This window comes from Vigna angularis, chromosome 8 (assembly GCF_016808095.1).
Source record: "Vigna angularis cultivar LongXiaoDou No.4 chromosome 8, ASM1680809v1, whole genome shotgun sequence".
Lineage (NCBI taxonomy): Eukaryota > Viridiplantae > Streptophyta > Magnoliopsida > Fabales > Fabaceae > Vigna > Vigna angularis.
In genome coordinates, this window is record NC_068977.1 from 23332263 (window position 1) to 23404351 (window position 72089).

A 72089-nucleotide genomic window follows, 5' to 3' on the forward strand; every position below is an offset into this window, starting at 1 on the left:
TTAACGGAAGGGACTTGATTGAAGCAAATTTTACATACGTTTGGACGAAATTGACACTTTTAAACCAAGTTTGTACGTAATTGAAATTTTTTTAAAAGTATGGACTACTTTGACACGTTGCAGCCAAACTAGGGACAATGCAAGCAATTAAACCTTATATTTTCAACTACCACATTTGGATTGATGCGACTTATATGAAATTCATTTTAATCTATATTTTGATATATGAATAATGCATGTTCTCTTGCCACATAACTTTATTTCACATTTGCTTTCAGTCATCTTTAGAGGTGTCAATTTAACCCATGACCCTAGGGCCAACCCCAATCCATTATTGAAAAAGCCCTATTTTAAGAAGCCCCTCAAGTAGGAGGCCAGAAAAAAGCCCCAACCCCCAAAATCCCCTCTCAAGTGGGTTAGGATCAGGGTTAAAGTGGGTTTAGCCCCACTGCAAAACTTTAACTAAATTTTAGAAACAAGGTTTAATACCTATTTTGGTCCCTAGTTTTGTAAGGTTTGTTCAAAGTTGTCCTCCTTTTTTTCAGAAGTTCACTAACATCCTATCTTTTGCAAAAGTGGTTCACGTTAGTCCTTTTTTGCTTACGGCGTTAAAAAGGTTAACGATAGAGTTGCCCAGCTGGCAAAAAGTTGATGACTTGTTCACTTATTATTGACGTGGCACTGAAACAAAATTTGAGGTGTTAATTACGTTTAGGATTAAAATCATGTGGAAAATGTAAAACAGAGCGTTAAAATTAGGACGTGAAATTTAGGGATTAAAGACGTGAAAGTACCTTTAGAATAAAACCAATTGGTGAATTGGAGCGATTTGGGGTTCAACAATCTGCTTTCAATTTGTGTTGAGATTGAGTTCATGGTTTGTTCAACATCGTGGTTAGTTCAACAACGTGGTTTGTTCGAAGACATGGGGCAAAGGATGGTCGAGTCATGCTGCAATTTGGGTTTTTGCATATTAGGAGTTTCCTGATTTGGGATTCTAGGGTTTTTTGTGCAGATTTGGGTTTTTGCATATTAGGAGTTTCCTAATTTGGGATTCTAGGGTTTTTTGTGCAGATTGTGTGATTGATATTGAAGAAAGAGGAAATTGAATAATGTCGTTTCTTTCTTCTTCTTCTTTTTTTACTATGTTCTTCACATGGTATGCACACCTCTTCACATGGTTTGCACACCTGCCACTACAGAGAGCATTGAATAGGAGAGGAACCAACATAACTTACAAACATTACAAACCCTAATAACTACACAAGCCTGCTCCGTAACGCCTTTGATGGGAGCGGCGGGAATCAAAACAACGCCTTCGACTTGACCATGGATTCAAGGTTGAGCGCGGAGGCGAACTTCACCGTTTACGGGTTCACCGTATCGAGCTGCACCAGTACCAGACATTGAATATTTTCACGTCATTTATTTTTATTCTCAAAATGTACACCTCAAATTACGTGTCAGTGCCACGTCAATAATAAGTGAATAAGTCATCAACTTTTTGCCAGCTGGGACTCTGTCGTTAACCTTTTTAACGCCGTAAGCAAAAAGGACTAAAGTGAACCGCTTTTACAAAAGATAGGATGTTAGTGAACTTCTGAAAAAAAGGAGGATAACTTTGAACAAATCCTACAAAACTAGGGACCAAAATAGGTATTAAACCTAGAAACAATATAATTTATATATACATAATTTATTATAATTTTGTTCTCTCTCTTATATATTATATTATATATATTAAATATTTATGAATCAAATTGTTGAAATGACCGCATTAGAAAGATAAAAAATGAGGTTTTATGTAAATTAAACTTACTGATATAAAAAATTAATATTGGAAAATTTACATTTTAATCTTATAAACAGTCACTCAAGTATAGAAATATGTTAATTAATTATAAACAATTCATTTAATATCTATCAGTTTTTCATTAATAATTTTCAGTTTATTCTTATATTTTTACTTATTTTTAAACTACTGATACAACATGTTTTATTGGTGGTTTGTTCTTTAACTAATGTGAATACTTTTATATATATATATATATATATATATATATATATATATATATATATATATATATATATATATATATATATATATATAAAATAGAAAAGTAAAAATAATTGTTTTCCATAAATTAAAATTAACTTAAACGTTATTATCTTATTAAATATATATTTTAATTAAAATAATTATCTTATTAATTTCATTTTGTTGGTAATATTTTGTAAATTAAATGTTATTATTTATTTAATTATTTCTAAAACTTACTATGATAAACTAAAATAATTATTTATAACAAAAAATTATTTATAAAATTAATAAAAATTATTTATATTCATTGGAATATGAGTTTCATGGATGATAGATATAATTATTTTCTATAAATACATTTTTTGTAGTAAATGATAAGTTGTAATTCAAATAAAGATCTCTAATATGAATTTGATGATTTTTAGTCTTAATTTGGCTTGTACAAATGCTTTTTTTTATTTGCTTTGCTAATGATATAAGATAATTCTTATGACAATTTATTTTTTTTGCAAAGTATAAAATAAATTGAAAGAATTTAATTAGTAGTCACTTAAATTATTGGAGTTTTCTATTCTTTTGCCTTTCAACATGAGTTTTCTTTGAATTTTAGTTTTTTTTACGTTATCTTTTTATTGTTTGTATTTTGGACCAAATTAATTATTTGTTTAATTTTTGGCAGAAGAAATATGGATTATTATAGGTGTGAAACAGTGTATGGAAAAATGGAATTGTTGTCAAAGATTAGAACTTAAAAAAAAAATATTATATCATAATTTAAATTCAATATATAGTTTATATATTCAAACAAGATTATTTATAGTATTTTAAGTACGAAAAATAAATATTTATTTTATGTAAAAAGGGATAATTAGGTAATTTTGGTCTATCAAATGTAATTGGATCATTTTTAGAAATTATAACACTTAGACTTGCAACAAATTAGAATTAATTACACTTTTTCTTGTATTTAAAATTTAAAAAATTTCTAAAAAAAAGGTCCATGGGTTGGTCCTAACCCTCAGGGTTTTTATAAATATTTTGGCCCTATGGGCTTTTTGTATGAGGAGCTTTTTGGCTCTGTGGGCTTTTCTGGCCCTAACCCACGTGGGTCAAGGCCAAACCATATTAGAGGGGCCAAATTGACGAGTCTAGTCTAGGTTCGGAGAACTTTTTTTTCTTTTTTTTCTATTTTCTGAAAAAAAAAAATTATCCCGTGAAAATTTAAACCATATTTTCATGGATGAACTGATGATGCAAAATCCTAACTAATAGTTCTAGTTTAAGTTTGGAATACTACAGAGATTCGATGCACGGGATTTTTATTTTTAACTTTTTCAACTAGTTTAAGTTTGGAATCCTCCACCACCACACTTTGCTCCCTCCACCACCTTATTCCTGTTTTACCCCTCTCTTTATTTTTTCATTCGTATTTTACCCTTAATAAAATTTTAGGATTAACATCTTTTCACCTCTAACTACTCTAATCCTTTTTAACCTCTACCCACTCTAATCCTCCACGCAATGGGAACTCTTCTTCCTCCTCTTTTTGTTTCATGTTCTTCTTCCTTTTCACACTTCTTCTCATTCTAATTGCGGTATGAGAGTATGGTGAACTTTCATTAATTAGTGTGCGAGATTGTAAGTGGTGGTGGAAGTAATTGATCAACATGCAAGATCGGTGTGGTGGGGTGCGGTGGTGTGGGAAGATTCGTCGTGAAGGAGGTGCGTAATAAATCCTAAAAAGTAATCGTATAATCTTTAAACGGATGTGACCATCCGTCAACGGATGTTAAGGGAAAACGGATGTCGATATCTGTTTTGCCTTAAACGGATGTTGACATCCGTTGACGGATGGTCACATCCGTTTAAAGATTATACGTTTATTTTCCAATTATTTTTATTAGTTTATTTTTATATTAATTTTAAAGAATTTTAATAATATAATTTATATGTTTTGATGTATTATTTTTGAGAAGAAGGATGTGGTGGAGTTGGGGGTGGGAATCTAAAAGAAAGAGAAGGAGAGTTGGTGGTGGGGTTGAGTGAAAAGTGAGTGGGTAGAAAAATAGGGTTTGAATTAAAAGAAAATAAATATGATTAAAAATAAAATAAAGGTTATTTTTGTAATTAAAAAAGGTTATTTTTGTAATTAAAATTTTTTTAGAGAAGGTTGGGAAGGTGGAGGGAGTAACACACTTATTATAATAAAGAAACTAACATTTACAAAAACATAAAAAAACAAAAGTAAAACTAAATTCAAATTTTATTTGGGTAATATAATGTAAAAAGTAGAAAGTATATTATAAATGTAAAACTCCAATTTTCATCTCATCTAAGTCATTAACATTTTAACAAATGACTAAAATCATAACCAAAACTTGAGTAAAATTTTAAAATTTTTATTTAATATAAAATGTTAAATGCAAGATTTAAAATCAATCCATCAAATAAACTAATTATCAATAGAATTCAGAACATGTTATCAAAATAAACTAATTATCAATACAATCTAACATCAAGGTTAGGTTGTAACTTTCACATGTAAGCATTATATTTCCCATTATTCTTTTAGTGATAATTGAGAAAATATCTCACTTTTTATTACTTTCTTTGATCTCACTTTTTATTACTTTCTTTGAGAACCTTGATAAAATATACAATTTCACATTACTCGTTTTGAGAATCTCAACAAAAGATACAATTTTCATTACTCTTCTTGAAAGTCTCAGCAAAATATACAATTTCTCATTACTTTTTTTCATAATCTCGACAAATATATACAACTTCTCATTACTTTTCTAAAAAACAAAATTGCTTACAATACAATTACTCAAAATTACCCTTCATTACTTTTCATCGAATTACCCTTCATTTATATTTTTAAATAACCATATATTAACATATCATAATTATACTAAAAACGTTACAAAACTTATAACCACAAATATTTCCAAACAAATAAAATAAAATGTACATACGGATTCTATTAATTATTACAATATCCTTATATTTTTGTACATATATAATATCAAATCAAAATAGCAATATAAAAAAGAAACCTTAAAACCTTTATAAATATATTATAGTATTCAAAACAGGAATTGTAAAACCGTCTTAAAACCACAATTTCACTTTCGTATATTATAATAAATCTTTCATATGTATAATATAATAGATCTTTAGCCCACAAAAGTAAAAACATCACCGGTATTAATAAAAAAATATTGTTTATACCCAAAAACGAACCATGTGTCTAGTATTGTATAAAAACCCACCGTATAAATAAAATTGTTCATTTATGGTACCTATTATAACACCTACATGTAAAACAACCTTCGTTATTTTCTATAAAAATATTATACTTTGAGATGATATAATTTTTTTTATTCATTTAACATTATTTTTTTATTTTTTATTTTCTTAAAAAATATATAAAAAATTATTTTTTTATAATCATTTTACTCTTATATTAAATGTAAAAATATGTTACTTAATCATTATTCTAATCATCCAAAAATCGAAACAATAAAATATCACATCAAAGCCACACTACAGTTATACCACAAATGCTTGACTAAAATATCAAACCCACGCTTTAACTATTGGCCATAACTTAATAATTAAATACCTAATATGCTAAACACTCGAACTTTTAATAGTTTTGCATTTTCTTTCACCCTATCAATTCTAAAACGACATCGTCTCAAAGCCTTACACTGCACTATCTTTACTTCTCTTCAATACCACTTCAAGAAAACATGTGAATAAAGTTCTTAAACCCACCGAAGAGAAGAAAACGAGCGCTAATACGTCCGCTGTGTCTCTATTTTCAGCGGACGGCCCCACCCATCGAAGAAGAACTCTTTAATTTTAATTTTTCAGAGAGAGGTTCTCCCCTAGAAAAAGAACCGCTGTGTGGTGCTCAGTAGATTTTCTTCTCCTCACACAGTTACTTCAAGCTTTGGGCGTCCAGGTTGGTTTTTTCTTTTTTAGATTTTCTTAAAAGCATTGTATAATATAACAGAGTATATGATGCATTGAGTGTGATAAAATGTTAAATGTCATTATAGAATCTGTGTTTGATATGCTTGTTTCGTTTTTTATCTGTGTGGATTTGGGTGAGGGAAAAAATTAGGGCCTTAACCGCACTTGAAATTGCGGCAGGCCCCGCGCCGCACATAGAAGTGTGGCGACCGCATATGGAAGTACCTGTGGTTGGTGTTCAGCGCTTTTGCAAAAGCAGGTTTTGGAAGCAGCTACACTTGAAAATGCGAACGAGGGTAGCCGCATTTCGACCTGCAGTCGCACTTGGAGCTGTGCTGATTGCATTTTAGGATTATTTAATATTTTCTTTTATTATATTAAATTTGTATTTAATTTTTTTGAAATTTATAAATTGTATTTCCTTATATTATTTATTATTTTGTATTTTTTATATTTATTTATAGTATTAAATTTTTTATTTTATATTTTTTATATTTATTTATAGTATTAAATATTTTTTTAAAAATATATGTATGAAATATTATGTTAGTATATTTAATTTATTTTGGTTAATATTTTATATAGTTTTTTGTTAATATTTTATATCTATATATTCTATAAATTTGATTTTTATGTTATATTTTATGGTTAAATAATATTTAATATGTTTTTGGAATATCTTTTTACTTTTTTATTTGTTTGTTATTTTATTTTAAAATTATTATTTTTTATGCTTAAAATTATGTTATATATTATTTATTATGTAAATTTTGTTGTTTAATTTTATTTTAGCTGATTTTTAATTTTTTTTAATTTGTAATTTTTTAAAATTATTTATTTAATTAAATAATAATTATTATGTCTAAATTTTTTATTTTTGAGTTATTATTTGGTTTCTTAATTTATTTTTTATTTTTAATGTTTTTGTTATAATTTGTAATTATTTAAGTAATATTTATTAAGTAACTTTTGTTGTTATTAATTTTTTCTTCATTATTTTATTATTAATTTTTTATTTTATGATTATTTATTATTTGTTTCAATATTTATTATTGTGTAATTATTATTTTTTTATATCATTTGTTATAATATAATTGGTTAGAGAAATGGTTAGAACCAGAGGTGGATCATCTTCTCGCGGCGATGCTTCATTTTCTCGTGGTGAGCCTTCATCTTCATCTCACGATAAAAGGAGACAACCAAAACGCGTGGATGTTATTCATGAGGAGAGTATGAGGAGCATAACGAAATTATACAATAGAGATATGGTGAGGACGACTATGTTGAGAACCGTAGGAGGATGTTCAACAACAGGATGACTATAGTGAGGAAGAAGAAGAAGATGAAGATGATGGATTTCTAGGAGGTCCACGTGACACCTCCTTGCTTACACATTATACCCAACATGTTGCATTTGCCATGTGGCAAGGCCAGGTTAGTCATCAACCTAAATGTTAATTGTTCATTAATTGTTTATTTATTTTTGTTATATAAATTTGTGTTTTTATGTAGGATCGAGGGAAGATCAAAGTGATTTCCCATGGTAAAAAATTAAAACATTTTGGAATGTACCATGAGGCTATTGAGCGTTATATCTCCATATCGGGTTTGGCTTCCTTAGTCAACCTATCGTACGAGTATGTCGATCATGGATTGATCGTTTCCCTTGCGAAGAGGTGGCACCTAGAGACGAATACTTTCCACCTCCGTTTAGGAGAGATGAGTGTCACATTAGATGACGTTCACAATCTGCTTCACCTACCTATCATGGGGCAATTTTGTGAGGTGGAGGAGTTAGAGTATGATGAGGCTCGATCTCATCTTATGGACTTGCTTGGTGACGATCGCGCCAAAGTTTCAACCGAGATGAAACAGTCACGCGGTCCAATAGTTAGGCTAAGCTGGCTCCGCGAGGTCTACCAAGAGTGCATTGAGTAAGAGCTTTGGGAGTGCGCTGCTCGAGCCTACTTGTTGCATCTGCTTGGATGCATAATTTTTACGAATAAGAGTGGGACATTGATTCGAGTCTCGTACCTCCTTCTGTTGCGAGACTTGAATGCTTGTGTGACATATGCCTGGGGAGCATCTGCACTGGCAAATACTTATGAGCAGCTAGGAGATGCTAGCTTCACTGGTGTCAAGCAGATAGCTGAATATTCCACTCTTCTACAACTACATTTTAGTTTTACAAAATTGTTTTAATATATTTTACGAATGTATAAAATAATTTAAGTAATGTTTTTTTAGAGTTGGATATATGAGCACCTTCCTGACATGGGAAGGAGGCGAGTATCGGATAGGTACACAGATCTCGATCCATGTGCTTCACGATATATACCTCCAAGGCAAGGTTGGGGTTTGATGGAGGGGCGGACATATCTGGATTGGCTCAATTACGATGATGTCATTTGGCATCCATACATTTCGCACAGACGTACTTGTCCATTCATGATCATATGTATGTTTTCAGGATGGATCCGACTATGCGACATGATTCACCGACATTTTCCTGAACGTGTGTTGCGTCAGTTCGGTTTTCAGCAGATCATACCACGTTCGCCTGAGAGCCTTCTGATGCCAAACATTCCTACGATTGATCTAAATTGGCTGAGGTATGTTGAGCATGCCATTACTGGTGTCGCTGAAGCTCATGAGCCCTCTACGTGTGTTGATGAATACCTAATGTGGTTTAGACGGGTATCCCACTCGTACATCACTCCAGCTGATGACAATGACCGTCCCAATCTTGCCCTGCGCATGAGGCGACACCTTCCAGATGACATCCCGATGCCCCCAGTTCGTCGTAGACGGTCGCCTGAATCTGGATTGTTGGTATGTAATGAAACTAATTTGATTGTTTATTATATCAATTTTTGTTTACATAGTTAATTTATTTATTTTGTTATATTCATTTTAGGGTGGTATGAGGCGTGTGATCAGGATGTTGTAGAGCATGTTAACCTATCGAGACGTCACAAAGGGCACTGTAGTTTATCAGCGTACTATTGAGGCACTTTAGGTTGCTCGTAGATCCGTTGAGGAGTATGAGGCTAGTACTAGTAGAGGTGCTCGTCATGTGTGTGGACGAGCATATTTTCTTGAAAGGACATTGTTATATATGTTTTTTAATGCTTATTTATGTAACGTTTAATTATACTTTGAGTATTAATAATGCATAATTATGTATGATTTTCATAATGTGACTAATTATAATTTATTGAACGCGTTAATATGATTCATCTTCGTTCAATAAAATGATATAACGAGACAATTCAAATAACGGACAATTAATACAACAATCAATTCAAAACAATGAATTAGTACAAAAGATATTTACAATTGAAAAAATAAATTACTACAAAACAAATTACTACAAAACAAACTTAATTTTAGTCTTCTCCAAGATCTACATAAGTTCTATTAACTCTCATTAACTCCATAAATGATTGCATCCTATGTGTATAAAATCAGGATCATGATTGTGCCTTTGGGTAATAATGGTTTGAGGAAATGATGTCCACCATGGGTAACAGACAACCATCTTGTAATTGGACCTGGAAACTTAATATTAGTAAATGAATCATAATGGTTAATGGTTATGGTATAATAGAAATGGAAGTTTACCTGTACGAAATGACATTCATTAACAAATCAAATGCATAAGATCTTATGTTGTCTGATATCAGTAGGTGGTGAAGTGCACAGTGGGAATATGGTAAAACTCTAAACATAGGACAAACATACTAAGATGACATTGTATCTATTTGCAATGACATAGCCAATGTCCGGTACGGTCATCCACTTCTTAGCATTAACCTGTATTGCTTGAAGGTAAGTATTTATAAAAAGAAATACAAAATAACAAATAAGTAATGTTTATGAGGTAAATAACAAATACCTGTGATCGATCGTGGACAGCCAATGAATGTCGTAGTTCTTTTAATTGATCGTAGCTTCCTACTAATTTTGTGTATTCATCACGCATCTAAGTTAGTTCTTGATAAAGGTCATGTCGTATAATAGGCCATGCCTTTTCACCATTGGCAACAACATCCACAACATCGACAATGTATGGATGACAGATCGGATGAAATTGATTTAACATCGGTACTGACCTTCGTGCAACTTCTTTCGGCTTCGATTTCACTTGTGATTTTCGTTATGAAGGCTTTGTCCTGGAATGAAAACTGTCAACGTGCTCAAAATATGATGGGTCACGTTTCATAGACCTCTCATGACGTGCAACTTTAGTCTTTTGTGCGCCTTTTGTTATCACTTGATGTGAAGGAGCAACCATAAATGTCATCTCTGGGCAAACAATTTCTAGCATCTTCTGCTTGATGTTGACTTGTTCACCAATGTCAATGTTCTTGAATCGTTCTTATACCAGTTGAACTTCAAGATCTAAGCTAAACTCTGGAAGCAATTCAATAGACACATTACTTGAAATGCTTAAATGGGTCCACATAACATGTATTTCACTGAGAGGAAATATTCTAGTACCATTACCTCAAAATGCATCCACAACGAGCACTGTCCAAACCTATTTGATTCACTCGCTCAACTTCATCGGCAATAAGTCCTAGAGCGTATCGTGAAACACGTCCAACAAGTCTTCTATATCTTAATCCTTTATAAGCATCACTCATTACGTTAAGACTTTTTTCAAAGGACGCTCTTATCTTATTATGTTGTAAGACAATGACGTTATGCATAGCATCCCAACACAAGCATAAATCTCTCATACTAGACCCCAATAATCTCTTTAGGTTCTAGTACGCAGACTCAACCTGGCCACAAAACACATTAATACTATCACAACAAATATGAAATACATAAGTAAACAAATTTACAATAACAATTACCTGTTTGTTGTAGTGTTCCCTAGATGCATCACTTTGTTTGTCTACGCCTTGACGAAGTATGCCTTGTACAAAATGATCCAAGTACGGTTCACATAATAAAAAAATAGAGGCCATGATGGATAGGCATACTTAAAACGATGAACATAAGCATCAAACATCGACGAGTCGTCACAGTCCATCACATTTTGCCACACTTCCATCAACACATCCCATGCCTCAACATTATCCATTAACATCTTGCATTTTGCTTTCACATTCTTCATAATGTGGAATGTACAAAGCATCTGATATGTCTCAAGAAAGACATTGCTAGTGGCATTTATCAAAACAAGGTCTCTGTCAGTGACAACAACGCGTGGACCGCCCTCTCATGTCAATAACAGTTCTTTGAACCTTTCCAATGCCCAAGTAAAATTATTTTGGCATTTACTTGAAAGAAATGCAACGACCCAATGGGTGTGACTCCTATCATCTCAAGCAACGGAATATGATATTTGTTCGTCTTGTATGTCGTATCCATTAAGAAGACAATATCAAATGAATTTACCAAGTGCACTGAATCGAGATGTGTCTAAATCAAGTCACTTACTACATTCGAATCGTCAACTGCTGCATTTCAGTCCGAATTAGGATGTGTCTTAAACATCTACTTCTCTGGATGTATTTGTCTCTATCTAACAACATCATCAACTGCTGCATTTCAGTTCTCGACCCTCTCAAAGATCGTTTGTAAGTATATCTCGCATTATATATTTGCTTTATCGTCGTCACGTTATCTTCATTATGTTCTTTAAGAGTTAAATATTTGAGGGCTTAACTTGACTCTTAGTAATGTCAACAAGAATTGGTTGTTCAACAACATTTAACCTCCCTGCGAAAGGATGACCAACCAAAGTATATGCTAATTCATGGTTGTGATAGCCGCACATAACCTTTAACACCCAACCTTGTCCTTTAGGTTTACCCCTCAACCTAAACGGACACTCACATTTTCTTGTGCCAGATACACTAGGTTGAACATCTGGCTTATACTTCCTATATTTCCCACTCCTTTCACAGCCTAACACAATGAATGTCTTTCTTCCAGCTTCACCAGTTGTTGTGTCATATCTTATAATCACGACAACAAATCCAAGGTCGAATGCAATCTTTCGAACCTATTCAATTAAATCGGTGCGTGATGGGAAGATTTGATCAGTGAAAAATTTATCTGTGTAATCACCCTCACCGACTTCATTTAGAAAAGAAGAATATTCTGACATAAAATCAAAATTTATTTGAGAATCAAGAAATGAATATTTATCCATCTTATATAATTAAATAGGACCTATAATAAACATAACAATATTAAAATTTAACAAATAACAATTACAAAATTAAGGAAAACTTTTAAAATTTAAATGAAAATCACCAAATATAAACATCTTATAAATTCAATCAAAATTTAAAAAATTAACACATAAAAAAATGTATACAATAAATAAAAAATAACAAAAAATATTCTAAACTAAATACTAAATAAAAAAACTTAAACTTATTCTAAAATAAATATAACTTCACATCATTCAAATCATTAATACGTATAAAACATTGAAAAATTAATAACAAATAAAAAAATTTCATAACAAAATATTAACTATTAGGTTTAATGTCTCGGTAGGTCCCTATTTTCGACGTGAATCTCAAATAGGTCCCTTTTCTTTTCGGCGTCTCAATTGGGTCCCCATTTTTGTAAAATTGTAACAATTAGGGGTCTGCCGTCAAATTGAACAAACGGCCGTTTAATTGTTTATTACGTGGCATGGACAGTGTACAGGTGGAATTAAAAAAGAGTTTCAATTAAAAAGTATGAGGTTAAATCAGCTTTAGTGAGAGGGCATAGTGGGAAAACTGTGACTTTCTATCAAACACCTTCTCTTCAACCTCGCCACGTCAGCCCTATCATCTTCCACCCACTGAAACCCTAACCCTAGCCGCCATTGTCGTTCCGCTTCCGCCGCTCCCGCCAATGCCGCAAGTCGTTGCCACGGCCAGAACATCATCTCCTTCCTTTCTCGCCGGCGCATCAACGAACCACCACGGTGCCTCAACCAAGACCGCCGCCACCTTCCATTCTCGGAACCCAATCGCACCTTCATCTCGGATCATCACCTCGCGATCTTCAACAACAGAAAGAAGAACAACAGTGTCTTCATCCTCTTCAACCATCCTCCACCCTTGCAACCTTCATTTGTCTGAGTTCCCAATCTTAAACCAACATCCTCCGCCATGACACGCACTACCTCCCCCTGATTTCCACTCCCTCATCCACGCACTCCACGTCTCCTTCCGAACCCCATTCCCCCAATTCAAACACAACACCATCTTCAACCTGCAATCAACCAAACTCAGAAACAGAAATCAAAACAAAGGCGATGGTGCGTGGCGATGGTGCGTGCGCGCAGGGGAGGCAAACCTCCCTAGGTCACCTTCTTCGAAGAAGCGGAGAAGCAAGAGGGAGGGCAAAGGCGTTGCGGCCAACGGTGGTTTCGGTGGCTCGGGTTGTCGCCGGCGAGGCCAAGGCGTGGTCTTGGCGGAGGTGGCGGTGGCCGGTTCCAGCCGAGGTGGCGGCGGCGTGCCTCCCAGCCCTAGGTTTTCTTGGTCAGAGAGAAAGAGACTTGGGTCTCGATGGAGGGAGGCAGCATTGAGTGAAGAGTGAGAGAACTGAATTTCCTACTTTGCCCTTACCCAAAACTGAATATACATCTCTGCATACCAATTATTTAATACAAAAATCATTTTAAATGCCACGTAACCAATACCGTAACGGCCGTTTGTCCAAATTAACGGCAGGCCTGTAATTGATTTAATTTTACAAAAACAAGGACTCAATTGATACGCCGAAAATGAAGAGGACCTATTTAAAATTCATGACCAAAATAGGGACCTACGGAGACATTAAACCTAACTATTACGTAAAAAACACTTAAATTATTAACTAATACATCAAAAATAAATACAATACAATATAACATAAAATTTTATAAATAAAATACTAAATAATAAAAATTAAATGAAATAATAATTCACTAACACGTATAACAAAATCAAATTATACGTGTTAACATATAGTTTAATATTAATATAGTTTAAAATAACTTTAATATGTTAAAATTCTAACAAGTAAATGAATTTTTGTTTCTAATACTAGTTCAAGAAAAATAGTTGAACACTCTCTTGCTTAATTGCTTCAAATTTACGAGTAACAAATATAATCAAGATGAGTAATCCTGTAAAAATGTATTTGTAATATCTAATCTAACATGACTATAGCATGTCATCTAAAGATTAAAGCCATATGAATAGGTATGACAACACTCAAAATTAATAGACATTAAGTAAAGGAGTCTTGGATATAAAGCAGATAAAAATATGGTAACAGAATAGTTATGCTTGGGTTTCTTTTGAAACTTATTACTCTCAACTTATTGTGAATCTAACATTCGCATGATGTAAATCAAATTAGATGCCAAACATACTCAAACATACTATAAGCCATAATATGACAATAAACGAACAACAAAAATAGACATGATTAAGAATGTAATGTGCAAATAAATATCAAATAATCATAAGCAAGCATAAGCCATAATATCACAATAAATGAACAACAAAAAGGAGATATGATTCAGAATGCAATGCAAATAAACATCAAATGATCATAAGCAGCCTGGGTTAAAAACAAAAAAAGTATGTACAGTGAAACTGCATTTGGAAGTGCGATACCCTACTGTTCAAAGTGCAGTTGGGGTAAACCGAAATTTGAATTTCGACGCTTTGCAACCGGCGTTCGAACTTTGCCACCCTTAATCGCATCTCTAACGGCGGTTAAGGTGTTTACTTCAGATAATATACTAACATCGTGAACTCTCGCTTCTTTCTTCCTCCTTCACTGTCCACAACACCACCAACACTACTTTCTTCCTCCTGTATTGTCCACACCACCAGCATGGGCATAACCACTAGTGTATAACCTTACAACTTTGAACTTAGAAAACAATTTAATAATACAAGTGAAGAAGTGAAGAATGAAAGTCAAAAAATAAGAAGAGAAAATGGGGTGCATGTAGGGTAATAGATGAGATTTAGGATTTATACAATCAATGAACGTTTAGACTTATTGGTGGTTAGGAAAGTTGTTGATGGTTACAAAATCATTAACTCATCATTAATTTTTATTTGAATTTAATAAATAAAGGATAAATATGTAAAATGGGAATTACAGGAACAAATAAGTGATATGAAGGGAGCATTGCTCTTTTTCTCACAAAAGAAGTATAGATGACTAAATTGACTTTTAAGAAAGACTAAAAGCAGTATTTGAAAACTGGGTAATAAATTAAGAACAAAGATTAAACAATAACATAAAAATTACAAAGCTTGACTAGCTCTAGGTTGGTAAATCAAAAGAATTCAGTCATATCATTACATTTAGTTATACCAATACATTGGTTCAAGATCTCAAAGAAATACAACATATTACCCAAAGTGAAAGACTAATAGTATCCATCGAAGAAAAAAGAAAAGAATAAACAATAAGAACTTCCATTTTAACTACAATGCACTGATTATCAATTCTACTTTTTTTAATTTTCATCAACAAAATAATAATTAATTTAAATTATTTCACCATATACTTGTATATTTTTTAAATTTATTATCTTAAAAAATTACAACAATAACAAATATTACTAAATATCCTCATTTTATCATTTCTTAATTTTTTTTTCCATCTCCTACTTTTTAATAATTCAAAAATAAAATAAAGAAACATAAAAAAAAATAAAATTGGTGCCAGGATGCTACAACGAATGTCAGACTTCAGCTTCAGCTGTCTAATCAAAAATCAAAATTGTGCTATCTGTACTTAAATATAGTGAACAGTATCTATATATTAAAATAATAAAAAAATGAATTTGTGGTTGTTAACGTGTATAAATATAATTAAGGTTTAATTGTTTACTTTGTTTTTAATTTGGATGTAATGTGTCAAGTTCGTTCACCTTTTTAAAAAAGTTTCAATTACGTTCAAACTTGATTTAAAAATGTCAATTTCGTTCAAAAATGATATTTCAATTAAGTCCCTTCCATTAAATAAGACAGAAATAGTGTTAACTTTTTTTTTTCTTTTTTGTTTTTCTGTGCAATGCAGCTTCTTTATCAGTGTTTTATAGCATAAAATGATTACTTTTCAAATAAAACACTTTGCACTCACTTTTTTCATTACGTTCCATTCCACTTTTTATCAACCTAACTATCATGTTTACATACCCTTATTTAAATAAAAAATAAGGTTTTAATAATATAAAAGAACAAAAATTATATATATATATATATATATATATATATATATATATATATATATATATATATATATATATATATATATATTATTGTGTAAATATATCTAATCAGAGTATATGTTTTTTTGTTAAAAGACCTGAGTTCAATAGAATATTAAATTAATAAAATTTAAATAAGTTTGCAGCTTTTTCTATTGTGATTTCTAAACACCTTTTAAAATAACATCTTTTAACATTTAATTTTTACCTTGAGCTCTTACACAAAGTATTTAAAAAGTATCAATTATTTTTTTTTTATATAAAACAATCCCTCCTTTTTATTTCTCCTGCTTAAATTTAAGTATATGTTTTTTGTAGTAATTTTTGAACTAGGAAAAGAAAAGAAAATTAGTTATTTCATATGAAATATTCTCTTTTATCTTACCCCTTTAACTCTTTATCATTAAAACACAACTATTTATTTTATTCCGTTATTTTTTATTTTATTGTTTACTGTCGTTGTATAATTATTTATCTAAAGATTTAATTTACGTATTTTTTTTAGTCACTTATAGTTGTCTTCTACGCTTTCAATTAGCTTTTGAATTATTTCCATCAAGTGAAAAAGGAAAGAGTATAGTATTTTACATTTATAATTTTAAAGAACTAAACAATTTATTGTGTTTTATATAACAGAATATTTCTCCATGCTAATTTTATAATTTTAACCATTTTTAGACATTGAAAAAAATATATTTCGTAATGAATTTGCTCATATCAATTTACAGTGAAATTATTCATTATTACTTATGAACAAGTTACCATGAAATAATATGTAAAAATTCATAATTAATGTTGTTGAATTTATTTTTCAGTCAACATTTTACAAAAATTAAAACAAACTATTGATAAATAATAATATTTGTGTTGATAGTAAAAAAAAATCACTATAAATATTAAAAAAAAATGAAAACTACCAATTGAGAATTCATAAAAAAATTAACTTTTTTTTAATAAGCTCTCGTTTTTTCTCTCTTCGTCTATGTTTTATTTTTATTTATTAAAATTATTTAAATACTAGTGAGTTTTACAAATTCTATTTCTATTTAACTTTATTATAATATTTTATTAATTTAATATTTTTTTGAAACTGGACGTCAAACAAAAAAATATATAATTTGGTTAGATATATTTACACAATAATATATATATATATATATATATATATATATATATATATATATATATATATATATATTGTTTTTGTTCTTTTATATTATTAAAACATTGTTCTTTTATTTAAAAAAGGTATATATATAAATGTGATAGTTAGGTTGATAAAAAGTGGATGAAACAAAGTGAAAAATGGTTGCAAATGATTTATTTGAAAAGTAATCATTTTATGCTGACAAAGAGGCTGCATTGTACAAAAAGACAGAAGAGAGAGCAAAAAAGTTAACACCGTTTCTGCCTATTTAACGAAAGGAACTTGATTGAGACAAATTTTATCACGTTTGGACGAAATTGATACTTTTAAACCAAGTTTGGACGTGATTGAACCTTTCTTTAAAAGGTGGATGAACTTGACACACTCCAATCAAGTGAAAATGAATGGAGATTGAAGACAAGTGAAAATGGGCTCTGTTTTGTGTTTTCTTTTCTGATTTTTTGAATGAATGAAGATGGAACAATGGGAAGAAAAGGAATAATAAGGCTATGTGGGAATTGTTACAGAGGTGGTATGGAATGGAGATGGAAGAAAATTGGATAGGATGGTGCTTCTGTGTGAAATTGTTAGAGTTGATGAAGGAGAGTGAAGGGAAACCCTATGTGAGGGATGATGATGGGAGTTGATTGAAGATGATGGAGAGTGGAAGGAGAGTGTTTTGATGGTGGTTTGGGGAAGAAAATGATGGTGAAGGATGCATGGGATCACGTCAGTTCAAACTCTAGCACGTCAAACCAACTGGACACCTTGTACACTCTTGTTAACTATTTAAACAAAGTTAATAAAAAAAAGATTAAATTGACAAAAAAAAAATTAAGATTAAGTTGACAAAAAAAAATTAAGATTAAATTGAACAAACTCAACTAAAATATTGATTAAATTAGTATTTAAGACTAAATTCTAAAACCTATATGGAAAGAAGGCTAACAAATGCAGGTGAGAAAATACAATTCATGAGAAAATTCTGACTTTAAGCAAGTCAAACAAACCACCATCCCTTGAGCTAAAATTAGTGTCAGATGATATACAAAATTTCCATGACTGGCCATTGGTTTCTAATAACAAAATTAAAACCAACAAATTAGCACAAATATATAAGAGAAACTTATCTCTCTATTTAACCACCGAAATGAAGAGTGCATGGTTTCCCTATACTAAGTGGCAGATCACCCTATACTAAGAGGGTCAAGGAAAACCAAAATTACCTTCAAACTGGGTTACATTCCAAGGATTTCTTCCAGTGCAAAAAGGAGACCACTTGAAAAGGCCACGGTTGTCACGAATGACTAATTTTATCAACATAACTTTTGTTATTTACCAAAACGGCTTCGTACCAATGGGTTTGTTTCTTGAAATGACTCCTTCGGCATCAGCAATCATTTGAGATAATGTAAAACAGACGGGGGGTTATCATATCCAAAAGATCATCAGGTTGTCTTCTTGGTCTTCTTTTTCGTTTTGGCAATAGCATCACAGAACTCTCTTTTTCTTTTGTTGTTGTTCTGGTTTTCATTGCCACCCATGCTTCCTGAGTTCTTGCCCTGCACTTCTAACGCCTCCTTGACAAAATATTTTAACCTCCACAAGGTAGACTCACTCTGCTTAAGGAACACAATATACAAATTAGCGTACTCACGAATGCAAATTGTGACACACTGTAATTCAATCTAAAAAGAAATAAAAACAATCTTATTTATCTGGTTACTTATTTTATTTAGAATTTAAGAAAAAATTGAATGTCATGACACTTTGAAATTTACATATAATGACCTGAGCATCCATGTCCAGATCCACCTCTTCAGCAGTGGCCTGGAAGCTTGGATTGCTTTGAGCAACAATTTCCAGTGCTTTGCTTAGATCATCAGGTGACAACCGGATAAGACCATCTCCAAGCTTTCTCTTTTCTTCAGTAGACATTTTTCTGCAAATAATTTTCTCAAATTTATCTCTATAGAATGACTAAGTTAAGGGAGATATGAAGGGAAGAATTATTCAACAGCTAAGCTAAGTTACTTTATTGGCGTTTAGCCATGCTATCAAATTTCTATATGTATGAAAGGCACTTGTGACAATGAACTACCCTGTCAGTTGTTAAATGATAAAAATAGCAATAGTTCGGTTTAAAAGGAATGAGGCAAAATTTATCAAACATAAAGTTGCTAACAGTCAATCTGTTCAAAAAATGAACCGTAAATTTTAATCATCCAAAACACAGTTATTAGCATATCGTAAGACTCATGGATAATCCCTTTCTTTTGGCAAAAAAAGTTTAACACAATTAAAATAGTCCCGGGCATTGTTAGACCTAATTTTCTTAATGCTGACTTCAAATTGATTTTTAATCGATGATACAAACCGAAAAAATATAGAACTAACTTCAGATTTCTGTTTCAATAAGAGAACCCAAGTCATCTATGAAGGTAAAAAACCATTTTGCATCCGAGATAATACAAACATTAGCAGAACCTCATACATCAGTATAAATAAGAGAAAAAATAAAATGAGTCATGTTATTACTAATAGGAAAAGGTCCAAGCTTGTGTTTAGCAAACTCACACACCTTACAATGTAGACTCCCTACATCTAAGTTCTTAAACAAGGAAGGAAATATTGCTTTCCCAACTTGGAACGAAGGATGTCCCATCCAACAATGGTGAAGTTGGATTTTTCTCTTTGTTGGTCATGGTGGATTCAGATATAAGAAATTGACTTCTGATAGACATATTAGAATCTTCTATGTAGTATAGGTCATTCCATTCTCTAGCATTGTTATAAAAAACATTACATGAGAGATCTTTTGTAAGTTTTTGTATAGAAATTAGGTTGGTGGAGAACTTAGGGACATGTAGAACATTTTTTAATGTTATGGATGTGTTTATTTGGAACTCTCTCCTTGTCCTGCTAGTGTTATAAGGGTTTCGTCTGCTGTGGAAAGTTTTTTGTTGCTAGTGGAAAAATATTTGGATAGGGGTGTCATATGGTTTGTGGCTCCAAAATCTAATATCTAGGAGTGGATAAATAATGTATCTGAAACATTTAAGTCCGAAAGAAAACTGAAACTTACCAGCATATGTTAAGGAGCACATACATGTTGGCTTCTCCAATTTACTCAAAAAAGACCTTACCCTTTCTATCTCTTCATGATTTAACTGTTGTGTACTTGCCCTTCTGCCCCCATTCTCGAGTTGGGGGTTTCTGCCCCCATCCTCGATTTGGAGGTTTTCCATGTAATTTCCATCACTTCTTCCATGTGTGGCGTGGCTTGTTGCACTAGGTAACCCAAACTTCCTCTTGTTTTTCCTCCATATTGAAAAATCCATTTTTCTTTTGATTAACAACCATGGTTGTTCCTTCTTCAACTACCATTATTGTGCTTAAAACAGTTGGGGTTTCCAGCATCAAATTGAGCCTGCTTTCTTCACTCGAATGATAGCTATCACTTCAATAAGTGTACCATATGGATCGGGCGGCTGTATGAAGTGTGTGCACCATATGGACCGGACGGCCGTATGAAATGACCAACCAGAAGTAACGCCGACACAAACACTGCGTGTATCACAAGAACATGGGCCACACCCCTGAATGCCCCCCGGGAGAAAATTTTTCGGGAAGCGTTGAGCGCAGAATTGATTTCAGATCCGAAGAGATGACCCACTCCGCATGGGGTAGACGGAAATAAACACTGCGTGTATCACAAGAACATGGGCCACACCACAGAAGAATGTGTGACCCTGAAGGATAAGATAGAAGAGCTCATTCGCGTAGGGCAATTGAAAAAATACATACGGGCCGATCGCCCCCAGGCAACCGTCGACCGGTCCAGCCCACAGCGAGTTAGCCCCCGAAGAACGGAGAGACGCAAGGGATCCAGAAATGAACGGTCCACCCCACAGCATTCAGAAAGACGGCGGAGTAGGAGTCGAAGCAGCAGTCATGATCGTCCTCTTCGGGGACACATCAACACCATATCGGGTGGTTTCGCCGGGGGAGGAACGTCTTCATCCGCCCGAAAGCGTCATGTGCGCGACCTGTAGTCCGTTCACTCAGTGGACAAGCCACACCGAACTATGCCCCCCCATCAAGTTCTCGGATGAAGACTTCCACGCCCCTGACCCAGACCAGGACGATCCGATGGTGATAACGACGGAGATCGCCCGGTACGGTGTTAGCAAAGTCCTGGTAGATCAGGAGAGCTCGGTGAACATCCTCTACTAGAAAACTTTCCAGCAGATGGATATATCGGAAGATCTGATCGTTCCCTACAACGGACAGATAGTAGGTTTCGTGGGCGAAAGGGTAGACACCCGAGGATATGTGGATTTGCGCACGAGATTGGGAACCAGTCGGTCTAGCGAAGAAAAGAGGGTCAGGTACTTGTTGGTGGAAGCCAACACCTCATACAACATCTTGCTGGGCCGACCATGCCTCAACGCCTTCGGAGCAATTGTTTCCACCCCCACCTCACAATGAAATATCCCTCGAAAAAGGGGACCATCTGCACTGTCCGAGCGGATCAGAAGACGGCCAGGGAATGCTACGGTGCGGGCCTTAAGCTTCACACATGAACAGTAAAGAGAAGAACGGTCGGTTCTGAGGTAGCTATGGCCGATCTTGATCCGAGGACAAACACGGAGGATCCGTTGGAGTCCCTGGGGGAAACACAACCAGTTCTGATAGGGAAGGGCCATGGCTCAGGGCCTGGAGCCCGAGTTAGAAAAGGAGATTAGGTCAGTCCTGTGGAAAAATCGCGACTTGTTCGCATGGACAACGGCCGATATGCCGGGGATCCATCCCTCGGTCATGTCCCACAAATTGGCACTGTTTAAGGAGGCGTGCCCGGTGGCCCAGAAGAAGCGACGGATGGGCGAGGAGAAGAGGAAAGCCATAGAAGAGGAGGTTGGGAAACTACGGGAAGTCGGTTTTGTTAGAGAAGTTACATACACCACTTGGCTGGCCAATGTGGTAATGGTAAGGAAGGCCAACGGAAAATGGCGAATGTGCACTGATTACACGGACCTGAACAAGGCCTGCCCCAAGGATTCTCATCCCTTACCAAGTATAGACGCTTTGGTGGACGGAGCTTCTGGTCACAGGATGTTAAGCTTCTTAGACGCCTATTCAGGGTACAATCAGATACCAATGTACAGGCCGGATCGGGAGAAGACGGCCTTCATCACCGAGAAAGCTAACTTCTGTTACGAAGTAATGCCTTTTGGCTTGAAGAACATCGGAGCCACTTATCAGCGTTGATGGACAGAATCTTCGAAGAACAGATTGGCCGGTGCATGGACGTCTACGTTGATCACATGGTCGTCCGTTCAACAGACGGACAAAGTCATGTAAAAAACTTGGAGGAGGTATTTCGCCAAGTCAGAAAATTTGGAATGCGGTTAAATCCAGCCAAGTGCACGTTCGGGGTGGCTGCCGGAAAGTTCCTTGGTTTCATGCTCACGTCCCGGGGTATTGAAGCCAACCCTGACAAATGCGAGGCGGTATTGCAAATGCAAAGTCCGACCACCCTTAAGGAGATCCAAAGACTGATCGGCCGGCTCACCTCCCTGTCGCAATTTATCCCAAAGCTGGGCGAAGGGGTCAAACTGGTGCTTCGGAAGATGAAGAAAGGACCCGGCATCCTGTGGGATCCCGATTGAAGAACGGGCATTTCAGGACATTAAGGCCATCCTGATAAACCCACCGGTGATGAACCGCCCTACGTCAGGAGAAGATTTACAGATCTTTCTGGGCGTATCAGAGTCGGCAATCAGCGCGGTACTGATGCAAGAGCGGCCCGATCCCAAACTCATATACTTCATCAGCCGTACCCTTCAAGACGCCGAGAGCCGATACCAGTAAGTAGAAAAGGTCGCCCTGGCCCTGCTGAACGCATCTAGAAGGCTCCGGCCATACTTCCAGAGCCACCAAGTGGTTGTCAGGACCGATTTTCCCATCTCCAAAATTCTGAGGAAATCGGACTTGGCGGGTCGAACTATCAGAATTCAGCCTGCGCTACGAACCAAGGGGATCGGTCAAGGGTCAACATTTGGCCGACTTCGCGGCGGAATTGCCCCGGGCGAATAACGAAGAATGGAATTTGTACGTCAACGGAGCAACCAACAACCAAGCAGAATATGAAGTCCTGGTAGCCGGCCTGGAATTGGCAAGAGATATGGGGGCTCGGAGAGTCATATGCCGGACAAATTCCCAGCTGGTTGTGGGACAAATGAGAGGTGATTTCCAAGTAAAGGGAGGGCACTTGCTTCGGTATTTCCATCGAGCAACAGCTCTGACTAAGTTTTTCGACAAAATCGAGATCCGGCACATCCCCCGTGAAGATAATTCCAGCGCAAACATGCTGTCGAAGCTGAGCTCAGGGAAAGAAAGGGGGCAGCTAACAACGATCATACGACAAGTATTACTGCAACCGTCGGTCGAATGCCTGGCGGTGGCAAATAATGAAGACGGGGATTGGCGATCGGAGATCCGGAATTTGATTATCCAGCAGGACGCCGGGCAACCCATTAAGTCTGCGGACGCGAAGAAGATCGCCCGGTACCTTCTGTTAGGAGACAACCTATATCGTAGGGGATTCTCCACCCCCCTTCTCAAGTGTCTTGGAAAAGAAGAGGCAGAATACGTTATGGACAAGCTCCACAACGGAATCTGTGGTTTTCACACCGGACAACGGACCTTAAAGGCCCGGATATTCAGAGCAGGATACTATTGGCCAACGATGGAAGAGGACGCAAAGATATTCGTCCAGAAGTGCCTTAGATGCCAAGCACACGCCAACAACACCCATCTGCCGCCCCACACCTTGCATACAATAACCTCGCCCTGGCCGTTCGCTCAGTGGGGCATGGATATCGTTCGGCCATTCCCAATAGGCCAGGCACAAAGGAAATTCCTCTTCGTGGCAGTAGACTATTTCACCAAGTGGGTAGAGGCCGAGCTGTTGGCGACCATAACAGCGTCCCAAGTTCCAAAATTCTGCTGGAAGTTGATATGTCGGTTTGGCCTTCCTCGAACGATCATCACATTACCGAGCATATGGAACAAAAGAAAAGTTTTCAAAAGACCAAGTTGATGAACAGAGAGTTCCACTGGAACCACTGTCCATCAACTTGGCCGGGCGGTGAACAGAGAGTTCTTTCCGAAGAACCACTGCCGCCCCAGCAGTCAAAAGACCAAGTTGATGAACGGAGAGTTCCACCGGAACCCCTGTCAACTTGGTCGAGCGGTGAACGGAGAGTTCTTTCCGAAGAACCACTGCCGCCCGAGCAGTTGAAAGACCAAGTTGATGAACGGAGAGTTCCACCGGAACCACTGTCAACTTGGCCGGGCGGTGAACGGAGAGTTCTTTCCGAAGAACCACTGCCGCCCGAGCAGTTGAAAGACCAAGTTGATGAACGGAGAGTTCCACTAGAACCACTGTCAGCTTGGCCGAGTGATGAAAGGAGAGTTCTTTCCGAAGAACCACTGCCGCCCGAGCAGTTAAAGAACCAAGTTGATGAACGGAGAGTTCCACTGGAACCACTGTCAACTTGGCTGATTTGCGAACTCTTAAAAAGAGTTCTAACAGTCAACACGAGAAACATCAAAATAAAAGTTGATAATAAATCGTAAATACAAAATTCAAACAACCGGCAGGACATTGAACAATAAAATTGTATTCATGAGTAATGGGTATACAAAAGGTGCCACCAAAGTTGGCAGTAGGACGTCCCAGCCAACACCTAAAACAAATCAAGATGTTGGAAGACCGGCCTCACAAATACATATAAAATTGTAAATCTAAAAAGAAAACCCCTAACCACTAATTCACTAAGCATCATTGGCCGCCTCATCGTCAACAACCTCTACCCGTGGATCGCCGCCCCCAACACTTGGATCTTCCACCCCTGGAGCAGTTTCCTCACCGGCCGCTGCGTCAAGATGAACCAAGACCCCATCAAAAACATCTTTTTCAATATCAAACCTGAGGGCATAGGGCTCCTTAATCTCAGCTAGAACGGCCGCCTGACGGAGAGCTTTGTTGAAACCCTCCTCATGTTCAAAGACGAAACTCGCCTCCAACTCGAATATCTTCTCTTGAGCTTTCAAGAGATCGTCCGTCAGGGCCTGGTTCTTCTCGGTAAGACCGGCCTCCACCTTCTTCTGATGGTCAATCACCACCTTCAACTGCCCGCTCTCCTCCACGACCCGATCAAAATCGGCCCGGGCAATGCGGAGCCACTCGGAGGCTTTAGTCAGGTCCTCCTTCACCTTGTCTAGCTCGGCCTGGAGCTCGTCGTTCTTCTTGTCAGAATCATCTTGAGCAAGTAGCATCTGCTCCATGGCCGCTCGAAGGTCCTCAGATACCTTCTTTTCCGCGAGCAGCTCGGCCCGGACCGTGTCTACGCCTCTGCAGTCGGCACACTCTCTTAAATACCAGGCAAGTGAGGCCGCCCGGGTCGACATCTCCAACATGGCGTTGGTCAGTTCCGCCTCAGAGAGCGGCTCCACCAAAGCCTGTTGGGAGGAGCTCATATGAAAGTTGGTCAGGTCGCTCATATTGAACGCCGGACTAAAGACTCCCCGGGTAGCGGGCGGGAGGAAGACCCTTCTTTCTCCTTGCGTCTCCTCTTAGAAGCCGAAAGCGAGGAGGAGCCCTCCTTCTCCTTGCGCCCTTTGGTCGGCACCGCTTGTTCCCCTTCCACCTGATCCTTCCTCTTCCGCACCAAGGGAGCAACGGAAGTAGTAGCAGCCTCCGAAGAGGGATCCACGATCACAGTAGGGAGGTCCTGAGGGGCAGCTTTCAGTCCAGCCGTCGGGATGCCTTCAACTACCTTAGTAGCCGGATCCGCATGCGAGCCGGCCGGGGTGATGACCCGGGAGGTTGAGGTCGCCTGTCGGACGACGGGAGGGCGGTGCGTTAATGGAGCCACCCTCTCCCGAGAGGCGGAAGAACTGGTACCGGCTCCTTTCTTAGAAGCCATGAAGTTGGATTTGCGGGGAGGAGAAGTCGACATGATATCTGGCAAAAACACAAAAATTCAACTACGTTAACTCCAATATAATAAAAGCAATTAAATAAAACAAAATACCACACCGAACGCCTTTCGTTCACAATCCTCATGATGAAGGCATTCAACTAAGTATCGGGCAGAAAAGCGGCGGGGGAGGCCGTTGACGACCCGCACAGTGTTGATAGTCCGCACAGCCTCGAGGTCGACCGAATCCATCACTCCAATAGGGTACGCCTTTATCTTTCGGGGTTCCCTCGTCCAATAAAAGGGGAACAGCAGATTCCCCGTTGCGTCATGAAACTCATGACGACCGGCCTCGTTAATGATAACCTTCAAATACTGGTCCTTGAAATTTTTAAGCGAATCCGAAAACGGACGGAAGAGTGTCCTGTCCCGAACGGACGTCAGAGAGACCCATCCACCCCTTGGAAGCGGACGAACCTCGAAATAGTGAAAGAAGACAGGGATCGACGGCGTCACGCCAACAGCCAGACACAAACGGGCGTCCTCTATATCCCGGACAATGTATAGCCGGTTGACCCTCCAAGCCAAATTCCCACTGGTAGCATACACCGACGCGAATCGGATAGCATCAAGAGGGGCCCAGTCAGATTTTGTGATTATAGTATCGTCGTCATTCGGCTCGAAGGGCGAACCGTCTATAGGGATGTCGCCCTTGAGTAGGAAGATGGGAATCCCGTTGATAATCCGCTCGCCCGCGTCGTTGGGAGGAGTACGTTCTTGATCAGGAGACCGGACAGATCCTTCCAAAAAGGAGGATGACACTGAGCTAGAAGAACCGCCTCCCTCACCATTGCCGCCCGCCAACCTCCCGCCGCTTCTGCCCGACGACTCGAAAGAAGACTCAATATGGACGACCACCATTTATTACCTGGGGGAAAAAGAATACTCTTGAGCTTGAAGAAAAAAGGAGAAAGTGAAAATGACCGCGACCTGACCCCCTATTTATAGGAGAGAGCATCGTAACCGCCAGCATAATCCCACCATTGAAGGTTGGCACGTTCTACGGTCCACATTGGAAGCCGTTTCGACTTTCGCCTCTGTAAGCACGACACGTGTATTCCCGCCTAAATCCAGTTTCGAAAGATCCATAGACAAAAGCCCATTGAGTTCGGCCCAAGACCTCAACCCGACATCCTCCGTTCCATAAATGGCAAGAACGAACGGCTACCAACTTCACCCGTGGAAAGCATTCCAATAGATCATAAACCCAGCGTACACTACGTGTACTAGGGCTTGGGGGGCTTGTGTACCATATGGACCAGGCGGCTGTATAAAGTGTGTGCACCATATGGACCGGGCGGCCGTATGAAATGACCGACCAGAAGGAACGCCGACACAAAATCAACCGTCAGTGTTACTCCTCATATAGCAGCTGGTCGGACGTTCCAGCTTACATTAACACTCACCATTCGATTATTCTGCGCGACCGTCCGGACGAATCATTAAAGTTGTTCTTTAACTTGAAGGACAGAATTGATAGGCACTTACGAACTAGTGAAACTTGTCATGTTTTCTAGGAATTTAATCCATTGTTATTTGAATCTACTGCTGTCTAGTATCAATATCTGCTGCGATTTTTTAATATTTATGTTTTTAGTGTGCGTGTCTTTGGGCTCTCCACTATGCTCCACCATCCACCATTAACAACATTGGGTCAAACTCCTTCTAGAGGAGGGAATGATACACCCAAAGAGGTTGCAAAGGTGCTTGTTAAGTCTATGGGGTGGATGCAATCTACATCAAAAGAACAAATATTGAAATTAAGTAGAGCTCCTAGGTTTACAAAACTTGACAGCAAAATGAGTATGCACATGGGGAACAGGAAACAATCTGGTACCTTGTTGAAATTATAAGTTTTAAGCCACAGCTGGAGGAAATGGGTAGAAGAAATGAATTTCATTATATGTATCCAAAAGCATCACCTAAGCATGCATACAATTGCATCACACAGCAACAAAATTTTTATGCCAAACCATATTACATGCTATATTTTGAATATGCTTTACAGGAAACATATGATGCAACAGCTAACCTGCATCTTTTAAGAACCATCTCCCGTAGCTCTTCTAGAATCACATCAACTTCGTACAGCTGAAAAATATAGAGTACATCTTAACAAAAGTAGTTATAATTCAACACTCCCAAATCAAGTGTATCTTAAAGAAGAGGCACATGGATTGTTTGATTAAATTCATGGTCCCATATTATAATAATGTTTTAAATAAACCTCTTACAAATACCTCATTACTCAAGTCTCTAGCCATTTTAGCTTGAGCTGCTTCCTGAGCAACTTGCAATGCTAACTGTGCTTCAGCTTCTTCCTCTTCTCGTCTTGTTTCCTACAATTTAATAACCTCCCATGATAAAGTTACAAAGTCAACGTTGTCAAAAATATCTACAAAGTTTCCACTATGAAAAGGATAACAAAATCCCTGAATTGATAATGTTCCATCCAACACAGCAAATGGTCTTAGAAACAATTAATTGAAAATAAGTTACCTCTTCAGTAACTTTAGGCAAAAGTTGCAACCATTTCTCCTCAAACTTTGCCAACAATGTTTTTGCCATCACATGAACATCACTTTTTTCATCATTATATTTCATAGCATTTTTGAAAACCAGCCTCACATCAGCACATATTTCTCGAATATGCTTATATCCAGTACCATCCTTAGCCTCCATTTGATTCTTAATCGTACTGAAATCCATGGGCTTGTCAATGACCTAGAAAGCAGCATATACAACAGATCAATCAAAGCATGGAAAGTGAATTGTATGGAAAATCAGATTCCTCCAACACACTGCTGATTGAAATGAGTCATTCGAAATCGCAAAAATGTAACCTATCAGGATTTCAAAATAATTGCACTTTCTTTGGGAAGTATTTTAGAGAATAGATAAAGAATTACACTGCTAAAGCGTATGTAAATATTGCAATTAAGGAAAATAGGGTATATTATGAACTATATGTGTCAAATATTAAGTTAGAATAGAAAATTTAATGCTAAGAGTACATGTTGCACACACACACACACATATATATACATATATATATATATATATATATATATATATATATATATATATATATATATAATTCTGGAAAACAAATTTTGGAAATATAATAAGAGCATTTGATGTAATGAGATCCCTATGATTCAGAGATATAATTAAATCCCTATTATTCAAGGATATAATTAGATATCCTATGATTCAGGGATATTTATGTTGCACACTTTAATTATAATATGCTAAAAGTGGAATAATAAAATATGATTGTTGGTTCTCTCCTTTAAGCTAGTAAATGTGTTTTCTTCTCCTAGCTTGGAAACAATCCATTCAGAATTGTTGCAATTCAGCCCCTTTCTTAGTAGGTCTGCACGGTTGTCTCGAGAGGAGACATATGGAATGCAGATTTGACCACCCTCTAATTTTTCTTTGATAAAATGCAGATCAATTTCAATGTCTGGTACTATCACGTTACACCAAAATTATGGGCCATGCTAATAGAAGACTTATTATCACAGTAAATTCTCACTGGTTCATCACACTTTATTTTTAAGTCTTCCAAGATGCTTTCCACCCACAGTATTTCATAGATCCCTTGAGCCATTGCCCTGAACTCTGGTTTAGCACTAGATCTTACTACCACCTTTTGTTTATTACTCTTTCAAGTTACTAGATTCCCACTAAAAAAAGTACAATTCAGTAGTTGATCTACTATCCACAATTGACCCAGCATAGTCATCATTAGTACATACTTTGAGATTTACATGCCCATTTCGTTTCAACAGAATTCCATTGCAAGCAGTGTCATTCAGATATTGCACAATTCTAACTGAGCCCGTAAGTTAATCTCATTTGGTTGGTGCATGAATTGGCTCACTAGACTCAATGCAAATGCAACATCAGGTGTAGTGTCTTATTAATATGAGTTTGTTAACTAATCTCGAGTACATTTCCTTTTTAGCAGTGTCTCTGCACTTCCCAACTTCAGATTTGGATCATTTGGTCTACTTGAAAGTTTGGATATTAAAATACCCATTTTTTAGAATGGGCTACTTCAATTCAAAATATAATTCAATTTTCCTAAGATCTTGATTTCAAACTCCTTTGCTAAATGTTGGCTTAATAGTTGTCGCTTCTCTTCATCACCACCAATCACTTAAATATCATCCACATACACTAGTAACATTGTTACTACCCCTGACTTAGTGTTTCTAACCACATGTGATCTCCTTGGCTTTGTTTGAAGCCCAAACCTATCATAACTTCAGTAAACCTTCCAAAACTAGCTCGTGGTAATTGTTTTATGTTGTAATTAGAGAAAAACTTACTAAGTATTTTTCTATAATTATTTAGGTATGAGGTGCCTAACTTAGGGGTGCCTAACATAGGAGGTGCCTAACTTAGAGGTGCCTAACTTAAGGAGGTGCCTAACTTTTACTCCTATAAATACATTAGTATGTTGTAATAATAGGTATTGAAATAAATATAGTTCTACATGTTTCTCAAGATGGTATCAGAGCTCCCGATCATGGGAGCTCTGTTTCCGCTGCACTGATAAGCTACCAGCCACCAGCAACAGCAGCTATCCAGCCACTTCAACTGTAGCAGAAACTATTGGAATCACTGATAGGACAGAAAGGGACGCCTATCTGCAGCAAACACAACATTGCAAATCGCTCCGGAGAAGACGTTGCCACGAGCCGCCACGTGCCGCCACGCACAACCAGCCTTGCCGGCGCGTGTAGCCCACGCGCCTAGTTCCGGCGAGACCCACTCGCCGCCGACGTCACAGAAGGAGTCGCCGGAGCCTCCTCATTCCGTTACAAGGGCCGATGACAACCCATTTTGGCTCAGATCGGAGTAAATCTGAGTTTTGAAGTACTGCTCCATATTATTCTGTGTAGCCCACACTGTTTTCCACTGCCCAGGCTGTTTTTCCGCTGTCCGGCGCCGTTTGCCGCTGTCCGACGCCTTGTGCCGCTGTCCGACGCCTTGTGCCGCTGCCCGACGCCTTGTGCCGCTGTCCGGCACCGTTTGTCGCTGTCCAGGCACCGTTTGTCGCTGTCCAGACACCGTTCGTTGCTGTCCAGGCGCCGTTTGTCGCTGTCGACACCGTTTGCCGCCGTCCAGGCGCCGTTTGCCGCTGTCTGGCACCATTTGCCGCTGTCTGGCACCGTTTGCCGCTGTCTGGCGCCGTTTGCCGCTGTCCGGCACCGTTTTCCACTGTTTCGTCAACAGATAGGGTCCCCAGATTGCATTCCCAAGGATGTCTGAGGTAAAATTTATTCCTTTGGGTCCTAATGATCTTCCAAATATGATAGGTGCCTATCGGTTGGATGGGCGGAATTTCTTACAATGGAGCCAGTACATTCGAAGGATTCTCAAGGGTCGTTCAAGACTAGACCACATAGATGGTGGAGGACCAGAACAAGATGACTCAAACTTCCTAATGTGGGACAATGAAGATTCACTAATTATGACTTGGATGTGGCATTCCATGGTTCCTGAGATAAGTCGAAATTACATGTTTCATTCTTCTGCCAAGGAGATATGGGATGATTTACAAAATACTTTTTCATTAAAAAAGGATTTTGCTGCATGTTATGACATTGAAAGCAGGATATTTAGAACAAAACAGGGCTCACATTCTGTATCAGAATATCATGGAATTTTGAATGGTCTTTGGATTGAATTAGATCAATACCAAACAATAAAGATGTGTAAGACAGATGCTGCCGCACATGCTGAAGTCGTGGAAAGAGGAAGAATCTTTAAATTTCTCCATGGCCTAAATCAAGAGTATGACCCAATCAGGGTACAGATCTTAGGAAGAGAAAAATTATCTTCCTTATCAGAAGTATTTTTTATGGTAAGAGGAGAAGAAACTCGAAGAGCTGTCATGCTTGATGGGGGGATCTCCAACACAGGCTCTGCCATGACAACCGGAAAGGGATTCCACAAAGGAACGAGCACTGGAGGAAAGTCATTTGAAAGAGGAAATCGTGGAGATTATTATACTGGAGGAAAGTCATTTGAAACAGGAAATCGTGGAGATTATTGTTCATTTTGTAGAAGATCTGGACATACCAAAGAAACATGCTTCAGACTCCATGGTAAAAGTAATGTTCTAGAGCGTATGAGGAATAACAAAGGGCCTACTCAAAAATGGGTAAATCACACTACCTCAGAACAGGAAGCCACCAATCAATCTAATGTTTCTCCACCACCAGATCTTGACATGAAAGCTTATAAGGAAGAACTCGACCGCTTGAAAGCAATGGTTGAATCAATGAGTAAGCCCTCTGGATCATGTACTCTGTCCATGAAAGGTAAGATTTGTCTCAATACTGTTGGTAATATGACTCAAGGTATTTGGATTCTTGATTCAGGAGCAACTGATCATATGACACATTGTCGTGTGTCTTTCAACTCATATGATGAAAGCAGTAAAGAACAACTTATTACTGTTGCGAATGGTCAGGGTATACCTATATGTGGCTCTGGGAATATAGTTTTGGAATCATCCATTATATTAAAGGGCGTTTTACATGTTCCACAATTAGCCAATAATCTTATCTCTGTGCAAAAACTCACAAAGGATTTAAATTGTTCAGTAATATTTTTCTCCACTCATTGTGTTTTTCAGGATCTTGCCACGGGGAAGACGATTTTAACTGCTAAGGAGCAAAGTGGGTTGTATCTATTAGAGACTAATGACCAAAGCACAACAAATATTTTGAGTCTACAAGCTACATCTGAGACGTGGGCAAACTCTCAAATATGGCTTCATCATAAAAGGCTTGGACATCCTTCATTTAACGTTATCAAGTCTTTATTTCCCCATTTGTTTACCAATGAGTCTGTTGAGTCTTTTAATTGTGATATTTGTCAATTATCAAAACATCATCGTGCATCTTATTCTATTAGTAATAAAAAGAGTACTTCTCCTTTTGATTTAATTCACACTGATGTTTGGGGACCAGTTGTCGCATCTATTTCTAGAGCAAAATGGTTTGTTACCTTTATTGACGATTGCACTCGTGTCACATGGACATACCTTATGAACAATAAATCTGAAGTTTTCCAAATCTTTCGTTAAATTTTTTCATCTTGTCCAAAATCAATTTGGAAGAAATATCAATAATGGTACTGAATATGTTAATCATGAATTCCTCAATTTTTTCTCTCATAATGGTATTGTTCATGAACTTACATGTGTAAACACTCCTCAACAAAATGGGATTGCAGAGAGAAAGAATCGTCATCTCCTTGAAGTAACTAGAGCTCTTCTTTTTCAAATGTCTGTTCCAAAAATTTACTGGGGGGAAGCAGTGTTAACTGCCACATATCTCATCAATAGGTTACCTACCCGTGTCTTAAACGGCATTAGTCCTATAGAGTCTTTATTGTCTTTTGTTCCTTCTTCCCCTTTAATATCAAGTCTGCCTAGTAGAATTTTTGGATGTATTGCTTTTGTTCACTCTCATCACCCTAATCGTAGCAAATTAGATCCAAAAGCCCTTAAATGTATCTTTATAGGGTATCCTTCTAATAAAAAAGGGTACAAATGTTATCATCCTCAGAGTCGTCGCATCTTTATCAGCATGGATGTCACATTTCATGAAACACAGTCCTTTTATGTCAGTTCACCACTTCAGGGGGAGAAAACACTTGAAATGGATGAACTCTCCTTCTTGTCATTACCATGTCAGTCTTCGCAGGATGCCCAAGAACTGAGCAATGAAACTATCAGGATCCATAATAAGGATGAAGAAGAAGACAAATTTTTTGGTCAAAAATATGAAAGAAGAAAACAACCCACTTCGACTCTAGAGCAAGAAAAATTGTCTAATCCGGAGGTGAGAATCCCTGAAGACAACATCGATGAGGTAAGTATTACTGATGACTTGCCCATTGCATTGAGAAAAGAAAGGAGATCATGTGCTAAATATCCCATTTCTCAACATGTTTGCACTAACAATCTCTCTGATAAGCATAGAAGTTTTATTGCTGCCATTGATACAACAAAAATTCCTACCTCAATCCAAGAAGCCATGAAACTTGAACATTGGACTCAAGCCATGAAAGAAGAGATGAATGCATTAGAAAGAAATTCAACTTGGGAAATTGTTGACAAGCCAAGAGACAAGAAGGCAGTAGGATGTAGATGGCTATTCACAGTGAAACATAAGGCGGATGGAACAATAGAAAGATATAAAGCGAGACTGGTGGCAAAAGGCTATACTCAAACCTATGGGATTGACTATGAGGAGACATTTGCTCCTGTGGCAAAGATGAATACAGTTCGAGTTATTCTTGCTTTGGCGGCTCATTTTAGATGGGACTTACACAAGTTGGATGTAAAGAATGTCTTTCTTCACGGAGATCTGGAAGAGGAAGTTTACATGGATATTCCCCCAGGGTTTGAAGTGAAAAATGAACGAAACAAGGTTTGTCTCCTAAAGAAAGCATTGTATGGTCTTAAGCAATCCCCTAGAGCATGGTTTGGAAGATTTACAAAAGCAATGATTTCCTTGGGATACAGACAAAGCCAAGGAGACCACACTCTGTTCATAAAACATTCATCTACACAGGTAAACTCAACCTATTGCTTGTCTATGTGGATGACATGATTATTGCAGGAGATGACGAAGCAGAAAAGTTGGCATTAAAAGAAAAACTGGCAGCTCAATTTGAAATGAAAGACCTAGGAAAACTTAAATACTTTCTTGGAATAGAGGTTGCTTACTCCAAGGAAGGAATATTCATCTCCCAAAGGAAATATGTACTTGATCTCCTCAAAGAAACGGGAAAATTGGGATGTCGAACTTCAACAATTCCTATAGAACAGAATCATAGAATTGGAAGTGAAGAAAGTGCTCCTGTAGAGAAGACCCAGTATCAACGATTAGTAGGAAAACTAATCTATCTATCACACACAAGACCAGACATTGCCTATGCAGTTAGTGTAGTAAGCCAATTCATGCATGATCCAAGAAATAGACACATGCAAGCAGTTGATAAAATTCTCCAATACTTGAAGTCAAGTCCAGGGAAGGGATTGTTGTTTAAAAGGGAAGACACATTAGGTATGAAAATATATACTGATGCTGATTATGCAGGGTCTATTACTGATAGAAAATCTACTTCTGGGTATTGTATGTTTCTTGGAAATAGTCTGGTAACATGGAGGAGCAAAAAGCAAGACAGAGTATCTCGCTCTAGTGCAGAAGCTGAATTTCGAGCCCTTGCTCAAGGAATGTGTGAAGGACTTTGGATGAAAATCATTTTGGATGATCTTAAAATTAAGATAGACAGTCCTGTGCAACTATACTGTGACAATAAGTCTGCCATAAGCATTGCTCATAATCCAGTACAACATGATAGGACAAAGCACATTGAGATTGACAGACACTTTATAAAAGATAATCTAGACAGAGGCTTTATGATTACAACTCATGTTCCAACAGGTCTTCAGCTAGCAGATATTTTTACAAAAGGGCTACCTCAGGGAAGATTTCAAGATCTTGTAAGCAAGTTGGGAATGATTGATATTCATTTACCAACTTGAGGGGGAGTGTTGTAATTAGAGAAAAACTTACTAAGTATTTTTCTATAATTATTTAGGTATGAGGTGCCTAACTTAGGGGTGCCTAACATAGGAGGTGCCTAACTTAGAGGTGCCTAACTTAAGGAGGTGCCTAACTTTTACTCCCATAAATACATTAGTATGTTGTAATAATAGGTATTGAAATAAATATAGTTCTACATGTTTCTCAAGATTTTAGTCCATAAATACTTTTTGCAGCTTTGGCACAGGTTTTCCCACCAGGGGAAAATTCCATGTAAATCTCCTATTCAAGTCCCCATGAAGAAAGACAATTTTTTTATCAAATTGTGGCAAGTTCCAATCATAATTAGCCGCTAGAGATAATAACCTCGACTATATCAATTGGAGCAAATGTTTCTATTAGAATGTAAACAAATTTGTAGAAAATTAACAGTTACATATTCTAGCAAATTAAGATGATTGATCCGTAATTGTTAGGTAGAAATTTATTATATTTGATTCTGTAAATTAATATAAATACACATTTTGTAGTCTGCATTAGACATAATACATTAAGCAAATATACTCTTCTATATGGTATTACTAGTTTAGGTTTTTTTGTTTTTTGGTCTTCAGTGTTCTTTTTTTATCGGGTGAACGGTACTCGCAGCTATTATGTGCCCCTTTCCCCCACCACCAAGTGTCCCTTTAATCTGGTGACCATTGTGACCAGAACCGCCTTCCTCTGGCTACCACCAAACTTCGTTTCACCCAGCCGTCTCATATTGCATTGTTTTTCCATTTTCAGCACAACCACCTTGTCGAAGCACCCTCTGACTCCTTCCTCACACCCAAGTGACACCTTTTAACCCCATTTTAGGTTCTTTTCCCATGGCTTTTGACAGCTCACACTCAAATACCATCTCTACAATGACAATCATTGGAGTCATTTCGCGATAAAAAGAAAACCCTTCCAAACTTGTCAACTCAATTGCAAGCTCACGAGTTTGGTCGAGTTCACTGAGTTCACATCAAGCCTATCGATCTTGCTTCAAAAACAAGTTTCCTTTTGAGTCAACTCAAGCAATGGATTTAAGAATTGTAAACTCGTCTAGTAAACTCGTTTGTGTTTTTCGAGTTAACACGCAAGATTGATAACCATGCAATATGTTAGAGAATACGAAATAAAGTATTTACAAATATTATCATAGATCAACAATAGTATGTATATAAATTAGGCTTAATGTTAACTTTATCTTTACAATTCATTCTAAATAAAAGCTTCCATTCATAAGTCAGACACAAAATTTATCAAATGTATCCCATGTTTTCTCTCAACAAGCATTGCACAATGAAATATACGAAAACCTTAAAAGTCTATAAATATTAGCAACAAAATACCCAAAAAAAGACAATGCTAATGCAAGAGTAACATGGGGAAATGCATATATTAATCATACCTCGTAATAATCATGTAAACCAAGCCCCTCCACATCCACAGGCTGCATAAAAGGCCAAGCCCACTTGTGTTGTGTGATCTGGCATAAGAGACCAATTATTAAAGAACTGATTTCATAATTTGAAGAGATTACCCTACACTAAAGTAGAGTCTAAACTACTCAATTTACAAACAATCAAACATTACATAACAGGTTTTACAGGAAAAATTAGAGATAAGTTGAAGTAACCAAGCCACATAACAACACCAAATCAAATATAACTGTTAAGAAGTGGACTTTAAGCCTAAGTAAGAGCCATGAGTTTGAGCCTATCCGAACTAGATGTATATGCCTCTCGACACAAGGGAGTGTGTTGGAAGTCTCACATCAACTAGAAATAAGGCCAATTTCAAATATATATATATAGGTGGATGCAATACAAACCAGTTTTGTAGGGTTGAGTTAGGCTTAAAGTTCAATTTTTAACATGGAATCAAAGCATGAGTTTGAGCGAGATTTGTTATTTGTTTGGTCTATAGTTTCACCCGCTATTGGACCACTCATTAATGTAGTCCCATGCTCGAGTATGACTCGATGTGAGGGGTTATGTTGGAAATCTCACATCGACTAAAGATAAGACGAGTTTATAATGTATAAGTGGATGCAAACCTTACCTTACAAACCAGTTTTGTAAAGTTAAGCTAAAACTCCACTTCTTAACATTGTATTAGATCCATGAGTTAGCCTATTCTAGCGAAATTTGTTGTTTGTTGGGTTTATTTTTCCACCTGTTATCGGACCATCCATTAATGTGTAGACCCCATGTTAGTGATGTATGTCTCGGCATGGGCGGGGTGTGTTAGAAGTCTCACATCAAACCTCAGTTTTGTAGGGTTAAGTTAGGTTTAAAGTCTCATTCTTAACAATAACAATACTTGGCATAAAATGTTTTACGAATATTGTTTTTACATAGAAGAATCTTAAAAATGAAAGTTAATTTTATCAAGTGATCCATCACTAAAAGCCTCTGAGACATGTTCAAAAGTTTGGAAACATGACATATTTATTGTACACCAATGATACTTAACGTCTTTATAGTTTTTGTCAAAATATCTTAAATATTGTTGCTTCCAAAAGTGTTAACAATATAATGGCTGAATAGTTGGGTAAAGTTCATCTTCTTCTCCATGACTTCAATGATTTATTGTCTACTAACTCCACTCCTTCTCATGAACTAGAGACACGATCAAAGTCTTTCATGTTGTTAGCCTTACATGGATTTCCTAGCGATTATTCACGTGTTTGTGATTAGATTTTGGGATCCCTAGTTGTACCTACCTTTTGTTCCATTTATTGCATGTCTTGTAAGTCAACCACTAAAATACTCTCTTTAGTCACCTCTGATCACTCTTCAGCATTATGATCGCAATTTCCCTTGCAAGCCAGGAAAAGGGTGTCATGGGTGTGAACATTCTTAAAAGCTCGAACACAGAATTGATCGATTATGCCTTACATGGTCATCTTCCTCGATTTGTTGCGATTGCACAAGTTGCTCCCTCGCAACCATCTCATTTGGATCCCACTTCATTTAATACTTTAGAACATCATGCTATCTTCAACAAATTTCTCAAATGGTATGAGAATCGTCAAAACTTTGATTCCACTACTTTTGTTGCACACATAGGTACATCATTTGTTGGCATCACTACAACTCGCTTCGCCCTTAGATTCTAGACTCAGGTGTCACAGATCACATTACTGAATTGAAATATTTTCTCTGCTTTGTCTACTTCAGGTTATTTACCTCCTTACATGGTGTTAGTACTATTCATCTTCTTCCTTCTCCTATTGCGTCTCCATCTAACGAAGTCATGAGCATAGTTATCTATGATCCTTCTATTGTGTTTAATATACCTACAAATTCCTCACCTCCACCATCTCTTCAAGTGTATACACGTCGATAGATTCTCAATCGTCCACCGAATGACTCTCTTCTAGTGTCAACACCTTCATCCCCTCCTACTCCAACAATTGAATCAAATCATCCTATAGCCCTACATATAGGTATACGCTCTACCCGTAATCCCTCTCTTTATTATACTACTTTGAGTTATCATAGGTTATTTCCATCACTTTGCACTTGTATTTCCCCAATTTCTTCTATGTCAATTCCAAAATTTGTAGGTGATGCCTTAGCCGAATCTGATTGACGTCAGGCCATACTTGATGAAATAAATGTTCTTCATAATAGTGGAACTTGGGAACTTATTCCCTTACTCTATTGTTGGTTGTAGATTGATTTTGCTAGTAAAGTTGGTCATGATGGCACTACTGATTGTCTCAAAGTTCACCTAGTGGCCAAAGGTTATACTCAAAGTCTTGGTTGGACTATGGTGATACTTTTTCTTCAATTGCGAAGATGGCCATTTTCACTTATTCATAGCCATGGGTGCACTTCAACATTGGCCACTTTATCAACTAAAGGTAAAAATGCTTTTCTTCATGATGATTTGGAGAAATATATTTATGTGGAGCAACTTCTAGGTTTTGTTACCCAAGGGAAGTCTTTTGGATTGATATGTAGTCTCTGCAAATTTTTATATGGCCTTAAGCAGTAGCCTAGGGCTTGGTTTGGCAAATTTTGCACTATTGTTAAATAATTTGATATGGCTCGCAGTTAGACAAATCTCACAAGTAAAACAAACATCACCTTTATCACCACTTTTAGACCAAAGACCTTAGCAAACTCATATTTCTTGAAGATGGAGGTAGCACAATCCAACAATGGAATTGTTATTTCTCAAAGAAAATATGCATTAAATATTTTGGAAGAAATTGGGTTAATGAATTTGAAGTTTTTTGACACCCATGGATGTCAATGCCAAACTCCTACCCAATCAAGAGGAGACACTCTCAGATCATGTTAAGTACATAACATTAGTTGGAAAATTGAAATATCTTATACTTGGCCTAACATTTCCTTTGCAGTTAGTGTAGTGAGTCAATTTCTTTATTCTCCATGTATAGATCACTAAAAGTTGTTATTCGTACATTAAAGTACATTAAAGGTTGATAGGAACCTAGAATTGAAAAGAGAAATAAGAGTAATATTCTTTTTTGAATAGACTGAAAAAAACACAAAATAGGAGAGCACTCTTTCCTCCAAGGGTTTCCCCTTCACAAAGATCCAAAGCTCAAACAACAAAATTATCATCCTCCTCTCCAAGGGATTAATTGGTCTAATTATATGGACCAACTCCCAACTGACAGTCGTGCATCCACTTATTTTTCCATTCCTTTCTCTATTCACCGCTTCCTTTTAATTTTCTTTCTATAACAAACCTTCCATATCTTATCATTCCTTCTATAATACCTATTCCACTCTTCCTCATTATTTACATGCCTAACAATACTCTCCTTTGCTAGAACAACCTTGTCCTCAAGGTTGTACTCTTGAAAATTTAAGATGTTGGAGTGCTTCATCCTTTTTCCTGAGATCATGTGTCACTGCTTACACAAATGTTTTCCCTGCTTCAATCTACTCTAGTTTAGCTGCCTTCAATTCTTCATCTTGTAGTTCATCAATTGACTTAGAATTTGGTTCAATTTGAAGAACTCCATCAAAACCTATTATTGAGTCACTTTCCTTGGCATTTGTTTCATCAACAGTAAGCAAATATTGGTAATCTTCATCTGATATGTTGCAACAAGCCAAATTTAAAGGTTTAGTTTCCATCCTTCATAAGTTGGTTATCATCGTTGGTTTTGTACTCAACCCATTTGTTTACAACCCATTCGTTTTTTACTGTTGGATCATCACTAACAATTGACGTAGGAATCAAAGCAACATATTCACCAGCCTCAACGAGTAAAAATTACAGAATGTTGGTAAGTAACCGCTATAAGAGCATCTTCATATATCTAAAAAAGCAAAATGTTTACAATGAATTTTTCTCGTACAGGAAACACTTCAAATTCTTGATCATCAGATTTATCACCCAAGTCAGAACTTCTTTTTAGTAAACTAAAATCATGTGATTCATCCTCTGCTTCTGGTTCCTGGTTCTTATCTACCTATCACCACCCTCAAAATTTATCATTGCATTTTCCTCCATTCTGGTGGAAGCCAAACCTAGTTTTTTTCTTGAGGTGATAACTTGAACCCGAAAATGTTTCTCCGCTCTTGATACCCATCCTAGAGGATCATTCCTCTCAAATGTTGATAACTCTACTCTTGTAGTCCAGGGCCTTAGCATTTCTTCTCCTTCCTCATTTAATCCTTCCATCTTTTCTTCAATATTAATTGACTTTTCTCCCCCTTTGGATAGTTTCTTGCTTTTCTTGAGATCTTGCAACCAAGGTTGTTAAACTTGAGAGTTTACATAAACTCGTGAGAGTCTGGTAAGCTGGACTCGTAAACTCGAATCGTAAACTCGTAAGAGTTTACTTTAGATTAAAAAATTATATAAATAATATTTTAATTCAAATAACTCCACAAAATTATATAATTTCAAATAAATAGAATCATAAAAATATTGTTCATATAAATATTATAAAACATAAATTGAAATGTAAAAAGAAGTGTAATCATGTGATCCTCTAATAATGAATTTGATTTTGTTCCAAATATGTTTTTCACTGCAAGACATAAAAACTAGTAGAGGGCTTTCTTTAGAACTTAACCACAACAACATTTTACTTAACAGAGGCACTCGGACAGTGCAGAGATAACTTTGAAAATAGCGCAAAGTTGAACTTAAAAACATAAGAGTTGTGAGATGACAACCGCCGGTGAGTGCGAAACAGAGGCACACGAAGGAGGCATGCGACCACCACTGATAGGGAGATGGTGGGCAACAGCAAGCGAGGCGCTCGTGCCGGCGAACAAACACGTTCATGACAGTTCGAGCTAGGGTGCAAGTGAGATCGCAAGAAGGAACGAAGAAGATGAATGGCAAGAACGAGAGCAGCACCTGATGAATCGCGAGAGATTCGTCACTGGCCCTAAATCAAAAAACCTAATCTGGTGTGCCAAAAACGACTTCATTTTACATTTTAAAAATTTCTTCACAAACTCGCCAAATCGAAAGCAAGCTCGAGATTTCAAGCAAGTCTACTGAGTCCACCAACAAGGCTACCGATTCTACACCATTTCTGAGTTTGCTTCTGAGTTAACTCGGAAGCACTAAGTGAAGTCGTAAACTCGACTGAGTTAATGAGTTAACTCGCGACTTTAATAACCATGCTTGCAACAGTTCTTCCTTCTTCTCTCCTACATTCCTTGAATTCTCCCCACATTTGGAAAATTTCTTGCTTTTCTTGATTTTTTATTGCCAGATTTATATCCCTTGGACTGCATCTTCTTCCATGCTGTGAAGGATTAGATGTACTTTTGTTGATCCTTTGATTTTTTGAACTTCCAAAACATTTGTTGTCCTTGCAATTTGATCTTGGGGATCATTCCCTTCCAATGTGGGCAACTCCATCCTTTTAACCCCAAAGCAAACTGGTTCTTTCTCACCATTATTAAGTTCATTATTGTCAAAGGCATCCTCTTCTCTTTGCTTTTCCTATTTGATTGAATTGTATCCTCCATCTGGAAAAAGATCTTTGGTCTCTTTTATTGCCTGCAAGCCATCTTTCACAATACCCAAACCAGTCTTTACCTTTTTCTTTTCTTTCTTGATATCTTGAAGAAGTTATTTATTCTTCCTCAAATCATGTAGGATCTCCTTGGTAATAGACAAAACTTGTCTTCATCTCTGCCATAACTCTTCCTTGCTTGTAGGCCAAACTTTCCCCTTCTCTTCGAATCCGACAGGTCAGACCAATATGATAGGAATCCAGAATTGAAAAGAGAAAGAACAGTAACATTCTTTATTGAATAGACTAAAAAGAACACAAAATAAGAGAGCACTCTCTCCTCAAGGGCTTCCCCTTCACAAAGAGCCAAAGCTCAAACTACAAAATTATCGTCCTCCTCTCCAAGGGACTAATTGGTCTATTTATATTTTTCCTCCTACAATAAACCTTCCATATCCTATCATTCCTTCTATAATACCCCTATTCCACTCTTCCTCATTATTTACATGCCTAACAAAGGTTATCCAAGAAAAGGTTTGTTGTAGAGATATAATAATCACTCTAGAGTTGAGGCAATCAATGGCGGTTAGAGGGCAGCAATGAGCATTAAGGTCAATGCAAGCAGCAGCAATAGGACTAAAGAATATGGAGAGGTGTGGGTCGAGTGTGAAAATATTAGGTTAAATTATAATATTTTTGATGGGTCAGATATGGCCCAATTTGCAACAAAATTATCATTTGGGCTTTTAACCCAACAGAAAACAAAGAGAAGAGATAACTAGTGTTTTATTATAATATTTTTGTTAGGCCAAGTATATCCCAATTTTCAACAAAATTATCATTTGGGCTTTTAACCTAAAAACAAAAAAGAAATAATTAGGGTTTCCTCCTTGTGTTGTTGTCCTATGCATAAAGTTTTCTTCTCCCACCCTACCACATCATCCCTGCAATGGAGTTTCCTTCTCCTACTGCACATTTTTAGTCATCTCCATTCTGCGCTGAGCAAACTGTGATAAAAAAAAGCGGCCGCCATGCAAAACCCGCATCGCCACTGCCATGTTGTGGTGGCAAGCTATAAAACTGCCACCAATTTCCGCTATGGTGCTGCCATAACAGATGTTTTATAACACTGCATAAGTCCAAATAAGAACAAACACAATGATCCCACAAATGTCACAAAGAATGACATCTAACTAAATAGACAATTATCACGTTAACACAGTTGCACTAAAAAGCATGTTTCAAATATTGCAGCATATCAACACAAACACCATTGATAAATGAAAAGTAGTTGCCTGGCGTAGTATTGTGCCGAACTGGCGCATAAGATCTTGCATTCTTTTTAAAGCATCCTGTTGTTGCTTCTTAATACTTGGAACATGTTTCTCCTTATCCTTTGTAGTTGAATTACCTTTAAGCATGTTTGTTTGCTTTTTATTCACACTCGAGTAAAAGTTCTCCACATCATGTACTTTCTGCTCAAGCTGTTGGGACAAAAACAAGAGTAATCATAAACACAAGTGACTGACATACATATTAAAACCAACCTAAACTTGATTCCCAGAAAACACAAGCAACTTTTCATTCTTTAAATATTAAAATATCAATTAAATATTTTTGTAGAGTTTAACAAAGATGCTTAAAACGGTGGCAAGATAATATAGAAATTAAATGAGTATGTGGCAAGATATAACAGGTTCTTCAAACGGTGGTGGAGTAAATTGTCAAAAAATGGAAAACAAGTTCTTAACAGGTAAACACTTGATTTGAAAGATAATAAACACACTAAACTTCAGAAGTGGTGGAGCAGAAGTAATAGGAAAGTGGAAAACAACTATCCACGAGGGAAGTATTTAATGTTTATTATGTGTAACTCAAACAGATTAGAGAATTGCATGAACCCATGCTATAAAAGTGAGATTCGGCCACATCAAGCATTTTGGGAAAAATCTTTATCTAGAAATCCATTATCTCTCTAAGAACTCTCTCAATTCCTCAATAACCTGATTAAGTCCTGTTGTTTGAATATCAAGCTTAACAGAGGTTTTATGAGGAAGGAGTTGTTGTAACCTGGGTCCGAGTTGAAAAGTGCTTTTGTTGAGGTTGGAGTGGTAGAATCTAGAGATTTCAAAGCTAACTTCCAGGTAAGGGAAGCTAACTCTTGAATGTATATTATTTTGTGTTGTTTAACCAGATTCTGTGATACTTTGAATTCGTTGGAAATTTATATGAATTGTATGTGATGTATGAGAACTGAATGTGTATCTTAGCTAAAGTGTTTATGTGGTCTGTTATGAAAATGATATATAAATGAAAAGGGGGAGTTCTCATTCTATTATAGCTAATTTGTGACAGTAAAGAGTTAAAACTTTTCAGAGAGAAATTCAATGTTGGAAAGATTTTACAGTGGGGATTTATAAACAAATTAGTTGGCATAATCGAGAATGTCCTAACTTAGATCAACACATGATATGTTTGTCGGATTAATCACACCAAGTGTAAGGGTGAATAGTCTAACTAGAGTACCATCAAACAATATGGTCATCAAGGTGGTATTGTATGATGAGTACCATAAGTATTAGAAGATAGACTTATTGAATAATATGTTTTAAGATAAGCCTATCATGATACTGGGAGCATGAACAAGAGCTTAAAGACATGGCAATGAGGCCAAGTTTATGATAAAAAGCCAGAGGGCTAGAGTATATAGAGATAGATGTATATATGTATATGGAGAACCATTTGGAGTTGCAACATTGAGGCCTGGACAGAATTGTCAGTGGTGTTGAAGACTGGCAAGGGAATTTATTTTTAGTGTGGTTTAAGCATTTCATTCAGATACTTAGGCATATAGAAACATGGTTAGAACAGTAGCATTGCATCAGACCTAAGAATATGCATGATTTTAGTTGCTGTCAAAACTTCTGCATAATCCATTTGCTGTCAAAAAAATTTATGCACTAGAAATTTAGCTGTCATTTATTTCAGCATATGATTTTGTGATTTTGGAGTTCTTAGCATGGTTTAATCATTCATTATGCGTAATTAAGCATATAGAAACTTGTCTAGGTCATTCACATTGCATAAATAATAGTTTGGTTCATTCAAGCATTTCAACAAAAACTTGGTAAAAACTAGGTTTTCATTGAGTCATTTTATCAAACACTTTTCAGTTTTGCATTTAATCACGAGTTTAGGTAGTGTTAGGACCTAGAACACATTTCATTCATATTTCTTTATAACTTGCTATCATTTCATTGTTTTAGAGTAGAGTTTACGTTTTTCATTCCCCCTATGTTTGTTTGGTTTCTAGGGTGATAATTAGACACAACTTTAGCTACAAAGTTACACAATTTTTTGGATAGATACCTTGGTTAGCTTCCTATACACATTAGGGAGAAACTGAGATTTTTGTTAGCCTTTATGCAACTAAAGGACTGCTAACAAATTGGCGTAGTGGGAATTGGAAATTTTGTAGCCAATTGTGTTTAGTTATCATTTTTCTGATTTTCCAGTTTGTGCATGCTATTAAGCCATATTTTCTTTAACTGTTTTTGGTTCTGGTTTTAGTATGAATTACCATTCTGTATATGGCGATTATTCATTCTACATTGCTCAACTATATATGCATCATGAATCATATTACGAGCAGCTGTCACAGTTTTCCAGCCACCCAGTGCAGCCCTTTCCTTCATATATTCAGCAGCCTTGTCAAAAATAGTATATACAGTCACACATGGTTTGAATTGTGTTTTAATTGTGTTTCCAGCAGGTTGAACATGAGAATTCAGGAGATCATGAAGCCTAGAAAGCTGGCCAAGTAAAGCTAGTCAGCTGTCAAATTCTATTTTAGAAGACAAACATCACTAATCCTAGGTTGCAGCAAGTGTCCAAAGCATCAAGTGACACTTGATGAAAAGGACTCACCTAATATGGGAGGTGGCTCTAGCCTATGATCTGTCAAAACCCAGAGACAAGTCATGTACAAAATACACTCAAAAAACACAAGGAGCAACATGAAATAAAAGTTCATTCGGAAAACAAGTTGTAAGAATGACATCACCCCCAATAATGAACAAGTATACTAGCACCAAGTAATAAAGCATGTGTAGTTTCAACTAAGTGTCTATTTTTTCTCTCTGTTATATCACTTTTGTCGAGATATTTAAGACAGATTTAGATTTTATTCATATTGGTTTTAATTTTGTATATTGGTTTCTTATTAGCACAGCAATCCTGCAATCTCAAACTTTTGTATCCTAGAATAGATTGTGCTTGTTTCCTAAATTATCCAACCAATGTATGTATATATATCAAATGCACGTGAACAAGAGAGAAACTATTGTCTTCTAATTTTGAGAATTTTGCTAAGGTGTATGAGAGTTGGCGGACAAATGTAAAATTCAATTGAACCCAAAATAGCAAAAAGTTCAGAAGAAAATATTCTTTTGCATTATCACTTTTGTGTATTTTGATAACTTGTCCAAATTACATTTTATTTCATTCAAGAAAAATATAAAGATAGACAAAACATATAGAGTATTCTTTAATGAAGGTATCAAATTGTTAAAATCCAAAAAGATATTACACAACTTGGACCCCAAATGATGGTGAAAAAGTATTACATCTTAACTCATTTCACTTGGGAAAAAAGGATCTAACATGTTTTCCAAGTTGACACGATTACACTCTAGGACTTTAAGTTTACTAAGCTCAAGACCATGTGTTTTAATTTTGACAAATGTGATAACAAATTGCATTTTCAATGTCCTAGATAGCTCTATATGAAAGCTCCTCTACGTATAAGAGATCAAAATCTCATGAGTCATGCAATCATATGCATAATATTATAACCATAAAGTGAGGCACAATAAAGTAGTAGACAGCCCAAAATGTAGAAGCTCTACAGATCATTCACTTTGCACAAAGTTGATGGGAGTGGTTTGCAAACATGGCATCAAGCTAAATGCTTCCAGAAAGAATGAAGTTCTCATACTTTTACAAAGGCAGCAGCATGCATTGTAGTCTTACCACAGCATGCCAAAAGGCCATAAATTGCCTCCTTATCAGAGGACCAGATGCATAATATGCTAACCATTGAGGCAGAAGCATGCATTGTAGTCTTACCACAGCATGCCAAAAGGCCATAAATTGTGCAATGGATATGCATCAATACATAATGCATGAAGCACAGTCAATTAAAAATCAAGCCACAGAAGGAGAGGCAAACATAAAAAATAAAACTAAAATCCTATCTCGTTATTGATACCTATATATAAGCCATCAAAATCATGTAATATACTAGTCAATTGTCTCATACAGGAACCAACCACGTGAATGGATTCCTTAGGAGTAAATCATGTGAAAGCTCAAAAAGTGGTGATAAAGCATAACCTCAATATAACTCACTGTTGAAAAGTGGTAGGAGATCGTTCATGGAATAGAAGAGGTATAAGGAGTAAAAGATGGTTGTGGTTGTACCTAGCAGAAATGTAGTAAAAACATGTTCGGATACAAAGTTGTAAGTGCTTTTGGGAGCTTCTCTATCGGAAAAAATTCTATATTTCCAAAAAAAAGAAGCTACCAAAAGCACTTTTAGCTTGCATCCAAAGTAAGATGGAAAAAGAAAAATAAAGGAGGGAAGTCTGTGAATTGCGGGAGAGTTTGGGCTCTCAATCCAGCCGGAGTATTGTACAGTTTTCTTTCCCTTTAGGCCACATTAATCCAGGTACACTGTTCCTAACTAAGTACCTCTTTTCCAATTTGTTCTACTTGGTCATCTCCTAACACCAATTGAGCCTACCAAAAACTAACATATAACACCAATACGATGCACAATACACACAATTGCATAATAATTTTTAATAAATATACTTGCCTTATCAACCTTTGAAATTATCTCGTCAACACGTTGCTTGAAACCCTCCATTTCAACCGTACCGTCATTGGAATTACCTGTTGCAACATTCCTCACCTCTGAAATCGATGCACCAAATGTTTCCATCTGACAGAAGGGCACCAAATGTCACCAAGTGATAGATTGCATTTAAAATGAGCATTTTGAATAATACATGGATATACAGAGAGAGAGAGAGAGAGAGAGAGAGAGAGAGAGTAACAAAAGTAGAATAAGCACCATTCCAGTTCTAGATAACAAATTTCTGCCAGGGGAAACAGCAAGAAAGTGAGTGAAAAGTCACAGCCAGGGTACCAAAAATGGCAATTCGAATTGTGATTTTGCTACCTATTTGCGAGTTAATTTTGGTGAAATGGGTAAAATCGTGAAAGAAACTCGTGAAATCATGGGTATGACGTGATTTTGCGAGTCACTCAGCAGAGAAAGAAAGAAAACACATGTTAAGTTCGAAATCCCTCTTCCTCATACGAAACCTAATTTATCTGCTCACATTCGAACCTCTTTCTGTATTATGTGTCTTTCCTGCAACTTCCGGCAACAAAATGGTTATTGGAGGTAGGAGTTGATGGATGGAAGGATACCCAAAGTTTTTCTTCTTTTCTTCTAATTACTCTTTGGTTCAGAAATTGTAATTCTTCTATTTAAAAACTCTACACGTTCTTTTACTACATAACTTTTATATATTCTGATGGTGTTAACAGTTTCTTTATACTACTAGTTTTTTCCATAACTTTTTTTCCATATCAGAAATTAGTCAATAAAAATTTAGGCTTAAATATGTTTTTATCTCTTAATTTTAAGTAAAAATTGAAATTAGTCTCTCTTCAAAACTTTAGACTAATTTAGTCTCTAAATTTTAGAAATGTATGAATTTAGTCCCTTTAACCAAATTTTGTTAACTTTATTTGATGTTTCAAACGTATTTCTTAATTAACATTGAAGCAAAAATATGTCAAATGATATAAACAATTCAAATGTTATCATGATGCTATCATGAAATCCACTTGAAACATTAAATAAATTTAACAAAATTTAGTTAAAATGACTAAATTCACACATTTTCTAAAATTTGGGGACTAAATTAGGCCAAAATTTTGAAAAAGGACTAATTCCAATTTTCACTGAAAGTTAAGAGACCAAAAACATATTTAACCTAAAAATTTATAAATTAATCATTTTAAATATCATATAAAACGATTTTGGTAAAAATCCATTATTAGGTTTTAAATATTACAAAAATTTAACAAATTTAAAGAAATTAAAGCACCTATTTTTTTTTAACCAAGGGTATTTCCAATATTATTTATAATATTTTGTTAATTTTATTTACCTTAATCATGCATTCATTTTCATTTTTTATAGCTTTAATGATTTTGGTTATTATTCTAAAATAGGTTTCTTAATCTCTTTTTTATCAATTTGGTTCTTAATTTTTAAAATTTGGAACAATTAGATTTTTGTCATTAGTTTAAAACTAATATCATTAAAGAGGTGTCATGTACCACCTCATGGTATTTTTAAATTTTTTAAATATTTTTTAATTATTTTTATATCATTTTTATTTTTTAAAAATTAAAAAAAAATTATCATGTGTCTAAGTTGATATTGTGTTATGTGCACTGACAAGATGTGACATTGATAGGTCACTTGTCTCATGACATTGAAATTTTTACTTTTATAGTTTGTTCATTCATATTATTTAGGTTCAATTATTTCATTTGTTGTTTAATTTTATAGAAAACTTTAAAATTTCTTTATTTTTCTTTGTCTCAACTTAGCTTTTGTTTTGATAACTTTAATGCAATTAAGTTATTTTCGTTAATACTAAATAAATAAAAAATACTAAATAAATAAAAATGTGTCATGTTAGTTCGTAATTTTTTTATTTTTCTAATAAAAAATATCAATTTGTATAAAACATTGTAAAGATTTATATATAAATTAAATTTTGTTTGAATTTGAAAAAGAACAAAATTATTTAATTTAAAAATATTAGGACTAAATTGATACAAAATAAAAATACTAGAACCAAATTGGGACAAAATAAAAATATATGGACCAAATTGAGAAAAATACAATTACACGAGGTTTGATAGTGACATGTGTCATGGCACTATTAACTATCCGTGACACTATCAATGCAACGTCACATTGTCATTGTCACATGACACAATGTCGGCTTGACATGTGGAAATTTTTTTATTTTTCAAAAATAAATTAAAAAAATAAAAATAAAAAAATTTAAAAAAAATTCAAAAAAACCACGAATTGACACGTGACACTCTTTTTAACGATGTTAGTATGGGACTAAGGCCGAAGACCTAATTGGGTCAATTTTTCAAAAATAGGAACCTAATTGAGACAAAAAAAAGTGAGAAGGACCTAACTGAGAAAAGTCACCGAAAATAGGGGCTATCTGAATTATTAAACCTTTTTTATACTAAGGTTAGTTATAAAGTTATATAATTATTTGTTAAAATTAATAAGGATTTCTTAAAATATATAGTCTTGTGTATGTAAAAACTTAGAAAATGATATTTTAAAAGTGATAATATTTTAAAAATAGCAAACTTAATTATATTAATGTTAAAAGGTTTTAATATAAATAGTATTGTTATGAGTTTTATTATTTTAAAACATAAAATTTCTTTCAAGTCACTTTTCTATAATTCTATGACTTCTTTTTAAGGATTTTTCTATCTATTTATCTGATGGAAGAACCATAGCATTAATCCTTATGATAAGTTCTTCAATTTGAACTAATTAGTTTTGTTCGTTTAAATTGAGTTTTAGCCATTTTTCTTAGTTTCTTTTTTTGTTATGGGATGTATATGAGTCTTCTTCCACTTGCATGCATCTTTTTAGTTATTTATATAAATCTTTGTTAATTAATGATCATAATGATATGTATTCATCGTTCTTGTGATGTTTCTACCTGTAACAGATAGTTTTAATAAAAAAACAAATTAAAGAAATATAATATATTTTGAAGGGGTTTTAAAATAAATAATAAAATAATAATATATGAGTGCAAGAATAGAAAAATAAGTGACAAAAAAGTAAAAGTTGTTACATAAAAGAGAAACAAAATGAGTACATATTTATAAGGGTTTTTAAGAAATATATATATATATATATATATATATATATATATATATATATATATATATATATATTAGGGTTTTGTTATTGGGGAAGTATAAATAGAAAAGAGGGAGAGAAATGTGGGAGAGGGAAGAGGAGAACAACCTTGAGAGTGTAAAGAGGCAAATAGATTACATATTCTACAAAGAAGGAAACAATAGTGAAAGAGAAGAGACACCCTGTCACATCAAAAGTCGTTGGGAGACCAGCCGAAGGAAGACTGTTCATCACAAGAACAAAAGTTGATAGGAAAGAAGATTCAAAGGATGAAAATGTTTTGGAATGAAAGTGCTCAGGAAATGTCTTGGGAATTATGAGAGTATATGAGGAAGGAATAAACAATTTATTTTTTAAATTTTTAAATATTTGCATTTGTGTTTATATACCAACAAAAAAAACTGGCCTAGTGGTATTTGTGTGATGTGTAAATTGTGTGTGGTATGTGGACTCGAGTTCGAACCTAGGGAGGCCATATTTTTCCCAACTTTGAGGTCTGGAGTTAGTAAACAAAGGACAAAACAAGAAACCCAAGATCTATCCAGATAAGAGGAGTTAACCCTCTATGATGGTATTTGTGTATCATAAGAGAATAGGTAGGTACCTACCGAAAGGAGACAAGTTGTAAGCCTAGGTTCCACGGTTGCGGAGTACCTACTATGGACGTTACATGATAGTTTGTAATGTATTGGGGTATTTTTGGAAGAGAGGGGTATGGAAAGTAGATGGTTGACTTAATCTTGAGTTTAAGTTAACTTATGTATGTGTAAAGTGGACTTTGAATTTTGGTTATAAATTATTGTGGTTATTATCATTAAGTATGTCTTCTATTTTATACTTTTTTTTTCGAGTTGTACATTTCCTTTTACGATAGGGTAGAAAGGTGTATATCTTCGTCTTTAAGAGGTGGTGGAAGAGATGGTCTCTTCGTCCTTGAAGGACAGTAGAAGGGACTAAGGATTCGAGTGTTGCATTTTTCTCTTTCGAAGGGGTAGAAAGGGATAGATGTCTCACCCGTAGGGTTTCGACTCATGTTGAGTTTAAAGCTTATGTGAGCATTTTAAGGAGCAAGAGAGATAGGTCTGAAGCTACGGTGGAGGACCAGTTGAATCATCCTGTTTTGGTAAAACAATAATGGTATGGTGAAGTATAGAAGAAGACATACGTTAATAGAGATGACTAATATAGGCACGAGTTTCCTTTTCTCGATAGGTGTGTAAAGCGAATGAGTTGGTCATGCTTCTGGTTAAGGGAATGTATGAGGGGTATCGTATTGGTTATCATAGTCTTATTATGCATTGATTTTTTTTATGTGATAGCATTATGTTAAAGACTGAACCATGGTGTTATAAATGTTATTTCAGTGATTTGATGTTTATTCTGTTAACTCACCCTTGTATTTTTTGTGGTTGTGATTTCCACCTGTGATTATTGCATGACTTGTTGTTACGCTGTCGTTGAAATACTACTTTTTAAGGCAACTTCAATATTGACAAGTCAGTAGTCAAGAAAGTAGATAGGGTTAAGGTAACTTGAGTCATCTCCCAACGAATACGAAATTGTTTTTCAATATTTAAATCTTATGAATGTTATGCAATGCTCAAGAATGAAAGTCAGAAACTGTGCTAATGGAATTAATTTTGAAGAATGTTTTGAAGAACAATGAGGAAACTTGCCCAAAATTATAATTCAACCCTTTTTATTTATTCAAAATTACACAGAAGTCGAGAAATTTCCTCTAATTGCACTTTAGCCTTTTCTTTCTTTTCAAAATTGCAATTCAAATTTTAATTCCAGCTCCATCAATAAATATTAGACTCTCCAAAATAATTTATGCAACTAAAATCACATTTTAAGCCTCTTTAATTCCCAAACCCGATAAAGCCAATCATTACAAAACTTATTTTAAATCAATCATTTAAGCACAAGAATCTTATCAAAAATTTGTTTTTAAAACATAAATGTGGGCATAAATATGCACTTATCACTTGTGTTGTTGTATGGGAGCAGATGATGTTATAGATAATCTAGTGGAAGCTTAAAGCGGCAAGAATACTTGTGTTGTTTTGAATTTTCATTTGAAAGATGTTTAAATAATTTGAAATTTCATTTACGAGTTGTTTAAGTTATATTTATTTTCAGGATAAAAAAAGTGGTTTGTTCGGAACGTTTCGAATTACGACGTTACAAGTTTGGCGTTGAGCACCATCGTTGAGTATCAATGTGTATGTTTGTTATTTTCTTCTTCTTGGGTTGTTTGAAATAAATTTGGGATGGAACTTATTTATGTTTATTGTATTGTTTATAACATTTGTGGTGATGGTTATGGTTTTGGACAAGTATGGTGATGATGTTGAGAGAATTTCAAGGAGAAATTCTTTGTGGTGATGATGTTAGTGTATGCATTGACATTGGAGATTTAGTAAGCAGGTATCTTGATATACTATCAATTATTCCACTTATATAGAGAAGAATGATGGGGAGAGAATGACATGATTTCCTAGCCACCAGACTATTTTGGTCCTTGGCATAAAAGGGACTAACCTCGTGGGTGGTATGATGATATCTACTATGTTCATGACTCTACAAAGTATATATACTACAACAAGTGCACGACTTCAATGAAATCCAATGTCGAACAAATGTTGAAGTACATGAAAAACACTAGAAGGGGGTTGACTAGTGTTTTTTGGAAAATATTTTTTGCAACCCTTCTGATATAGCACATTGTCGAGTCGTCAGAAATACTCTTTCAAAGTCTTAGATGCTCGGCTTGAAATATATGAGTAAAAAAGTTTGACGTGTTATTCAGAATATTTCTACTACAACGTTTGTAAGAACTCCCTTTGAAAATAAAGGATCGCTTAGCTTGGAAGTTCTTATATTTTCAAATATAAAGCTCGACTACAGGTTTTCTAAGAGGATCGTTTAGTAAAGAGAAGATAAAATAACACAAGAGATTTGATACTAGTTCGCTCCAACTGAGCTACGTCCAGTCTCCTTCGCAGAGGGTTCCCCTATAATCTTCACATGATTACAAATGAGTATTAGCACCACTTCTGGTACTCAACTACCTCGCTAAGATTTCCGTTGAGTATTCGCACCACTCTTGGTACTTAGCACCCCACCGAGATTTCCTTGAGTATTTGCACCACTCCTGGTACTCAACACCGTATTGAGATTTTTCTTGAGTATTCGAACCATTCCTAGTACTAGACTACCGTGCCTAGATTCCTCAACTCAAAAGAGTTCAGTTACAAGTATTTTAATTCTCTTCACAATGCAGTAGATGTTTCTCTCTATAATCTTAAAACAATAAGAAATTTGACGCTTAAGCTTGAGAGTATCTCTTTCTCTTTTCTCTTCTCTTCTCTTTTCTTCAACTTAGATGTATTATTTTTTTTTTTAGCTTTTTCCTCTCTTTTTCTCTTTAGCATGGATATATCGTTGTAAGCTTTGTGTGCGTTGGCTATCTTCTATTCTATCCTTTTGATTATCTTCTTTAGAGACCTTCTATTTATAAGCTTCATGAATATTTGTCCGTTAGACTACATTTGTAGTTCGTAACCTTAATGCTTGTGTTTTCTCTCTTTTCTTTTTCTCAGCAGCCGTTGTGTAAGTCTACTTTGTCAGAGCAAGCATGTTTTTTCAGTCATTTGCTTTAAGTAGGTTGTATGATCTTTATAGGCTTTGCTTCAAGAGAGGAACATTCTGTGATTATCTCTTTTGTCTCTAACGTCCACATTTGATATTTGATCTGTAGCATTGTGGATGCGTGTAGAATATCTTATCTGCAAAATTAGAGTAAATTGTGCATGCAACAAATATTACTTTTCTTATCACTTTTGTTATTTTTGAACATTGAGCATTTAATGTCATTTAATATTTGCTCAGAACAACAAAGTGCTTTTTGATTTCCTATCATTAGGTAACATTTTACAATTAAGTTCTTTTAATTTGAAGATACCAAATGTATAGATACTTCATCACAAGATGACGTGTTTGTTTAGCTCATGGTATCGTTTTGATTCAAGTAAACTCTTCTTTGGCTTTTGCATATTTTTAGATAGCTTTTAGCTTGCTCAGGCTTCCTTATGTGTTTTAATAATTAAGTCTTTTAATTGTTGAGTCGACGACATTATCTTGACATGCTTTTGTTTTCGAGAGAAGTCAAATACCTACTTCAAGTATTTTAACTGTTGAGCGTTTAGCTCAATTCTCTCTCAGACACTTTTAGACAAGACATTGTCTAATCATGCGTCTAGTTGTTCTATCGTAAGTGTTTTCCTATTTCCTAGGACCTAAGTGTTTTCCTATGATTTCTATGTTTGGGGTTTAGGTTATAGTTTTTGTTTGTTTGGGGTTCAGGTTCTACTTTTTGTTTGTTTGTTTGGAGTCCATAAATTTTTAATGCCTTATTTTATCATTTGTAAGTTGCTAAAACTAGGATGTTACATTTTGGTATCAGAGCATTTCGTCCTTAAAATGACTTGAAAGTTGTGGGTTTGTTGTATCTTACAAGTTTAAGAGTTTAAGTTTAGATTGTAGATATTGCGTATCTAACTAGAAGTATTAAGAACAAAAAATGTCTTGATAAGAGTAAGAAGGTTTACACTCATGACTATATCAAATATAGTTTCCTTTCTTAATTCTGAAGATTTAGGGAAAGAAAAAGTTAGGTTTGTTAAAAGGAGAAAGAATTGTAGTTTGAGTTTTGCTCGTACCTCTATGGTAGTGTTAAGTGCTCTATAGTGGTAGAGGAATGCAGATTCAAGGATAACTTAACCTATTTACCTTTATGAGAATATGATACGGCCTTTAAGACAATTTCTTACCTCGAAGGTATAAAGATGTGGTGTGTCGGAGTTTGGTGAGTTAGAAAATTTGAGTACTCAATTTGAAAGGATGGGGAAAGATGTTGTAGTTCAGAAGCAACATTTTGGATTAAGGGAGCTTCAAGAATAGGTTATTGGGATCAAATATCACGAGTTTTGCAAGAGGAGTTGATTTTAAAGGTCAGAATAAAGGGTTATATCGATACATGTTGGTGTAGCAAGGTTTGAGAAGTCAACATGCTGCTATATCTCAACAATGTCTGAGGTCTAATGGTGTAAAGTGGTGAAAGAATTGAGGTTAAAGCTAAGAAGGATATAGGAACCTTGAAGTGAACAAAGGGGAGAAGGGAAAATGTTTTGCAGGTTGAATTTCGAAGAGAAGAAGGAATGAGGAAGAAGTGAATAGTAAGAGGTAGGGAGGAGCTCATATTCTTTTACTTTTCTTGTTTTCTTTCTTGCATTCTTGTTTGTTTGTAATGTATTATTTTACGAGTCTAAATTGTGGATTATATGTTATTTATATGATTATGATGACATGTCAATATATGTTTATGATTGTGTGTGGTGACTCGATGAAAGGTGATGAATGGTAACTTTGCATAATTGTACTGAAGGTGTACTTCGTCGGGACTCTTAAGAAGAGTAATGAGAAGTGACATATATATACTTCCTTGGAGCTTCCAAGGAGCGTAATATAAGGTGACACTTGTATTGATAAGTTGCATGCCAAAGTTACAAAAATTACGAATAAGTTTCTTGAGGCTAAGATCACTAATGTTTGTACTCTTACATGAGAGAATAGTTTTTTTTTGTATTTATTTGAGTTTATGATTTTTATTAAAATTATATATATATATATATATATATATATATATATATATATATATATATATATATATATATATATATATATATATATATATATATATATATATATAACATGTTTTTGATTTTCACCTAATAATCATATTTTATATGGGAGTACATGATCATACATGTGTTAAAGAAGTCTATAAAGACATCAGAAACGGCTATATAAAGACCCTTGCCTACAAAGAACTCCCGTTATATAAAGAAAGTCTCACTCAACCTAAAAACCCACTAAGAATTAATTTTTAATTTATTTCCTCCTATCATATTCATTATATTCTGAGTGACTAGCAAGTACTTAATCCAAATAACTTCTTTCTTAGAGTTTCATAGTGTTTTTCTCTGTGCCAAAGTTCAATAAATCAGTAATTCCTATTTTATATGAAAATGTACATTTTAGAATGAATATAATTATTAGAAATTACATATTTTATTATTTTTCATCCTTGTTATGTGTCTTGTAACATAACTTTACGTCATTTGCATATTTTATTATTTTTCAAACTTGTTATGTGTCTTGTACTACAGCTTTACATCATTATATCTCTTTCATATCATCAGTATAAACAATGAGTATATATGATTCTCCTGTTTGTTTATTTTGTGCTTTTACAACTGCTAGTTACTTCTCCTTGAAACGATTCTTTTTAATGTTGTGATGAAACTGTAGGTGGTGTGCTCGGTTTAGAGAAGTTTTCTTGTTTTGAAATGATTTTTCAATAGTTTAGACCTCTGAAAAATGGCTAGCTAGATTTTGAGTTTCATTTAGTTTATCAATAAAATTCAGTCTCTAAATCTCTTCATCGCCATTAATGTCTCTTATATGAATTGTGTTGTGGCACAAAATTTGCAGTTATGGCGTATTACCTTCAAAATTCTAACCTAGGTTAACCATCATGGATGATTGGAAGTGTGAAAAATACGACTAATGATATCATATTTTGAATGACTTGCAAAATCACTGTTGGAACAATCATGTTAAGTTTAGTCTGCGTAATGTATTTGTAAATGTATTTTATTTCAAGCCTTAAACTATTGATATCTAAAATGTGAAGGTTTTGATGATGCGACACATGAATAATATTAGCTAATCCTATATTTCATTTCTGCGTCTGCATACTTCATATGCTGTCAAAATCTAGAAACATAGCGTTGCTATTTGCTTCCTATCTCATATAGGTTTCCATACCTTTTCTTTCCATGAAAAAATTCATCAAAATACTGCTACCATACGGCAATACAAATGCAGAATTGTCTCACAAAACATAATTGCACTGTATAATCTCGTATTGGCTATTTCTGCAATTGTTGTTCCAGTTGTTGTAATGAGAGCTTTTTTTTTTTCACCCAACAATGTAATTAGAACCCTCTACTATAATGACGAAGACACAATTATTACAATTGTGACAATGCTAAACTCATCAAAAGTATAACCTCAACTATAACGGTGAAAAGCAACTCTGAAAAAAGAATGGTGAATATTACAGGTAAGTTGATTATAATGCCAATTTGTCCATCAAGAAAACGAGTAGAAAAGTTAGTTATTTAGAATCAGAGAATATTATGAGGGCTATGATTTTGGAACAAAGAATGCACAAATTTACTATACTTAAGATTCAGAATAGAACTAAAAGAACAATTGTCTCAGAGCCATGCAGTTGAAAAAACTGGTGAAAAGCTACCCGATATTCTTCCTACACAAACTGTGCTTTAACCATCACTGACCATGTGTCTAGAGAAAAAAAGACACTTCGTTAAGAGAAACGAAACTCATTTCAGTAATCTCCATGTTTCAGAAGAATTAGATTACAAGCAGAGAATTTCTTTGGTGCAGGGCAAAAAGGTTCATCATTATCGCTGCTTTGATAGGTGTCTTCCAGATTAAAAACAACGACCTATGAAATTATTCATAGCATTTATGAGTGAGTTTGTTTATGTTTATTCTTTTAAAAAAATATTCCTTTAAATAAAATAAATAGATTTATATTCTTTCATGTTTGTCTAATCTATTTCTTAAATAGTTTTTTTTAAAAAAAAAAAAACAAATCTTATCTGATTATTAAATAAGTGGTTTTTATTAATTACTTATTTCGAAAACACCTATTTGCACTGCTCCAATGCCTCTGTTCCCTCTACCGAGGCTACCTAGAAATAAACTTATTTGAAATGCAGAAAAAAGTATTTCATATGTTCATCAAGAAAGAATTGAAACATTTATTCAAATCCAGAAGTCAGAAAAAATACATAACCTCTCACGAAGACAGAGACCAGTTAGACTAGTAGAACAACGAACTATTCATCAGTACTCTGGATACCGGTGAACTTCGGTACTTTTAGAGAATGAAGGCTTAGAGTATCCATTTTTATTAGATAATAGGATAAGATTCTTCCCCCGTGTTCTGTAGCCTCTTCGTAGTGATTTTCCCTCACGAAAACCAGGGTATTATTTCTCAACTTACATATCCGACCATGTTTAACATATTATTAGATAGCAAATTAACGGCATTGATAATTTTCTAAAACGTACAAACTTCAGAAACTCTAGTCATAAATTGTCCTTCATTCTTGAGAAAACTCCACAATGTAATAAATATTTTATTCTTGCAAAATAACATTAAAGTAAGTTGATCAAACAAGAAAAAATTCGTTATCATTACATTAGGAAGTTGATCAAGCAAGAAGAAATTGAGCTCCAATTCTGCAAGTCAGAAGAACAAGTTGCAGATATGATGACTAAATCATTGAAGATTAATTTTTTTGAGAAGTTTAAAACAATGTTTGGAATCAAGAGGCCGACATGAAGATAAAATATTCAAGTTTGGGGAGACGTGTTGAAAATAGCAAACTTAAATATTGAAAACTATAATAAAAAGTTTTTCTACGTCCTTACGTTTTTTTAATGTTCATAGTTATAATTGATTGTAAACCATTATTCTTTAGCATTTATAAACTTATTTAAGGAGATTTTGTATTCAGAAAACAAAATAGAATAATAAGTAGAAACTTATTTTCTATTCTAGATATACAATTTCTTCCCTTCTCCTACTTTAAGTATTTTAAGTGAATTTAGGAATTAGAAAATTCCTGATCCTAAAAATGGTAGGCCGAAGCCTGAAACTAAAGTCATTTGAGATATACTTGAAATGTGAAACTTTGTTTACTTTGTTAGAACTCTACAAAAATGTATGAAAGAGCACAAAAGGAAGAATAAAATTTCATTTGAAATTAATATTTTCTTATTAGAAATCCTTTTAAAAAGAAAGGAATAGGAATAGACTTCATAACATTTTAATTAGCTTGTATTCATTTTAACACAGTTTTATACTCTCATTCTAGAACCGAGAAATTAACAGCCCTTCCCTCTCTGATGAACAATCCCACCCCCCAAAAAAAATTCACATACCCTAAAAGAACAAAAAATGCTGGCACATAATTCAGTGTCCAACACATTAACATAATTATGATATATGAACAAAAATGGTCAATGGAGTTTAAAACAAGGACTGTACGCCACATGAAAGAGTATTATCTCAGGGTAGGACAAGTCAATTCAATAAATGTATGGTAAAATGTTCAACCCACAAGACTATGTCCGATAGTCAATATAAAAATATAAGTGTGAAAGGAGCAAAACAACCAAAGAGTGTGACTAATAATACAATAGAGAAGCAAAAAAACAACAAAAACACCAACAAACATTCCTTATGTGACCAACTCATATAGTCATGTAACATGCACGCTGAAATTCATGTGCCTTATGTTAAACAAATCTTAGAATCACAGTACCCTAGAATCATCATGCCTGAGCCCATCCTAAACTTCCGTCAAATATGCCATAGATCGGTAAAAGCAGTTAATTTCTTTTGGTGAGACCAGAGGATTATAGACTAAACTCAAAACCCACAGGTGAAAAACCAAAAGAGCTCAAAACTCCTAAGAGAAGCCTAAGAGTTAAAACTGTATCCAGCCTAAGAATCAGCAACCTGGTTTGTTTCTTCAAGAACATGGCACTACTGAAGCATACCATCAGCAACATGTATTTTTTAATTTGAGAACAGCATCATGCAGAGGAGGAAAACTATTATAACAATTATTATTTTAACAACTTTATGTGTAACCATTAACAAATCTCAAGCAAAAGGGAAATTACGAGAACATTCAAGAACTTACATTTGTATAAGCCACTTCAGTAGCCCAGTTTCCATAACAAAAACTTTCTACTAAAACATTCTACAAGAAGTAACTCAATGAAAACCCAAAACACAAATCCGAACATAAATTAAGCAATAAAGAACAAAAATAGTGAAAATACTAACTCAGGCAGTGGAAACAGAAACTTGAGTTTCCCTTTCCCTCAACTCCTTCCTCCTAAGATACTCTCGCAAAATCCCAAGCCTCGCCGTCTCAAAAGCGAAGTAACCCAACGCGGAAAAGCACGCGCTGTGAAGCACCCTAGGTCCCATGCCACGTGTCAGCCCCACCCACCCTTCCTCCTTCAAAATTTGCTTCACCGTCGACGAAACGCCGTCGTACATAACCGCCGCAACCTTATTCACCCCCTCGCCGCGAACCTGCGTCATCAACCGTGTCTTCACCACGTCCAACGGTGTTGTAACGGACGCTGAAATCGCCCCCGCGAGTGCCCCACACAGAACGCTCTGAACCGGTTCCAAATTGTTCTTCTCCGTTTTCTGAAGCACCGCAGCTTTCAGATACTCAAAAGAAGAATAACTCAGAACCCCTGCCGGTAGGTTTCGGAGCAATGTCGCAGAGTATCCAGCATAGAGGCCCATAACGCCGTCGTTTTGGAGAATTTCCACAAGGACTTGCCAGGAGCGTCCCTTCGCGCCAGCTTGCATTCGCTGCGTGATGAGCTCCTTGGGTACCATGATCGCCGATGAGGCGATGTTCCCCATTGCACCTGCGGTGGGAGGGATCAGTACGGCAGGGAAGTTTTCGAGTTTGCCAAGGAACGATTTGCCGAACTCGCAGGTGCCGAAGTAGACGGCGGATGAGGCGGTTGAGCCGACTATGACGGCTGAGATGCCGCTGTAGAAGCCGAGGAGGCCACTGGACTGGAACGTTTTCACGACTGCGTCGAGGGTGTTTTTGTAAATTTGCGCAGCACCTTTGGTCTGCATCTTGGTTTTGATGGTGTCGAGGGGGAGGAGGCAGACGTAGGTAAAGGCGCCAGCGAGGCCTCCTGCGGCGGCGCCGATTAAGGCGCGATCAAGGAGGGGGAGGGATTTGAGGGGCTGGGGTTTTGGGTTGGGCCGGGGCCATTTGACGGAGGTGGTGGAGGCGAAAGGGGGGAAATGGGTGAGGAGGGAGGGGAAGTCAGAGAGGCTTGTGGAGATTGAGATTTCGTGAGGCTTCGGAGAAGGGAGGCCCAGAGAGGAAGAGACCCTGGCCTCCATTGGAGAGTGAAGAGAGTGGGAGTGGTAGTGTTTCGGAGGTGAGGAATTGAGATTAAACGCAGAAGAAGATGAACCACGTCGTCGTTTTTGTCTCTGCAAAAGGAGAATCAAACAATTCGTGTCTCTAGTCCGGTGAAAAAACTAGTTAACTTCATAACTTTCTATAGGTTATTTTTTTTTTCTTTCAACACATTTTTTTTATTTAAGCACTTAAAAGAAATGTAATGTTCTCATCTCCTCGAATTTTGACAAAGGTCCTACAAAATTTCATACATGTACATTTAATCAATAATACATTAATTAGAAAGTTATAATTTTTTGTTTTGTAAACAAATAAAATTATTTAGTTCATTACATTGAGAAACAATTTTAAAAAGTATGATTAAATTTGACTTGAGATAAAGATACCTAAATCTACACCGTTATGATTAAATAACTAAAATAATAACTATTTTTTAATATTTCCAAATATTCTTTTTCGTTTGTTTGAAAATGACGACGAGATATTATTAAGAAATTTTTTATATGAATAATAAGAATTTTATTTGAAAATTGATATTGAAGAACATTAAATACACAGAAGGGTCATATACAATTGGAAATCAAGATTAAAGAACGCCTTCCACATTCTTTTTGTATTTTTCTTGAAACTGCAGAAATAATTCTTTTTATCTTGTGAGAGTGAAACAATAGAACATGTTCTTCACGATTCATTTCAATAAACAAGTATTTGCTTGCGTCCAGTAGTTTGTTGTCTCTAATTACCAACCTTTATATTATTATGTTGGTATATGGACAACTGATTAGACAAGTTAATTATCTTCAGTCTTCGGCTTTTAACTAAAAACACTGTATTAATGAGTCTGTTAACTAATTTGACAGCTATTTTAGTGTAAGGTTTATCAACCAGGATGACCAAATACGTAGTAGTACAAAATCTTAGACCCAATACAGATCGGGTAAGCTGAATGTTAAATGGTATAATAGGTAAAATCTCGACTGATAGGATTATTATAATAGAAGATAAATAGTCGAATAATAAAGAAAAGGTGTTGAAAGAAAGAATACAAGAGTAAATAGGAAGTTTTGAGTATAATAAAGATTGAAGAAAATCTGAAACGTTGGAGAATAATGAGTATAGAAGGACTCTTCAGAAATAGGAAAGATAAAATTATTTTGAATGTTATTTTGTTATAACATTTTGGCGTTTATTGTGAGACTTCGAGAAACATTTTTCCATGTTCAAAATTTTATTTTTCTAATGCATACTATCATAAACAATGGGGGATGACAATATGAAGTATTCACCCCTCTCTTGTCATTTAACATTTTAGGATTATGGCGAATTATATGATATTTGTGATCGATGAATGCAGTTTGGTTGGATCGAAGATTTATAAAAATAGTATGGTGATTCGATTAGTTGTACATTGTCATGCATTGGGTCGAGAAACTATTATCGATGGACAACTAAAATTCTATTTTGATCCACAACAATTCATGATAACTTGATTTCTCTCTTCTTTTTTTCGATTTCTTCTTTTCTCTTTGGTTTAATACATCATTTGGTCCCTAATTTTAGGGATTTGGTTCAAAGTAATCCTACCTCTTAAAAAGTTCAGTAAGACCCCATATTTCGTTAAAATATGTTCAATCCGGTTCTTTCCGCTCACGCCGTTAAAAACATAATGGTGCAAATGCCACGTCATCATCACCATCTCCAAACAAACCCTAATTTCTCTTCAAAAAACCCTAGCCGCCGCACCATCCAACACTGTCACTGTCATCCTCGCCGGCAGTCGTTCTCTCCAACACATCATGCGCCACCACCAAAGCGTCTTCTCCCTTCTGTTGCACCTCCATCACCTTTGCATCTCACCTTCGTTCTCGCGCCACCACCCAACGCGATCTCTTGCTATGCCGCGACCACCAATCTTCACCATTTTCACCCTCGCACCAGCCAAATCGTCGTCGCGCCAACAGCACTGCCATCTAATCTCCACCACAAAATCGTCCACCACTAACCACCAGCCAAATCGCCAACTGCTGCATCGCGAATTGCCACTCTTCTCCACCACTAATCAAGTGCTGCTTACCTCCACCTGCAACCACAATCAGACCTGCAAGCAAACCGTGGAGACCTAGGGTTTCTCGCGTTCTCGTCGCATAGCTTTGGTGGTGGTGTGTGATGTGTTGGAGAGGACGGCTGCCGGCGAGGATTGCGGTGACGGTGCTGGATGGTGCGGTGGCTAGGGTTTCGTGGAGAGAAATTAGGGTTTGTCTGGAGATGGTGATGATGATGTGGCAGAGATTTTTTTTTAAAATTAAAAAAATCATTTAAGTCCACCTATTAACTGTGTCACGTGCTTATGAGATGTCACGATGACATTTGCACCGTTATGTTTTTAACGGAATGAGTAGAAAGGATCAGATTGAACATTTTTTAACGAAATATGGGGTCTTACTGAACTTTTTCAAAAGCTATCATTACTTTGAACCAAACTCCTAAAAGTAGAAACCAAATGATGTATTAAACCTTTTTCTTTCTATTTGATTTTTCGGGATTTGATCACCAAACACAGTCACTCAATTGATATTTGTTTTTTTGCAATAGTGATTGAAGTAGGTTTGATGATTTATTTATCTTGTCGAGAATATTGAAGATTAATGTTTCGGTGTGATGATCACATTGGTGATGATTGAGGAGTAAAAGATAATACAACGGTGAGATTGTTTGGAGGATTTGTTTTGTGTAACATTTCTCTCAACCCATAAAAAAGAATTAACAATATTTCAAGATGTTCTTGTAAGGCAAAATGAGCTCTAGTTTTCTAAAATGTGAATAGAGTTTTAATCTTCTACAAAACGAAAGGAAGATTAATCTTCCAATAAATAAGGGACCATTAGTATTCTAAACGTTGAATAACATAACATTACTTTCTCAAATGATGAATAGGGGAGCATTAGTTTTCCAAATTATGAATAGCTCCCAATCCATTATATTATTTGTACTAAATCATTTAATATGATAAAACAAATAAAGTTTTAATAATATTTTTACAAACCAAATAAAATTTAATCATTTTAAAAAACTATATAATTACCAAAATTCATCATTCTTCTTTTAACGTAAAAAAACACATATGATAAAATATGTTACATGATCTAAAATAAATAACTATTTCATCATTGGATTATTAAACAAAACTAAACATTCAATGGTGAAAACTATTTTTTTCTTTTTTTCTGCCCTTAAAGCGATAAGTATTATCGTAAAGGGTCACTGAATTTGTTAAGCCAGAATGAACAAATAAAACAGTACTCCCAACAATTGGATTACAACTTTTTGTTCAAAACATGTATTCGACTTTCTTTATTTGTGAAGCAAATATTGATTTATTTGACTAACATACATTTTTCTTGCAATCAGGTCACCAACAACAGTTGCCACATTATCCATATAAACAATCCTCCAATAACGCCACAAAAGTATTGGCAGTCAAGATAAGTGATATTGATCGAATATATACGATTTAGAGTGTCACTTATGTTGATGTTCTTTTCAGTCATTGCAGTCAAATTCTTTAAGCAAGATGGAATTCCTTCTGATAACATATTTCTCGAATGATCCAAGAATTGAATGTGCTTCAAATAACAGAGTTGAATAGGAAGATGTCCGGAGAAGTGATTCCCTCGCATGTTCAAGATTATCAATTGTTGCATACTTTCTCCTATCCATGATGGTATTGGGCCATAAAACATATTTTCAGCCACATCCAACATAATTAAATTGCTGCAATTCTTCAAAGTAGAAATTAATTTACCCGCTAGGTTATTGTTTCCAAAACCAAGACTTTCAATTTAACAAGGCTGCCCATGGACATAGGATTCTTCCCAGACAGTTTATGGTTGCTTAAATAAAAAAAAAAAGTAACCGATCTACAGATTTCCAACAGTCTGGGAGTCGTCCCTTCAATTGATTATTCGATAAATCTAAAATGGCAATTGCAGAAGTGCTTCGGTCACATATGAATGAAAACAAATCTGAAATTTGTTGTTTGAAAGCCAACTTTGAAGATTGTAGGAAAAACGAAGGAATTTTTCCTTCAAACTAATTTGAATTCAGAATTATAAATGGCTTATTGAGAAGCTTCAATGATATATTAGGAATTGCACCATTAGGAATTGCACCAGTGAGATTATTCTGAGTCATATTCAAATATTCCACGTTTTGCAAGTTGTTCCAAAACAATTTTGGTACTAAACCATTAAGCCCATTATCAGAAATATCCAGAAAAGCTAAGAAGCGTTGAGTCTGGAGCCAACTAGAAAAAGTGGGGCTTAGTCCCAAGCTTATTATTTGAAATGGAGAACCCAATTAGGAACAATGACTTAATTGTTTCCTTGGTTCCTACATTCAGTAGTTTTTTTCAGTTTAGAACCCAATTTTAAAAGTACATAGACTATGTTCCAAAGTTATAAAAAATGTATCAATAAAGTTCTATCCGTTTAATTGTGTTTAAGTTGATAACATTGACTTTATTGTGGATTGAGTTGTGCAAACATTGCTGTTGTGGCATTTAGTTAGAATAAATTAAGTTGACGTGTCAGGCAGAGAAAATGTTACATGTAAATTGAATTTTTTAGAGTTTTAATTGGAAAAATAATAATTATGAAAATTAGGTCTTATCTAGACAGCAAATTGGAGATTTTTGATCAAGGGTTGATTTGGTGTGAGAATTGGTTCTGTGGGTAAAGGTGGATGGTCAGCGAAGGAGTTTGGTGATCGAAGGAGGTTCGTGACCGAAAAGGCTTGGTGAACGAATAGGGTTTATCAGCGACTACGGTTCATGACCGAATAGGGTTCATGAGTGTGGTATTTCAAAGCAAAAAGGTGCAATGTGCGTTTTTATCAATTATTTTATGTAGTTGGGGTCCCCCAATGGAAGTTTGTTGTCTTGTTGTCCTTCTTAGTCCCCCTTAGTGTCTTCTATTGTGGTCCCCCTAATAACGTTGCCTTTGTTGTGGTCTCGTTCTTTATCGTGTTTCATTTTGGTGGTGTACTATTGTTTCTTTGTTTTTGGTCCCCCATTTGAAAATTAAATTGTTTATTGTATGATTGTTGTTGGTACGTTGCATATAGTTGGTCTGTGTTACTGAGTGAGTCATATTGTTAATGCATATTGGTTTAAGGATTAAGACAAAATGAAATGTTGTAGGTGAAACACTGAGTGCGCGTGGTTAAGTTGCTATAACTACACGTGTAATAGTTGTTTGTAATGTGGCATGTTTAGAATGTAGATGCATGTGAAGGTCATTAAATGATAATAGATGCATGTGAAGGTCATTAACCAACTGCATGTAGTCTGACACTTACTTTTATATAGGCATGGTGAAAGGGATGGTCAGGATGATATTGTTGGTGGTGAAAGGGATGGTGGGGATGATGTTGTTGTTGGTGAAGGGGATTGTCAAGATGAGTTTGATGTTAGTAGTCGGATTGGGTCCGAAGAGGATTTTGTCAGTGAAGATGATGTTGTGGATGTTAGTGTGCATGAAGATGAACAACCCCAAGAACAACAGTGCCAAGGTAATGTGTTTGTTGAAGTAGGTACATAAAGTGGATCTATTACTCCATGGAAGCATGTATAGGCTAGGGGATTATCTGACAGTGAGTGAGAATTTGATACCTGTGTCAGTATTTATTTAAGTGATTTGTTAGATGATGAAACAACCCGATATGGAGATTATGGGATTTTCTCAGAGCCCATAAGTATGAAAGAATATGAATGACAAGTGGGGACATACTTCCCTGAAAAAAAAAGACTTCATTGATGCAATTAGAACTTATGGAATACATAATGGTAGGAATTTGAAGATTTGTAAGAATGACAAGAGAAGAATATGTGTGAAATGTTGTGGCTCAAAAGGGAAATGTCCATGGTATGCTTATTGTGGATATAAGGCTACCCAAACTACATGGCAGTTAAGGAATATTATAGACAACCATACATGCAGTAGAGAATTCAATATTGGTTTAGTTACCTCGAAATGGTTAAGTGGAAGGTTAGAGAAGAGCATGAAAGGAAATCCAGATATTAATCTCAAAAACCTGCACAATAAATTTTGTAAAAAATGGAACATTAGTGTGTTTTGGTCTACAATAAGTAGGGCAAAAGCAATGGCATCCGCCAACATTGATGGTTGTTTCAAACAACAATATGAAAGATTATATGATTATGCACATGAGCTACTAAGGTCAAACCCTAGCTCAACAGTCAAACTTAATGTAGAACCTAATGAGGATAAGGCTATATTCAAGAGACTGTATGTGTATTTCAAAGCATGTAAGGACAACTTTGTATCATGTATGCCTATTATACATTTGGATGGATTTTTCTTAAAAGGAAAATATGGAGGTGAGTTTTTAACTGCTATTGGAAGAGATGATAATGACCAGATGTGTCTGTTGGAATATGCTATTGTTGAAATAGAGAATAAGGAAACATGGTCTTGGTTTTTAGAATGGTTAATTGATGATCTTGGAGGTGGTGAATTTTGTTCAACATGTACATTTGTGTTAGATCAACAAAAAGTAAGTAAATGTGAACCTTTTATTCATTACTTTGACTGATTATTTTGTTCAACATGTTCAACAAAAAGGGATTTGTGCATAAAACAATTGTCATGTTTCCTTTATGTAACATCCCAAAAATATAACTTAAAACTATATACAGGTGTCAACAAATAATAATATGATAGAACATTTGCTGCATTAATAAAGTTAAACTTACAGTTATTACAAAAGGAAACTGATCGGTTATTTACAGTTTAAAACTTTACAAAAGCTTCCTATACTACTACAAAACTACACACATAACCGATCGGTTATTTACATGATTAAAGTGGTGACTGAATGGTTCACCCAAAACTAATACTACTCACATGACCGATCGGTCATGATCTATTCAACAAGATTTTCGACATCTAGCTCCTGCTCCAACGTACAATCTTCCCCCTCTGCTCACATCCAAAAAGGATGATCATCACAAGAGAAAACGAACGAAAACATGGACGAAACAGGAAATAAGGGTAAGCTACTACAATTTAATTGGGCATACATACATACAATTCATACAAGTACAAACGATACAAAACTGAACACTATAGCATACCAAAACCACTATAGATAGACATATACAAATTGAACCCTATATTACATGCATAAACCGAACACTTGACTTGACCATCCGGATTGTATGAATATGTAGCTTGAAGTTGTTCATGCACTTGAGTGGTGTAGTAACTGGAAAACCATCAGCTTCCACCTGAGGTTAGTCCGTTATAACTCACCCAAGAACCTATGGGCTAGAACCTCCTACCATTCTCACACAATGCATTACCCATCTCTACTTGAGAATTAATAATCATCAGAATATCAGGATGAACTCCGTGAATTTCCCTATCCATATTCATACTTTACCACCTCAATACACATTTTACTGAGACATTCCTCCTTGGAATTCTCTTCCACATTACATGAAATATATACCTTATTTTCATAACAATATAATTTCTCATGCTCAATAATCCATACAACTCTCTCAAAGAATCATAGTCAAATGATATAATTAAAACATAAAGGTCAAACCATCATTCATAGAGAAAAATTGAGCGATAACAAAACAACCCACTGAATACGACCGAACGGAAATTCACGATCTATTACTAAACTGAACACTAGAACTTCGACCGAACACTTATAATTAACTGAACCCTTGTTGTAAGACCGAACATTGTTTCACTATTCATCAATTAGGATCGAACGATATTTTACTATCCATAAAACAAGATGGAACAATATTTCATACTAAGTAAGGATGAGAAATAGCTAAATACTAGAACTAAATAAAATACTACCATGAAACCAAACACTATACTCTAAGACGAACCCTTATAGTTACCACTTAGGATTTATTCATCAAACCTAACACTTTTAAGAAAACCGAACGTTAAAACAATATAACAGGATTATGTACAGAAACTATTATCTGATAATAACCGAACATATTTTTAAACCTATTACACTTACAAAGTCTAACTCTAGTATAAGAATGATCGTTAACAAAAGAGTACTAAATCTGATAATACCAACCATTATTCCAGAACCAATTACAAGTAGGAGGCCGACCACTCAACTAAAACCGAGCGGTCATACTCAGATAAAACCCAAGGAATATAATACTCATTGAAATCTCACTGTTTTGACCATGACCGAGCGGTCAACATCGAATACTCAGTTTTCTGCATAATTTTGCAGAACCCCTACAGACGTATACAGAACCACCCAAAACCCATGAATATAACAATTCACACAAACATATACAAATCATCAAATCATTCAATCTCACACATACAAGAATCATCACACAAACAATTAAATTAAATAGCTTCCCTTACTTCGTAACAGAAGAAACGCTCACAGTACAGAAATTTGCCCAACACCAAAATTCTCAAAAGCCAAGATTCACTGTTTGAGGAAAACAGACCAACCACAAGACCAGAAACGTGATCAGAATCTTAGAAGAAGAAGAAGATAAACACATGCAAACAGAAACTTGGTTTGCATGTGCCAGAAACTAGATTTTCTTAGAAATAGAAAGACCTACCAGCTCAAACCACCACTTGATCGTTTGAAAAGAGTACTCCTGCTACCACCAGCCAATCTTAGACACAATCTGATGAATGATCAGATGAAGAAGAACGTGATAATTTTGTAGAGAAAAGGAGGATAGTTTAGAGAGAAGTTAGAGAGAAGGAGGAGAAAATGAGAGTTCAAAAAGTTGGGGAAGAAAGTGCA

The 72089-nt window shown here is 35.5% G+C and overlaps 4 protein-coding genes across 9 annotated transcripts; 2 read left to right on the forward strand and 2 right to left on the reverse strand.

Annotated features, from left to right (window-relative positions):
- Positions 1–5765: 5765 nt before the first annotated feature.
- LOC108343937 (uncharacterized) lies at positions 5766–9224 on the forward strand. Of its 4 annotated transcripts, XM_017582394.2 has the most exons (4): positions 5766–6014; positions 7128–7459; positions 7538–8857; positions 8943–9224. In XM_017582394.2, exons 3-4 carry the CDS (start codon positions 8300–8302, stop codon positions 8973–8975), a joined length of 591 nt encoding a protein of 196 aa, XP_017437883.1. In that variant the 5' UTR covers positions 5766–6014; positions 7128–7459; positions 7538–8299; the 3' UTR covers positions 8976–9224. The 4 variants fall into 4 exon arrangements, with proteins under 4 accessions (XP_017437883.1, XP_017437884.1, XP_052723913.1 ...); XM_017582395.2 differs by having other exon boundaries at positions 7128–8857; XM_052867953.1 differs by having other exon boundaries at positions 7140–8857.
- A 9167-nt stretch (positions 9225–18391) lies between these two features.
- LOC108345604 (transcription factor GTE1) lies at positions 18392–49600 on the reverse strand. Of its 3 annotated transcripts, none has more exons than XM_017584224.2 (9): positions 49186–49600; positions 48928–49053; positions 44345–44533; positions 37488–37565; positions 28968–29192; positions 28709–28807; positions 28501–28559; positions 19210–19360; positions 18392–19037 (listed from the first exon to the last, which is right to left on the reverse strand). In XM_017584224.2, the coding sequence occupies exons 1-9, from the start codon at positions 49186–49188 to the stop codon at positions 18867–18869; spliced, it is 1101 nt and encodes a 366-aa protein (XP_017439713.1). In that variant the 5' UTR covers positions 49189–49600; the 3' UTR covers positions 18392–18866. The 3 variants fall into 3 exon arrangements, with proteins under 3 accessions (XP_017439713.1, XP_052722942.1, XP_052722943.1); XM_052866982.1 differs by having other exon boundaries at positions 49465–49594; XM_052866983.1 differs by lacking the exons at positions 48928–49053; positions 49186–49600 and adding an exon at positions 46977–46994.
- Positions 31332–33436, forward strand: LOC128193487 (uncharacterized). Its single transcript, XM_052866984.1, has 2 exons — positions 31332–32806; positions 33124–33436. Exons 1-2 carry the CDS (start codon positions 31744–31746, stop codon positions 33156–33158), a joined length of 1098 nt encoding a protein of 365 aa, XP_052722944.1. The 5' UTR covers positions 31332–31743; the 3' UTR covers positions 33159–33436.
- Positions 49601–61958: 12358 nt separating the features above from the next.
- Positions 61959–63376, reverse strand: LOC108344784 (protein MITOFERRINLIKE 1, chloroplastic). The gene has a single exon (XM_017583275.2). The coding sequence runs from the start codon at positions 63227–63229 to the stop codon at positions 62129–62131; it is 1101 nt and encodes a 366-aa protein (XP_017438764.1). The 5' UTR covers positions 63230–63376; the 3' UTR covers positions 61959–62128.
- Positions 63377–72089: the final 8713 nt, after the last annotated feature.

Bases quoted from the DNA above. Each gene is read 5' to 3' on its own strand.
- LOC108345604 (XM_017584224.2), bottom strand. The intron at 44,534-48,927 runs GCAAGTATATTT...TTGTCCCAACAG, and splicing joins TAATTTCAAAGGTTGATAAG to CTTGAGCAGAAAGTACATGA. The intron at 29,193-37,487 runs GTATGATTAATA...GCTGCTTTCTAG, and splicing joins GTTTACATGATTATTACGAG to GTCATTGACAAGCCCATGGA.
- LOC108344784 (XM_017583275.2), bottom strand. From the start codon at position 63,229: ATGGAGGCCAGGGTCTCTTCCTCTCTGGGCCTCCCTTCTCCGAAGCCT.
- LOC108343937 (XM_017582395.2), top strand. From the start codon at position 8,300: ATGGGAAGGAGGCGAGTATCGGATAGGTACACAGATCTCGATCCATGT. The intron at 8,858-8,942 runs GTATGTAATGAA...TATTCATTTTAG, and splicing joins CGCCTGAATCTGGATTGTTG to GGTGGTATGAGGCGTGTGAT.
- LOC128193487 (XM_052866984.1), top strand. From the start codon at position 31,744: ATGTCTGAGGTAAAATTTATTCCTTTGGGTCCTAATGATCTTCCAAAT. The intron at 32,807-33,123 runs GTAAGATTTGTC...TGTGTTTTTCAG, and splicing joins ATGTACTCTGTCCATGAAAG to GATCTTGCCACGGGGAAGAC.